Raw genomic sequence first — 72,089 nt, forward strand, 5'->3', positions numbered from 1 at the left:
CAGCATAATATGCTACACTATTGCATGGCCGAGCCGCCATGCGGGCTTTTTATAGCCATGCGCTTCCGGGACCTTCCAGTACCCTGGAAGGAACCAATCAGATCCGACACAGGACCTGAGCACGTGACCTCTGCTCTCCAGTTAGAGGTCAAGTTGCGGGCATGCCCAGTAGCACGGCACGAGGACTTAGCCTCTGGAGCGGTTCCCTGCTGAGCAGGTTGCGCTACCATTGCTGCACCAGAGGTGGCAGCAACAACAAGGCTCACAGAACAAGTCTGAGCAGCACGCCTGGCTCGCCGTGATTGCTGAGCAGGGCCCTGAGCGGAATGGGAGACCGCTGAATGTACGGCTCTGGATTCCTGCTGTGCAGAGCCAGAAATCCGACGCCTAACATTACCCCCCCTCTGCGCCTCACTGCGCTCAAAAGCCGCAATCAGGAGCGGTGCGTGGATGTTTTCCACCGGCTCCCAGGTTCGAGCATTGGGCCCATGACCCTTCCAATCCACTAAATAAAATTTTTTGCCACGGACAAACCTGCGCCCTACGATGGCATTAACCTCAAACTCGTCAGACGATAAGTCTGACGACCCGGCCGATGACTCAGAAAACCGGGCCATGTGAACTGGTTTGAGGAGCGACACATGAAACACGTCCGAAATGGCTAAATGTGGAGGAAGAGCCAGGCGATAGACCACCGAGCTAATTTGCTCGAGGACCTTGAAAGGTCCAATGTAACGCGGCGCGAACTTGGGGGACTCGACCCGCAGTTTGATATTTCGGGTGGAGAGCCACACCATGTCGCCAGGGGAGAAGCTTGGAGCGGGTCGCCGATGCGTGTCGGCGGACGCCCTCATCCTTTCCTTAGACGCACGGATAGCATCCTGAGTGCGATCCCAAATGTCCCGAGCCTCCACTGCCCAGTCTGCCACCCTGGAGTCAGTGGAGGACACTGGCATCGGGACAGGGACGCGTGGATGTTGGCCGTAGTTTAGGAGGAAGGGTGTCTGACCAGTGGAGTCAGCCACCGCATTGTTTAGGGCAAATTCAGCCCAAGGTAGCAAGGATGCCCAGTCATCCTGCCTGGCAGAGACAAAATGCCGTAAGTAGGTGACCAAGGTCTGATTGGCTCTCTCGACCAAGCCATTCGTCTCGGGATGATAAGCGGAGGACAAATTTAGCTCGATGCTGAGTAAGCTGCAGAGCTCCCTCCAAAACCGAGACGCAAACTGGGTCCCTCGGTCACTCACGATTTTGTCCGGCATGCCATGCAAACGGAATATGTGCTTAATGAACAAAGTGGCAAGACCACGAGCGGAAGGCAAGCGTGCGAGTGGCACCAGATGCACCATTTTGGAAAAATGGTCGGTGACAACCCAGATGACCGTACTGACACCAGACTTGGGCAGGCCAACTATGAAATCCATGCCAACCATCTCCCACGGTCTATCCGCCACTGCCAAGGGATATAACAGCCCCGCCGGCCTCTGTCTAGAGGGTCTGTTCCGAGCACACGAGACGCATGCTTGCACATATTCCCTGACATCTCGAGCCATATGCGGCCACCAATATGACCTTGCCAGGAGTTCGGTGGTCCGTTTATTACCAAAATGACCACCCACCCTGGAGGCGTGTGCCCAGGCGAGGACCTCAGGCCGCAGCTGAGGAAGCACCAAGGTCTTGCCCGGTGGCACTGAGTCAAGTGAAACTGGAGCCACGGTCGTAAAACTCTCCGGCGGGAGAATAAGCCGAGGCTCAGCCTCTCCCTCTTCTGCCGAAACCACCGAGCGTGAAAGAGCATTCGCACGGACGTTCTTCTCTCCGGAGAGATAATGCAGGGTGCAGCGGAAGCGGGAAAAGAAGAGCGACCACCTAGCCTGACGAGAGTTCAGGCGCTGGGCCGTCTGCAAGTAGACCAGATTTTTGTGGTCCGTGTATACCTGGAAGGGAAACCGAGCCCCCTCCAGGAGATGTCTCCACTCAGAAAAGGCCAACTTCATGGCCAGCAGCTCCCTGTCACCGATGGAGTAATTCTTCTCCGCCGGTGAGATCTTTGAGAAGACGCATGGATACTTCCGACCTTGAGCATCCTTCTGGAAGAGGACTGCTCCTGCACCGACGGAAGAGGCATCTACCTCCAGTATAAATGGCTTGTTCAGATCGGGACGATGTAGGATGGGAGTGCCAGCAAAGTGGGATATGATAGACAAGAAGGCCTTGGAGACCTGTTCAGACCAAGCATTAGGATTAGCTCCTTTCTTGGTGAGAGCAACCAAAGGAGCCACCAATGTGGAGAAGTGCGGTATAAACTGGCGGTAATAATTTACGAACCCTAAGAAGCGCTGCACCGCTTTGAGTGAATGGGGTTCCTGCCAGTCCATCACCGCTTGTAGTTTGGCTGGATCCATAGCCAATCCCTGGGCCAAGATGATGTAGCCCAGGAACGGCAAGGACTCCTGCTCAAACTGACATTTCTCCAGCTTGGCGTATAGAGAGTTCGCCCGTAGACGGTCGAAGACCCTGCATACGTCTCTCCGGTGAGTAGTCAAATCTGGCGAGAAGATGAGTATGTCATCCAGATAGACCACCTCCGAAGTAGAGAGCATGTCGCGGAAGATGTCGTTGACGAAATCTTGGAAGACAGCTGGCGCATTACAAAGGCCAAAGGGCATGACCAGATATTCATAGTGGCCATCCCTGGTATAAAAGGCTGTCTTCCACTCGTCTCCCTCGCGAATGCGGATCAGGTTGTATGCCCCCCGTAGATCTAGTTTTGTAAAGATCCGGGCCCCTCGCAACCTGTCAAACAGTTCAGAGATCAGTAGAAGAGGGTATTTGTTCTTTACTGTTATGGCATTGAGACCTCTGTAATCAATGCAGGGACGTAACTCTCCGCTCTTCTTCTGAACGAAAAAGAACCCTGCACCAGCCAGCGACACCGACTTCCTGATAAAACCTCTAGCCAGGTTCTCCTGGATATATTGTGACATAGCTTCAGTTTCGGGGAGTGATAGGGGATACACCCAACCCCTAGGAGGTTCTGTGCCTGGCATGAGGTCTATCGGGCAATCATATGGGCGGTGTGGCGGGAGCGTCTCCGCAGATTTTTTGGAGAAGACGTCCGCGTACTGATGGTAGGATTTAGGAAGCGCGGAGAGATCCGCAGGCACTTCAGTGGAAGCCACCTGAAGACTGCACTTCAGACACCTTCCCTCACAATCCTTGCTCCAAGCCAGTATTTTCCCTGATACCCACTCGATATAAGGAGAGTGGCAACGGAGCCAGGGAAGACCAAGTAGCACCTGGTCAATACCATCATGCAAAATGAGCAGGGACAAGATCTCTCGATGGGAGGGAGAGATAGAAAGCCCGAGTGGAACTATCTGATGGGTTACCTGAGTGGGCAAATGCGCCCCATTAACCACCATGATGGTCAGTGGCTGAGGCAGCAACACCTGAGGGATAGCGTGTTTCTGGGCGAAGGTTGAGGACATAAAATTCCCTTCGGCCCCGAAATCCACGATAACCTCTGCCTCCCAGGTGAAGGGACCAATGTCTAAGGTACCCCGGAATACCGGTTTGGGTGAGAAGGGTTTCATGTTGGACTGACCACCTCCTATGACCACAGGACGTAGGCGTTTTTTTCGCCCGCAAAGGACACGTGCTAGCCGAGTGACCAAATTGTCGGCACTGATAGCAACGTACATAGCTTCGCACCGGTGGTGGCTTGGAGTTGGTGCGAGACACCTCCATAGGTTCAGAGGGTACGAGCTCCTGTGCAGGATATCTCAGCGGCTCGGTGAAAGTGGGAGCCAAATTAACCCTTCATCTGGATTGTGCACGTTCCAGCCCACGCTCCGTAAACCGGAGGTCAATGCGGGTGGAAACTGCAATCAATTCCTCCAGACTTGTGGGAACTTCTCTACTAGCTAGAGCATCTTTTACATGCCCAGCCAACCCTCTCCAAAACACCGGGACTAATGCTTTGTCCGGCCACTCTAATTCGGAAGCCAATGTCCGGAACCGGACGGCATAAAGGCTGACCGAGGGTGACCCGTGTTAGGGACAGAAGTTGAAGAGAGGTGTCGAGTGTGATCCGTGGTCCCAAAAAGATCTGCTTCAGGGCCGCGAGGAATTGAGCAGCACCCTGAACCACAGGATCATCACGTTCCCACAGCAGTGTAGCCCACTGTAATGCCCGGCCAGACAAGAGTGACACAATAAAGCCCACCTTAGCCCGCTCTGTAGGAAACCGTGCAGCCAGTAACTCGAGCTGAATTGAGCACTGGCTCACGAATCCCCTACAGGTGGCGCTATCACCCGAAAACTTGTCGGGAAGCAGGAGGCGAGTAATTGTCGGCGTGGGCACAAGTGCGGGCACACGTGTGACAGCCTCAGTAACTGTCTGAGCAGCAGCTAGTGCAGTATTCGCGGCTGAGTTGGCGCTCTCAATAGCCGCCAACCTGCTCTCCAGCTGCCGAATATAGCGCTGCAACTGCTGCACGTCTGCTATTACCAGCCAGACCCTGGCGCTAGTGTAATGTTAGGGTCGGCGGAACGCACAAGATATAAATAATAGGAGGTGCGTTCGCCGCCCGGGGTCCACCGTGCGGTAGATGGTAAGACCGCTGCTGGACAATGGCAGATGCACCAAAAGGTAAAGTACTGCGCACGGGTTAACGTCACCCGAACGCTAAAAGCGGCTCTGTTAAGACACAGAGTCGCCTTACAATAAAGAATGTAAGGACGCTGTCCCTGTTAGCCTCACAGGATGACCAGCGAGTGGCGTTGCAGCCGCAACCGCCAATGGACGCTGCTACCGCAGCGCGGCAGTAACTACAGCCGCTGCACGACGGTGCTGGAAGGCCGGACACCGTTGGACGCTAGTGTGCAGTGCAGGAGGCACAGTGGCGTGTAGCTTGCCACAATCTGGCGCTGACTAACCAACACTCTGTCACCATTCGTATTATCAGAGGGAAGGGGTTTCTTAATAAGTCAGTCACCAGTCCATGCATCCATCACCATACACACACAGCATAATATGCTACACTATTGCATGGCCGAGCCGCCATGCGGGCTTTTTATAGCCATGCGCTTCCGGGACCTTACAGTACCCTGGAAGGAACCAATCAGATCCGACGCAGGACCTGAGCACGTGACCTCTGCTCTCCAGTTAGAGGTCAAGTTGCGGGCATGCCCAGTAGCACGGCACGAGGACTTAGCCTCTGGAGCGGTTCCCTGCTGCACCAGAGGTGGCAGCAACATCCAGGCTCACAGAACAAGTCTGAGCAGCACGCCTGGCTCGCCGTGATTGCTGAGCAGGGCCCTGAGTGGTCGGAGCTGAATGGGAGACCGCTGAATGTACAGCTCTGGATTCCTGCTGTGCAGAGCAAGAAATCCGACGCCTAACATCCGGAGTATTAAATGCCGTCTTCCATTCATCCCCGTGCTTGATGTGAATAAGATTATACGCCCCCCTGAGGTCAAGCTTGGTAAACCAACAGGTGCTTTTAACTCTGGAAAAAAAATCAGAAATCAGGGGTAACAGGTACTGATATTTAACAGTGATTTTGTTAAGGGAACGATAGTCAATACATGGCCTTAATGAACCATCTTTCTTGGCCACAAAAAAAATCCTGGACCTCAAGGTGAAGAGGATGGTCTAATATGACCCTTCTCCAATGACTCCTTGATATAAGATAGCATAGCATCATGTTCAGGTACCGATAAGTTGAAAAGCCGACCCTTGGGAAATTTACACCTGTGCATCAACTCAATTGCACAGTCATAACTCCTATGAGGAGGTAAAGACGCAGACTTACTCTCACTGAATACATCAGAAAAATCAGCCAAATAGTCAGGAATATCATGAGACTGGGGAGAGGTGGAGAAAACAGGAGTGTCACTAAGAACACATTGACAACCCCAACTCACCACAGACACAGATTTCCAATCTAAAACAGGATTATTAGTTTGCAACCAAGGGAAACCCAGAACAATAGTATCATGCAAATTGTGCAACACCAAAAATTTACAATTTTCTTGGTGGTGCGGGGAGACCCGCATTATCACCTGGGTCCAAAACTGGGGTTTATTCTCCACCAAAGGAGTAGCATCAATACCCTTCAAAGGGATAGGAGTCTGCAGGGGTATCATGGGAAAACCACAACGTTTAGCAAATCCATCAGATTCAAAGCTGCTCCTGAATCAACAACCTTAGCAGAAAATGTAGATAAGGAGCAGATCAGGGTAATCGCCAAAAGGAACTTAGGCTGTACACTGCCCACTGAAAATGTGTGAGCAAAACACTTTTCTCGTTTAGGGCAGACAGCAATAGTATGAGAGGCGTCCCCACAGAAAAAACACAACTTATTACGCCTTCTAAACTCCTGACGTTGCGCCCTAGACAAAACCCTATCGCATTGCATGGGTTCAGAAGTTCGTTCGAAAGGCGGCAACGCCTCTCGTGTAGCTTTACGTCCATGTAAATGCCGATCAATTTGAATAGCCAATGACATAGAGTCGTCAAGACCAGAGGGGACAGGAAATCCCACCATAACATCTTTTACGGTTTCTGCCAGACCCTTCCGAAAGAGAGCTGCTAGGGCATCACCATTCCATTTAGTAAAGCAAAAAGAGACCAATATAACAGGGGACTAAACAAACTGGCACATGCAGTAACATATGGGCGGTGATTCAGCACAGCCCCAGCCGGAGCTGGCTGACCCACACAAAGCAGAGATATACAAAACCAGATCAAATGCAAACAGAATAGCAAATGAACCACTTAGCTGAACCATGCAGGGAAAGAGCAGGAGACATCAGACCTCAGAAGGCACAGGAAGAAAATCACCAGCAGGGATAGAGGGAGTCAGCTGTCTTAAATCCCAATCAGAAACCCCAGATCTCCAATCGTCTTCCTCATTATCAGGTGGCAAGCCTGTGTCAATCAGATCAGCTCCACTACCTCCAGTAACCACCAGAGGGAGCCCAGAAAGAGAACTCGCAACCCCTCTGTCAATCTGACCAGCTCCACTACCTTCAGTAATCACCAGAGGGAAACCAGAGAGAGAATTCACAACAGGGGCCCATCATATACTGCATGGAACATTATATGGGGCCATTACATATGGAGCAATATATGGGGCCCATCATATACTGTGCGGAACATTATATGGGGTCCATTATATATGGAGCAATATATGGTGCCAATCATATACTGGAGCATTATTTGGGGCCCATCTTATACTGTATGGAACATTATATGGGGCTAATTACATATGGAGCAATATATGGGGCTCATTATACCATATGGAGCATTATATAAGGGCACGTTACAATGTTTGGATCACAGTACAAAATAATATACGGCACTCTTGAAGTGAAGTGTGTGGTGCTCATGTAGGGTGTCCAACCCGTATAAATGCAATGTCAAATAAACTTGGCAGTCAGACGGAAAATCAATTTGAGAGTTAGGTTTCTTTTTATTTTAATCAGCATTCATTACTGTTGAACGTTTTCAGTCCGACTAGGGACCTTCATCAGAACTAAATGAAAAGGTATGGATATACAGGAAAGAAAAAAAGGGGAACAGGGGAAAATAGTAAATTGTCAAAACATACTGACACATTGGTTAACATATATTCACAAGTAACCAAAAACATTTCAGTATACACCATATTAACCGGTGAGAAGAATCGAATGTCACAATTCAACATTATTGCATGAGCCCATTTACGCCTGTCCAGAGATAGGAGAACGATGTGAGATGGTTAAGAAATATAACGAGAATGGAATGAAGAAATGCTCGCAATATAACTTTATGAGAGTGGACTATCATCAAAAAATAAGAGAAGGATACAGATGTGAAGGTCACACTGGTTCACATAACACTGGATACCGTGAAAGGATACAAGGATATCCTGTGGAGGATATAGATGAGAGAGTCTAGCCTGTCAATGACGCATCTTACTTGTAGCCCATGTGGCTAGTATACATTTTATAGACCACACAACAGCGCAAGTATAATCCGCACATTAGAATATTGGCAATATGTCCTTATATTTACATTTAGATAGCTTTATATTGTTATTCCGCAATACGTGCCACTGTTCCCTGACACTCACAATGCAGCCAATGTAGTTTTGGACCGATTCACGCCCATCGGCGCATCAGCACAGAAACCCATGCATGCTCAGTGCAGCATACAGGTCCTGTGATGACGTGACGTGGTGATGCAATGGAACCACGTGACCTGCTGACGCGGCGGCGACACACGATACCCGTACGTCCGGGTATGAATGCCATATGAACCGCGCAGATGGCCCAAACACACAGTGCTTTTCCTCATGACGCAGCTTGCAAACACATGAGCTGGATCACCGAGGTTCCTCTTCCACAAGCATTCAGGTAATGACTTATACTAGACACTCTCTTCCAACAAGAGCTGCAACATACTCCTCACTCATATTCCCACATGTAGTCTATTTCTCCTCTGCATACCATGCGTTGAATACTTGATGTGTTTACATTAATTTTTGTCCTCACCCCATTCCTCCAGGTATTTTACTTTTACCATTTAGAAAACACCAAACAGCAGCACGGAGTCTGCACCAAGACTGATAGAACCTTTTGCACCCTCTGTTACTTTCCCGAGTGGATTGACAGGCTAGAATCTCTCACCTAGTATAGTATGTAGTGCTTGGATGTGTTCCCATACTTATGTACCAAGCTCAGTTCTGCTCCTGTATTTACGTGGTAAGCTGGTTTTTGTTCCTGTATCTGTGAAGTGAGCTGGTTTCTGTTCCAAGAATGTGTGGTAAGCTTAGTTTTGTTCCCTTACCTATCTAGTAAGCTTGTTCCTGTATCTATGATGTGAGCTGGTTTCTGTTCCCAGTATGTGTGGTAAGCTTGGTTTTGTTCCATTATCTATGTAATGAATTTGTTTATATTTCTGTATCTATATAGCAATTATTGTATCTTTGGTGGAGATATTTCTATCAGTAGCATAGCTACTGGGGGGGCAGAGGGGGCCGTTGAACCGGGCCCAGTCACATGCAGGGGCTCACTTTTTTTTACTTGTGAGCTCGTTAATACTTTAATTATAGATTAATATTTCAGTATTAGTATAACAAGGTATAACAGGGTCACAAACAAACGGCCGTTTTTCTGATGTGAGGATCGCACCACAATCCTCGGACTGGCCGGTACCACTCCTGACATGAGCGTGATGGATTACTATGCAGCTGTCACACTCAGGTGTGGAGAACTGACTGTGAGTCTGAGGATTGCGATGAGATCTTTGCACGAGAAATACGGCCGTCTGTCTTCCCCCTAACTAAAAAACCAAACAGTAACCAGGAGCCGCATTCTATTTAATAATTTAATTATAAGCTATTTATTATTATTATAAAGTTACTAAAGGCTCGGGATAATTGTTTGCAGTCACTCTGAGACTACAGACAGCAAAATCATGATGGGGTGCGCCTGCCATCATGAGACCGCAAGACCACTGCTGCGATCAGGCGGTCATGCGACCACGTTTGCTATTTGCACGTTTCGACTAGATTAGTTTGACTTCTCTCAATAGAAGATAATTGGGAGAAGCCGAATCATCACACGCCCCCCCTGCTCACATCAGCGATGCTGGGGCCATTACTACTGTACATAGGGGGCCCAGTTAAATATTAAGTGGGCATTTAAGAAGTATTATTATTTATAGGGCCACCAGTAGGGTAACTACCAGGTGGCAGACGGTGCTGAGGCGGCTGTCAGTCAGTTCCGGGGTGAGGTTACAGCCGCCACTCTCTATACACAGAGCAGTGACTGAAACCGTGCCAGCGCCACCCTTATGACTGGAAGAGCAAGGCTGCCAGGAGGAATAAAGTTAATTTCCTCCCGGTAAAGAGGCTCTCAGTGCAGGCGCCGCCCGATGTCGGAACGCTATTAACGATTATACTGTGTATTGGAGGAGCAGTGGAGACATCATTATATGTACAGAACTCTGGGTGACATCATAAAGTATGATGGGAGCTGTGGGCCCATCATTCTGTGTATAGGGGAGCTGTGGGATTATCATACTGTATATGGGGGAGATGTGGGATCATTATATGGTGTATAGGGGAGCTGTGGGCCCAGCACACTGCATATAGCGGAATTATACATAGGGAACTCAGGGAACATTATTAAATGTTAAGTGGGCACTTAAACATTATTATTATAGGGGCACTCAGAGTATTGTGACCATCAAAGTTGCACTTGCACATGGAGTATTATTACTTTCTAGGGACAAAATTTGGAGGGCACATGCACAGGAAATTAATATGTTCTAGCAGGAAATTTTACCATCTAGAGAGCACAGCGGAGGCATTATTACGATGTAAGGGGTACAGTTGTGGCATTACTATGTGGGGCAGTAAGAGGAGCTCTGTTTTTCTACCACACAGCAGGTGCAGTAATAGGGACACATACGGCAGCAGTGGCTCAGTATTGGGGTATCAGCAAGATGAGGAGTTTATGCAGGTTGGGAACACATTTGCACATGGAAACACGAGAAGCAATTGGATGAAACTGAAAGGGAGAAGAGACACATTAGATATTAGAAAAAACTTTTTGACCGTGAGGGTGATCAATGAGTGGAACAGGCTTCCACGAGAGGTGGTGAGTTCTCATTCAATGGAATTGCTCACACAGAGGCTGGACAGACATCTGTCTGAGGTGGTTTAGTGAGTCCTGCATTGCTGCATTGAGCAGGGGGTTGGACACGATGACCCTGGAGGTCCCTTCCAACTCAAACAATCTAGGATTTCATGATTCTACATGTGAACGGTGCAGGAAATGTAAAAAGTCAGATGTGTCTTTGTTGTATTCTCTGCAGATGAGTCCTGGCTGGAGAAGTCGACATGTCGTTCTGGGCCAGATGGAAAAGACGGAAAAAGTGAATGATTCCATCAGAAGGAAGTCAGCTGTAAGTCACTATACTGTATATAACTGTGCTGCAATCTCTTATATGTTCTGCAGGACAGGTATCTACCACTATATGTCACCATAAGGCGGTAATATCAGTGCTGGTCTTGGTAAAGACTTATTTTCAATAACAGTGCGGTCATCTCCTGAGGTTCCCTTATACCACCATAGTTATAATCATGATTATCTGACTAGGGGCCACAGGCAGACACAGACAGAAAGGTCCCCTGTGCAAGAAAAATATATGATCCCTTTGCAGCCCAAGAGCTCCTAAAAATGCAAAATTGCCCCTTTTTTGGAGGTAGAAATGGGCCCCCTTACCTCTTGCGCCCATGTGCAGCCGTGCAGGTTGCACCAATGATGTGTCTACTCAGATGTTTTGTCACCCCTGAGCTGAACCCAGGGCCGGACTGGCCATTTGGCAACTCTGGCAAATGCTAGAAGGGCCTGTCTGGTCGTGGGCTGCTTTGGCTGCTACATTGTTAACAGAATTGGTGGTCTCTAGACACCCATACTGTTAAGAGTTGTGATGGAGCATAAAGTCACCAAAAATCCAGCACTTATCCCAGCAGGTCATGGGAATCATTAATAATGTTGGTAATGTAGTAAATATTGTTTTCCTCCATCCAAGGTAATATTAGTAATATATCCCATCGGGTGCTTGGGGATGGGAATAACATGGGCCTGTATGATTGCCAATGTCAGGGCTGAATATCAGTCCCAGTCTGTACCTGGCTGAACCCCTAGCCTAGCTACGCCTCTGATTTCTATATATAGAGAGTGATGTATCCAGTCCACTCAATGGTGACTGTGGGGTAGTGGACTGCTAGATTGGTCTTTGGATTGCTGATTTTCTGTGTTTGAGACAAACTAGAAACATTATAGTGTTAGGCTATGTGCCCACATTAGCTTTTTTAAATGCTCAGGAAACTGATCCCCTTCCCAGAAAACGCGTCTTTTTTCCGCGTGTTTCTTGCGCATTTTTTGCAAAAAAGCCGCGCGTTTTTGATGCGTTTTTTGACGCACGTTTTCTGGGAACATTGGGGAAGGCTAAAAAGGCTCAGCAATGCGGAAATTAATGAGCATGCTGCGTTTTTAGCCGCTAAGCAATTCCTGAGCGGTTAAAAACGCATGCATTGGCACAAAAAGCCAAAAAAGCATACAAATTAAATTGAAGCATCTTTTAAGCGTTTCTGCAGCGTCTGAGCCGGCACAAACACTGCGGAAACGCTTAAAAAAATGTAACGTGGACACACAGCCTTACAATGGCCTGATATCACTGTACTATGCTGCACCAACTACATCTAATGCAGAACAGGGCTGCCACTAGGAATTTCGGGGCCCCATACTGGCAAAATTTACGGGCCCCCCGAGACTCCACCCAGGCTCCACCCCCAGTTCTGCCTTCACCCTAGCTCCGCCTCCACCATGCGAACATTTTAAAGTTCCTCTGCCCTTTCTTGGAAAAACTCCACTTCTGCACCACGCCCTCAGCAATCACACATTAAAGGGAATCTGTCACCTCATTTTTGCCATATGAGATGCGGTCACCGCCATCAGGAGCTTATCTACAGCATTCTGTAATGCTGTAGATAAGCCCCCGATGTAACCTGAAAGATAAGAAAAACGAGTTATATTATACTCACCCGGGTGCGGTGCGGTCCGATGGGTGTCGCGGTCCGGTCTGGCACCTCCCATCTTCTAGCGATGATGTCCTCCTCCTAACTTCTGCTGCGGCACCTGCGCAGGCGTACTATATCTGCCCTATTAGAGGCCCCCCTTTTTGCCTCTATTCACCAGGACCCATACAGCAGTAAGGGCAGTAATGCCCTGATGGCAGCCCTGATGCAGAATAAATGAAAATACTAATTATTTGTCCTTCTACAAGAGTGTGTGTGTGTTTTAATCCTTGCTACCTCTGCTGTTGTAGGCAGAAGCCCCAGGTAGGCAGGTTGTACGTGTTAGGCTAGTTTCACACTAACGTTTAGAGGCGCAGTGCGCGGTTGCCATGAAGCTCCGCCCCCTGCCGCGCCTCCTCTGGTCAGCTCCGCCTATGGGCGTATGATGCTGCATGCGACCTGCGTACCCTATCGTTAGCATTGGGTACACAGGCCGTGCACAGGTATGGTTATGCCGGCGCATGCGTCCTTTTGACGGTGCGACGGCTGTACCAAAATGCAACACGATGCTAGTGTGAAAGTAGCCTTAGGCCAGGTTCTTACTGCGCTAAAGCAGTCTGATTAACGCATAGCGTTGATGGACTGCGTTAACGCTATAGCATAACGCGATCGCGTTATGCTATACCGCTAGCGCAGATGCTTCACAGAAAGACGGCACATCGCTAGCGCATGCCGTCTATGGCGTGTGTTGGGGATGTGCCCGATAATGGGGGTTAATGGCAGTGTTAATGCATTGTATTACTTCGCGTTATGCAGCGGGGTAACGCAATCCATTAAACGGACTGCCTGAACGCAGTATGAACCGAACCTTATGGAAGGGACTTATAAGGCCACGTTCACACATCAGTATTTGGTCAGTATTTTACCTCAGTATTTGTAAGCCAAGACCAGGGAGTGGGTGATAAATACAGAAGTGGGGACGTGTTTCTATTACACTTTTCCTCTGATTGTTCCAATCCTGGTTTTGGCTGACAAATGCTGAGGTAAAATACTGACCAAATAAAAATACTGACTGTATGAACGTGGCTTAATGATATAACGCGCCCTGACCTCACGTGCCCCATATACGTCGTTATTATATAAGAGAGCTCCTGCGTCACCGCTGTAGTGTGCACTCCCGGGCGGCAGGTGGCGCCGTTGTACACGGACAGCAGCGAGCAGCAGGCAGTGCGGCGCACATGTAGCCGCGGCGGAGAGTCACGGTTACACAGCACTTCTCGCTGCACAGAGCTGGCCGGCTGCCGAGTCATTGTGCTGCAGCAGTCGCCCGGCTACATAGAGAGCGCAGGCGGAGCGCCGCACACTGCACGGCGGCTGAGGAGAAGCATACATCCGGAACATGGGCACCGACAGCGGCGCAGCCAGGACCCTGCTGGACAGTGCGGCCACCCTGCACCTGCACACGGGCAACCTGATGAACTGGGGGCGGCTGAAGAAGAAATGCGCGGTCAGCCCCAGCGAGGAGGTGAGTGCGGACCCTGTCAGCGGCACCTCACCGGCCTGCTGGGAGTTGTAGTACAAGGAGACATGTTATCAATGAGTGTTTACACACAAAAAAATCCAAAATATGCAGCTGTGTATTGTTACTGCCCCTCCAGTAAAAAGCTGGCAGACTATATACCAGGAGGTGATCCTATGGACCTCCAGGAGACAAATTCCTGTTGTTATGGAAACAAGAATTAATGTTGCCATGTGCAGGTGCTAAGTGGTGTGGGGTTTTTTGTTTTTTTTTTTTTCCATTTTTGAAATTTGGGCTTGAGATAGTTGGGTGAGTATTGGAACTTCAGCGAAAACTTTCCTAAGTTTGGTTTTTGCAGAATTATGGGGCTCACAACACCCTGCAAAAATACTGAAAATCCAATGTCCACCATCTGCTATTCTCCTGACTTGGCCCCATCTGATCTCACTCCAAAATAAAGTGTGTAATAATTCAGAGCAGCAGAATTTAATAAAAATATATTTTATTATAAAATAAATATATATAATTTTTTTTTTTTTTTTTTTTTTTTTTTTTTTTTTGAAATTTTCTCTCCCCCACAAAAAAAATCAATCAAGAAGTGTATTGTAAATTTAGTGCCCCCATCCACTATGTATTTTTTAAAGTGGGTGTGACTGCAGGGCAATGGTCTCCCTGGCAGGTGTTGCATGAGTTGTGCTCCTCCTCTCGATCAGTTGGCCGCCATACTCTATATACTAGGGGTCTGGATCATCTAGGAGTCCTTGGCCTGGCTGATTGGGCAATAAGACTGCGGCTATATGTAGTGGGCTGTATCGGTATAAGGTAGTGCCATGCAGGTCATGTCACCTTGTGATGTGTCCTAGGCCTGGTTCCCAGTGCGTACCAGATGGGGAATAACTGGCTTTGCTGCTTTTGTGATGGGTAGATAATTGCATTTGCGGGCCACCTTTCCAAAACTATAAAGTGACCTTAAGGGGATTTTCAGGCAGTGGAGAACTTCTGAAAAGCTGGATTACTACTGCTTGTACATATGTTTTGGCTTCGGACCTTTCACTGGCAGTCTTGTGGTGTGTCCCAGTCTGGGGGTGCTCTGCCCCCTGCCGTTACCAGTTTTCTCTCATTGCAGCTGTATCCTATGCTAGGAGGTGCTAGTCTGCCCACATATCCCCAGAGTAAAGCCAGCAGCCGAGATCACAAGCTGAGGGACACATGGTCTGGGAGGTCATTGCCGGAGGAGATCAGGGGCTGAGGGACTCGTGGTCTGGGAGGTCATTGCCGGAGGAGATCAGGGGCTGAGGGACTCGTGGTCTGGGAGGTCATTGCCGGAGGAGATCAGGGGCTGAGGGACTCGTGGTCTGGGAGGTCATTGCCGGAGGAGATCAGGGGCTGAGGGACTCGTGGTCTGGGAGGTCATTGCCGGAGGAGATCAGGGGCTGAGGGACTCGTGGTCTGGGAGGTCATTGCCGGAGGAGATCAGGGGCTGAGGGACTCGTGGTCTGGGAGGCCATTGCCGGAGGAGACCAGGGGCTGAGGGACTCGTGGTCTGGGAGGCCATTGCCGGAGGAGACCAGGGGCTGAGGGACTCGTGGTCTGGGAGGCCATTGCCGGAGGAGACCAGGGGCTGAGGGACTCGTGGTCTGGGAGGCCATTGCCGGAGGAGACCAGGGGCTGAGGGACTCGTGGTCTGGGAGGCCATTGCCGGAGGAGACCAGGGGCTGAGGGACTCGTGGTCTGGGAGGCCATTGCCGGAGGAGACCAGGGGCTGAGGGACTCGTGGTCTGGGAGGCCATTGCCGGAGGAGACCAGGGGCTGAGGGACTCGTGGTCTGGGAGGCCATTGCCGGAGGAGACCAGGGGCTGAGGGACTCGTGGTCTGGGAGGCCATTGCCGGAGGAGACCAGGGGCTGAGGGACTCGTGGTCTGGGAGGCCATTGCCGGAGGAGACCAGGGGCTGAGGGACTCGTGGTCTGGGAGGCCATTGCCGGAGGAGACCAGGGGCTGCAGGGAACATGCACCTCTGTACTTGGTATTCACAGGTCAGGGTGACTTGCTGATTATCTTTACATTCATAGACCTGCACTTCCCCTTGACTGATCCATTGGCTCTCCTGACATGTAGTGTTTAATACTTATTCTCCATGAAATAAAACGCTGCTGCATCTATCTCAGTCTTTTTTGTAATTCCTTCTGGAAATCTGGATAATATATAGATTGTTTTTTTTTTTTTTGTTTTTTTTTTTCCCCCCCTACAGACATGTAAAGACCAGTTTTGGGTATAATAGCACTTGGGTGAACCCCCCCCCCCCAACCAAGAAAATAGGCAGGAATCACTGCATTGAATAGTTAATGAAGACCACATAGACTTTGAACTGCATGTTGTAGAAGACAGGAGCCACTAACAGACTGCGCACTGATGTGGAAGCTGTAATTGCATATTCTAGTACTGGAGCAGAGTTGTAGGTAGTCTAGACTTTCTAGATGGACTTGTCTTCTCACAACCCTAGACATGTCATTATCTAAAGTTAATCTCTTGCCCTCTGTAAAAATGCAAAATCTGACCTTGCGCTTCTTTACAAAACTGCAGATTCCTTCTGCCAGCCATGTGTGACTGCAGGCGGCAAACGCTTGTGTGCTCTAATTTCACTAAAATAAGAGTGCAAAAGTAAAGTGTGTGTGTGTGGTGCAGAAAATTACACTGAAGAAATGGAACTGGAGCCTAAACAAGGACTCACTTAAGATTTCCAAACCTTCATTTTCAGTAAATGTCACATACTGAAGCATCATCTTGTCATACAGCATATCTAGGTCAAACTTTTTTTTTTTTTTTTTTGTTCTTTATTTGACAACACAGCAGGTTCTGCGTTTGACACCCTAATAAAACTTTTTGGGTTTGTCTAATGTAAAAAAAAATATATGAAATAAAAAATCATGTGTAGATAGATCTATCTCTACCTCTCTATCTTTAGCTCATTGATTTCTATGAATGGGGTTGGGCTTGGCCTCTAAGCACTGAGTCACTTGTATTGGAAGAGGCTTTGGTAAAAAGGGAAGGAAAAATGTTCTGTCACGATGATTGTGCAGTCTTACCCCGGATCCAGAACGAATTAGGAAGGAGAAGGTTCTACTCACTGTGCAATAAATTGGGAGGGTTTTTTTATTTTTACTTCCCACCTGGATTAACCTCTACCAGTGACTGGTATCCACTGCTTTTTTTTTTTCTATATATATATATATATATATATATATATATATATATATATATATATATATATATATATATATATATATATATATATATATGATACACTTAGGTAGTCTGCTTTGATATGTGCTCTGTATCCGGGGTAATTTTGTTCCCCACTGATGCTCTGGCTTCCAAAAAAAGTACTTTGACATTTGGTACCAGACCACTGGCACTTGGCATCGCAAGCTGTGGAAAGTTATGTAATAAAGTGCCAACAGTGTGTTGGAGATGAGTTGTAGGATAATTCCTAACTGGACTCGGTGTGTAATGTATCAATGATTACAGTGAGACTCTACGGAGCTGTTAAGTATTGGGCATTTACTAGGCAATGCTGGCTCACCTGAGTAGTACTGGGGGGAGAGATCTCTGGTGGGTAGCAAGTCTTCTCGTGTAGACAGGAATCATGTGCTGCTGACAATAATGCAAACTGCTGTAGATGAGTTGTTCAGTGTTATATAAGGCTAAGCCCTCTTTCACACAGCCGTCTGTCAAAATCCGCAGTTTTGCAAAAAAAAAAACGGATCTGCCATTTTTCTTGTCGGATCCGTTTTTTTTTTCCCCATTGACTTGCTCTATCTCCTCAAATTCAACCTTAAACGGATCCATCAACTCAACGGTTCGGTGCCACCCGTTTCTTTCAATCCGCCTACGGATCCGTTTTCCACCATTTTAGCGGATTTCGACTGAGCTGAAAAACAGATATGTGAAACAGGCCTAAACGTTACACTGCAGCAACTCAAGTCTCATGACGTCTGCAACTTTGTTTTCGAACTGATTGGCAACTTTATATTCCAAAAAGCAAATTGTGAAAAAATGCAATGTACTTGTGACATGACAAGTGAGCCGCTTGTGACTTGCAACCGAAAAAACACCTAATTTGGAAACCTCTGACTGTTGCAATGCAAAACTTTAGGAAATCGTTAGATATTGTTGCCTGTAAGCACTTTGGCTAATTCTGGGGGGGAGACTATTGTCTACTCATGAGGTCCCTGTATGAAGAGTTTGGCTTCCCTAATGTAGAGGACTGCTTTGTTTAACACTGGCCCCCCAGAAGGACTGCTTCCTGCCCCCCACACTCCTTGTATCCTGTTACTGAGGGTGCAGAGATGGAGTGAACTTTAGTGATCCATGACCGGCCATAACGCTACCTTTAACCTGATAAGGTTCAAATGTAATTATCATTTTCTTCTTGCAGTTGGGTGACTGCATAAGGACAACGCTAAATGAATGGAGCCTGAAAGTTGGTCCGGATCTAGTGCAGGTAAATATTGCTTGTTAAATGCTAAGTCTGTAGACAGTGGTCATGGATTTTGCCTCATCGGTACAGAGTGGGGGTACTGGTTGGCTGATTGAGATGCTTTAGATGCAGCTCTGTGGGGGACCAGCTCTCACTGAAGAGGCTCTGCTATATATGGATAACATAAGTCTCCATACATAGTTGGGTCCTGTCTGCTACAGCCGGTACAGTCATGGCCAACCGTTTCAACAATCACTCTGCATTTTCAATTTACTGCTTCAGTGTTTTTATATCTTGCATTCAGACATTTCTATAGTCACTGAAGTACAATTACTGTATAAGTGTTTCAAAATTTTTTGACAAGTACATCAAGTTTATGTAAAGACTCAATATTTAGTGCCTAGCCTTATTTTTCAAGACTACTTCTACTGAACTTCTGGGCCAAAACCTGACTGACACACTCTTGCCTAATCAGTGCTTGGTAGTATATCACAATTTCTGTGTTTTACCCACTGACTTTTTGACAATTGACCTTAGGCTGCTAATGCTATTGAGATATGGGGAGCTTTCTGGCCATGGACCCAAAGTTTAAGTATTTCGCTCACAATCTACTCTTCACTTTTGCCTTGTGACAATGTGTCCATCATGCTGGAAAAAGCATTGTTCATCACTAATGGCGAGCGTGCTCTTGGCCTAATAGGATATCTTTGGCGTGCTCAAATACAATGCTTGAGTTCCTGCGGCTGTTTGACAGCTGCAACGCATGCATGGATTGTCTGTTAGGCTGCCAAATAGTCACAGGGACTCAAGCATAGTATTCGAGCACGCCAAAGATACTCTATTAAAACACGAGCGTGCATAGAACACCTTTATCAGAGCACACTTGCTGATCGCTACTCATCACCAAACTACTCCTCAATGGTTGGGAGAAGCTTCTCTTGGAGGTTTAGATACCATTCATTAATCATGGCAGTGTTATTAAGAAAACTGTGTTTTGGATGAAAAGCCCCCACACATGTATAGATCTGGGACTCATTGTATCACTTGCCTCTTCTCCAGGCATTGACTTTTCCCAAATGTGCCAAACAGTCTTGAGGGGTGCTTCATCGGAGACCATAACTTTACCCCTGTCCTCTGCTGTACAATCCATGTTTCTGCAAAGTAGTTGGTTTTCTCTGACCACTCCAGATCTCAATCCCATTGAGAACCTGTGGACAAATACAGAAAATGTGACTTGACTCAAAGCATTGAATGGACATCGATCACGATTTGGCTCAGTAGCTATCACACAGCTGCCAGGGAGAATTTATGGACCACCTACAGGTCAACATCGAAAATGTGACGTCTTTGCATAAACTTGATGTATTTGTCAATAAGTTAAAAAATAAAAAAATGCTTAATTGTTCAGTAACCATAGAAACCTTCGACTGAAATGTAAACTACTAAAACTGCATACTCACATTTTGTTTGGTCTCAGTGGTTTGTCAGAGTATGACTTGTACAGTGTTACAACTGACTGTGAGCTACTTACTGTACATGGGCAGATTATCTTGAAGTGTTCATGCTGTTTCACTAGTAAATCCGTACAGATGCGTTAATACCTCTAGAAGTCAATTACTGTTTGCAGCATGGCCTATCTGTACATAAACCAACCAATAAAGGCTTTTCTCCCCCTTTGTCAGAATTCTTGATTTTTCAAAAAACTTGTACAAGCAGCCTTATGGTTTGATAGACTGGCACTAAAGCGCATCTAAATACCTGTTCTACAGTCAGAATAGCAGCCATTAGTTTCGTTTTTTATGTACTGGCATTGACTCGATGCCTTTCTACTGGAGTTATCTAATGATGGTGACGGGACGGGGAGGAGGAGGTGAGCTGTGATCACTAGAATCTAATATACAGTACATGGAAGTTACTGGTTATTGCAGACCGGGTCTACAAAGGTACCTGTACAGAATGGGGAGGTTAGGCTAGACTTGGTGGTCAGTTTTAAAATTGCAGTTTGTTTTATTTCTAATACAGGCATATGGAAAATTAAAAAAATCAAATGACTGATTTTCTGATGATTCATTTCTATTAAGTTGCTCTTTGGCTACTGAAAATGTGGATTAAAAACTAATAGTAGCATGGTTTTCTTCACTGATGTGGAGTTGAATGCTGCTGCTGGACTGAATATCTAGTATGCAAAAAGGCTTTGTCCTGAGACCAGACAGTTATTTTAACTGAGGCGTGACTTGTCTGACTGTATTAGTAGTCTGTGATTCCTCCAGTCTCTTGACGCCAATTCAATTTTTTTGCCAAGTGCATATTTTTATACCCATGTAACCATAGTCCGGGAACTATGTAGATGGAAGGAGACGCTATCCACCTGCTTTACCTTCCTCCTCTTGAGATCCAGCAGGTGTCCTAATCCTGCTTCTCGGCTCATTCCGCCCCTGCTGCTTCCTTGTGAAGGTATGGCTAGAATGGGGTCATCAAATAGTAAAGAGAGATGCAGTTTATTTTTGTTCTGTAAAGGTGTACAGTCTTTTTTCCTGTGCCAGCGTATCCACATAATATATCCGTTTGATTGGGTCTAAATAATGAAGCTCTCGTTTATTTTAGGAATCTCCAAATACACTAGAATGTGCCATGACCGCTGCACTGGAAACCATAAACCCTGAAGAGAGGGATGAAATGAAAGTGTCTGGTAAGTGTGTGACTATAAGGTGTATTAAACATTGCCCATACATTCCACAGCCATCATATCACCCCCTGCTGACGTACACGCTGTAATTGGCCGGAGATTGGGAGAAGCTCGATCCGGCACGATGGCTTCCACGTGGATCGTCAGATTGAAATCTTGCATAGTTTGTCTATTGGTGTCTCTACTGTTCTATGTATGGGGTTCTCTACTGATCTAAACACTTCATATTTTGTCTGTGAAATGACATCTAACCAATATTGTTTCTTTTCCCTCCTAAAGTAAAGCTGTTTATTTTGGGCAACGGCCTCTCTTCTATCAGACACGCTGTAGACATGGGTAAGTCTTTTTGGCACTTGGTGTGCAGTAAAAATGACCTGGCAACATGATTCCTCAGGTCTTGAGTCTCAACACCGAAATGTGACCTTTCCTGGTATATGTCCTAATCGTAGGCTGCTATGTCTCACCCATCCATTAAATGCATAGAAAAAAAAACAATCGCTTGTACTTGCATTCCCTGTGCTCCCACGGAGCGCTGTCGGTCTTTTTGGATGATCTCCCTGCTGTTCCCTGAACAGGTCAGTGGTGATCTCAGCATGTAGTGTAATACTAACAGGCTGTAAGCACCGTTCCCTTCTGCCGCAGATGGACAACGTCTCTCCCCCGACTGCTCAGTGCTCCTATCCTCGCACACACTAAGTGTGTGTGTGTGCAATGACTGGGAAAATGAAGCCTACAACAAAATGGCTGACATCTCTTCCCACAGCTGTGACCACACATCGGGTCAGGTCACCAAGGCAGGAGGAGCGTCCCCAATACAAGAGATGCAGTTGGCGTCCTGCTCAGACACTTACACACTCAAATGGCAATGACAGCCCCTATGGCTAAAGTAAAAATAAATACAAAATGAAATGCACAACTAATCGTGTGGTTTTTTTTTTTTTTTTGTTTTTTTTTAAACTTATAATTAATACAAAATTAAATTGTGGCACCTTCCCTTTAAACTCAGATGGGCGTATGTCTAATGTAAAAGCCCCATGCTGTGCTTCTTCATAGAGGTTCTCTTGTTGGGCAGTTTCTTGTTTGTAGTGCACAACTTTAAAAAACAAAAAAACAAAAAAAAAACCCTCCATGTTCGGCCAGTTATTTAAACTTCTTGGGTCAACTATGCAATGTGACCAAGCGGCTCTTATCCTGGAGTTATTGGTTGAGGGTGCGCCTTTTTTTCTTTTCTGACCTCATCTGAACTTTTTTTTTTTTTTCTTCTCTGTAAAGCCTGTATTGTTAAACTGAGCTGGTGATGTAAGCCACACAGAAATAAACAGCAATTTGGCAGCTCTTGTGGCTGGCGTCAGTACACAGGAGTCCACGTACACCACAGACTAACAAACATGTGGTGTTAATGCTGCATACAAGCTCACATGCCGTGATCCCAGTATGCCATTGTGTCCAGAGATTCACCCCCCCCCCCCCCCCCCGTGACTGGGTGCTAAACATAGGACACAATATAAACACCTGTTTCCAGTGTGCTAGCTATGCCCTCTAGACCAGGGTTCCCCCAACTCCAGTCCTCAAGGCCCACCAACAGATCATGTTTTCAGGATTTCCCTTGTATTCCACAGGTGAAGCAATACCCCCACTAAAATGCTCGACCAGCCTACTAATAAAGTGCTCCCCTAGTATATGGATACTGAGCCTCACCCACTGTACTTGGTCACTGACCCAGAGACACTTCTCCTATTGACTCACAGGTGTGACCTGGGTTTGTTCTTATCGGACTTTGATATTCTAACATGTTCAATTAAATGCCTGGCCAGCAATGACATGGCACAGCAGAGGGGGTGTACCATGTGTATAGAAAACTATCCACTACTCAAAGGCAATCCTTGAATATTTTTTTTTTTTTTTTTTTTTTTTCCTCTTACCAGAAATAAAAATTCCAAGCAATATTAAGTTAAAAAAAAAAAAAAGTTTTGAGAGCTGGCAACCCCTCCACACATGTCCATGCGTTGGACAAGGGTGTGTCCCCCACCCCATTTTGAAACTTCATGCAATGTTGCAGTTTGCATTAAAAATGTTTGACATCCAGAGAATTTTTCAATGGCTAACTTCAAATACTTGTCTCTCTAGTTAGAATCATATAATTATTTTTCTATTTTTGTCTTCAATACCTCATCCATCCACTTAACCTTTCTCCCTCCAGCCTGTTCCACCCTTGCTGTTACCCAGTTGGATTCTGTGATCATAGCGCCACCTCCTTCAGAAGATGGAGTCACACTTACCTTGGAACATTTGCAGCCTTACTGGAGGGAACTGGAAAGTTTGGTACAAGACAATAAAGTAGTTGCTATAGGGACATCGGATTTGGATAAACCACTCTTGGAACAGCTTTACCTCTGGGCACAGGTGAGGCTTGGCATCTAGTGCCAGTCATTAGGTTTAAGGTTGTAAGCCATGTAATTGCGTGCAATCTGAGATTCCTGATTATTTTCTGCCAAAACATGTTTTACAAGATATCCTGTACTTGGCAGTGTGACGTCTTCTTACTGACTCTGTATATATGATTGTTACCGTGCGCTCTCCTGGCATCAGAAACCCAACCTCAGGATGGCTTAGTGGTGTATATCTACATCTATCCATACACTACTGACCAGTCAGACCAAGCTCATTGATTATAACATTACTCTGATTTGTCAATTTCCACCAAATTTTCTCACCTCCCTTATGCTGTACATGTCCTATTGCTTAAAATTAAAGCTGATCTTCAGATATGTTTTACAAAATAGCATGCCAGATACATCAATAGTAAACAAGAAGAAATCTAGAAAAAAAGGAGACATACCAAAAATAGTAAAAGATGAATGGACATGGTGAAGACCAGGACCGGTGGCACTAGATACATCAGTAAGTCCAGGTATAATGTCCCCCTTAGAGGTATAGGAAGAATGTCAAACAGGTATAGAGCAAAGATAGAAGACCAGGAGTGTCACAAAACGTATAGTGCTGGCAAAAAGTACTTGCCCATGTGGGAAGACTAGTGTTCCCGCCGTGGCCCCAACGCGCGTTTCCCGTGGTGGGCTTCCTTGGGGAGCTGTGTATTGATATCTTCAGATATGTTGCTATACAATCATTGTTTTTAGCAAACTGACTTTTTAGTACGTCGGATCAATTTTATGGCAAATGAGATTAAATCAAATTGGCACTTGGTCTGATCAGACACTTGTACACAAGGCTTCATTCAAATGTCAGTTTCTCACATTCATGTTTTTTAATACAGAACACACATACCCATGGCAGTTTATGAAGTATGTATAATACATTTTTACACACCCATGGTTCATCATTGACACTGCTCAATATTACCTATACAAGTCTGAATGAATGAAAATGGACTGCTCTTAAGGAGAAAAAAAAACGAACAGCTTATGTGAAAGTAATTGACTGTAGATGCTGATGCTCCTGTAACGCTGATCCTACCTTTTATCTTCGAGCAATAAGATGTCTAAATCTACCCTAGCTTAATTAATTTCATTCATGGTTAGCAATCAGATTATTAAAACCTTGACAAAGGATCAATGTTTAGCCTTCATTATACAATGGAGGACCTATGTGTATGTTGTACTAGGAAATCTGAGTTTTCCACTTCATATGTAACACAAACTGGGATAAATTCAGCAATGTGTCTACATGTGAATAATTCCAACATTTTGAGTAAAATACTTTATTTTTTAGATAAAGCCTAGTAGTAACCAAGTGAACTTGGCATCGTGCTGCATCATGCCCCCAGACCTAACGGCCTTTGCAAAGCAGGTTGACATTCAGCTATTAACGCACAGCGATTCCAAAGGTGAGCGAGCGACTTATAGGAGTCTTTACATGTAGGAAAAGAATTAGTCTGGGTCAGACTGTAAGACATGGTAGGCTTCATTAACAGCATCAGTCACTGGAAGTGAACGTCTCATAAATGGAGCTGATCTGCAGTACCTGGTGCTGGTGAGGTCTTGTACAACGTTTACAGTCAGCTGGTAACGGCTGGGAGTACTGAGTGGTGGAACCCATCGTTCTTATACTGATGACTCTACCATACCATCCTTAGGTCAGGTCATCAGTTGTAGTCTTGTTTTTGGACAATTCACAACTGACATCAATCCCATGCTCCATTACTGCAAACTTCTTTGCTCTTTCTGATTTGCCCTGGTGCATTGGCAAAGCACTAGAATTGGAGCCTCTCATGTGATGCACCACTTCTGGGGTTAGCTGTGGGCTGATATGTTTAGGCTGGGAGGGGCCCGATAACATGGTCCTTCCCAGCCTGATAATTTTAGTCCACAGCTGTCTGCTTTACCTTTGCTGGTTAGCAAAAATGGTTGACGAGGCTGGCCTCTTTTATGCGTTTCCGCAGCGTTTGTGCCGGCTCAGACGCTGCAGAAACGCTTAAAAGAAGCTTCACATTAAATTGCATGCGGTTGTGGCTTTTTGTGCCAATGCATGCGTTTTTAAATTATTATTATTATTATTATTATTATTATTATTATTATTTATTGTTATAGCGCCATTTATTCCATGGCGCTTTACATGTGAGGAGGGGTATACATAAAAACAAGTACAATAATCTTAAACAATACAAGTCATAACTGGTACAGGAGGAGAGAGGACCCTGCCCGCGAGGGCTCACAATCTTTAAATGCTCAGGAATCGCTTAGCAGCTAAAAACGCAGCATGCTCATTAATTTCCGCATTGCTGAGCGTTTTTAGCCTTTTCCAATGTACCCAGAAAACGCTCGGGGGGGAAAAAAAAGCATCAAGCGCGCGTCTTTTGTGCAAAAACGGCGCAAGAAACGGGCAGAAATAAAATGCGCGTTTTCTGGGAAGGGGATCAGTTTCCTGAGCGTTTAAAAACGCTAACGTGGGCATATAGCCTAAGCCCATATTGATTATTTAACTATCTTGACTGTTGATGGACAGCTAAAATGACAACTTCTGGACCTAACTGTATATACTTCATATTTGTGTTCACACAGAAATCTTATCTGAAGAAGGTTTTCAAGACGCTCTTAAAGAAGGCATCCAAGGAGCCCAAGTGGATGGCTGGTCACCAGAATGGATCTTGCGCTATTCTGTCATTGTGAAAACACGTGGAATTATAAAATCAAAAGGCTACATAATACAAGCGCAGAGGAAAGCTCCCCATTAACAAGCTGCGGATACCTATCAAACCACTGACTGGTTATTGGCCCACCAATGGTATATTAAAGACCAAAAAAAATAACTCGTGTATACACAGTTTCCCAGACAATATCTGCAGCTAGGTTTACAAATTGGAAATTATGGATCATGGCAATTGTGCATCCATTATGCTAGAAGTGGTGCCACGTACACCGGAGCCAACTAGTGATGTCTACGTTGTAATGTGCTTGTAACATCTGTCCAGGTTATGTAGTAGTGAAAGGAGAATTAGAGTAGCACAATAAAAGCAGTAGTCCGGGTGCAAGGCTCCCACAGGCAAACGCCAAACCTTGTAATGCAGGAATCCAAAAAACAGGAACAGCACACCGTTTTCAGCGTGAACTAGAGCAGTTTTATTTAGCCCATGAGTGCAACGTTTCAGTTCAGAAAGCGACAAAAGGTTCGCTTTCTGAACAAACGTTGCACTCATGGGCTAAATAAAGGTACTGTCACACTTGGCGATGTATCAGCGATATGATGCGGTCAGGATCACTGGTACATCGCTAAGTGGTCGCTAGTGAGCTGCCACACAGGCAGATCTCACCAGCGACATAGCAGGGGTCGGGGGTCGCTACTTACCTGTCAGATGAGGCGATCCTGACGTCCGCTCGTCGCCCCAGCAGGAAGCTGACAAGAAACGGCCCAGGACGTTCTTGCGCGATCAGCGATAACCAGCGGGGGAGCGGTCGGAGATAAGTATCAGACATAGCGATATCGCTAGCGATATCGTTTAGTGTGACAGGCCCTTAAAACCGCTCTAATTCACACTGAAAACAGTGTGCTGTTCCTGTTTTTTTTTGGATCCCAGGTTATGTAGTATATGCATCTAGTGGGCATAATCCCTCAATATTACACTAGAGCAGGAGTTGTCTGGTTCCTACAATAACAGGATCCAAACTACCAGGAGACTCTGCATGAAAACATGGTAATAACTTGAAGGATTTTAATCTTATCTTTATGATATTGATAAAACTGAGAATCTCCCTTTTAGACATGTAGGGTTGCATTACTAGACTGCCAGGAAGATCTTGAGATGGTGTCGGCAATGTACTTTGAAGGTTTTATTGCTGTTATCTGTGTTTCACCATGATGACCTTAGTGCCCAGATATGAAAAATACTTCCTTCATTATTTAGCTGATGTCTACTTTTATTCTTGGTCAATGTTAGACATTTTTAAAGGGAACCCATTGTCAGGGGGTGGGCAGTTTTCCTGAGGAGCCACACGAGACCATGACTCTCGTGGAAGCTCAAACCAATAGGCTGAATCTCTAATCAATTTGATATTTTATCATTTAATATTGAGCAGTGCTAACTGTCTAGCTGCTAATGTTTTCTTACCATAGAATTTACTGCTTTTATAAATCATACTGCACTTGTATCATAGTCAGCAGCCTCACCCAGTCACTATGCCTCTCAAACACAATGATGCCCCATGCACAATGACTCCTTCACATGTACACTGTATAGGCCCCCAAACATATTTTGTCTCTCATAGTCCCACACTGAGATCCCTTCCATCCAGACAATCTCATGCCCACCACTGCCAGTATAATGGCTCCCAAACAATGATGGTCTTCACAGCCACACACAATATGATGTGTGCACACAGAAGCTCCCACCCACAGTATAATATCTCCCATAGCCCCTCAAACACCATATGATGGTCCTCACAGCCACACACAACAATGGCCATCCCAGACACCATATGATGGTAATCGCAACCAGACACACAATATGATGCTCACACAGAAGCTGCCACCCACAATGTAATGCCTTTAGAGCCCCCCCAAACACTATGATGGTCCTCACAGCCACACACAATGATGCCCTCCCACCCACAGTATAATGCATTCACAGCCCCTTAACCATATGATGGTTCTCACAGCTACACACAATGGCCATCCCAAACGCCACACAATGGCTCTCATAGCTAGACACTTGATAATGGTCACCCCAAAAACACCACATCATGGTCCTCACAGCCACACAATATGATTTCCTCCCATGCTCACACAGAAGCTCCCACCCACAGTATAATGCCTCTACAACCCCCCAAACACAATATGATGGCCCCCACAATTATACTGACTTCCAAAACTCACTTGTCCCATTCCACGATGTGCTGCTTCGGACTGAGGCATCACTTGGCGGTTGTGATCCAATGTCATGGTTTCTGCAGTGCAGAGACTCTGATTAGGAAGCCAACTACTCATTCCGCTACCGTATCTGCATCCGTGGGGTGCAGATATCATGAAAGTCAAGCCACTGGGTGAGGGGGTGGTGGTGATGTTTATCACCGCCCTGTCATTGCTGGCAAGCCGAGGGTCAGATGTGACCAGTGGGTCAGTCTGCTTTGTGCCTACCATCAAATGTGTAGGTGTCTTGACTTGGAGGTAAAGGGGAGAGTCAGATCATCTTGCCAAAAATAGTTGTGTTTAATCAGAGTTCATCAATCTAGAGAAGCCCTTGACCTAGAGACAGTACTTGTAAAAGCTGGTAGTTATATGGATTTTGGCCATGTTCTTGTTACAATATTTTTGCACAGATTTCAGGGTGTGTTCTACACGATTTTATCTGCACAGGAAAAAGTGTTTGACTAGAAGCAGTCAAATATTTCCTATGCATTCATCAATATGTAACCGGATAACTTGTTGTATTTGTCAAGAATTGATGGCTGTAGGGGATCGTGGACTGCTCCTAGTTACATAACCATGGACCTTGAAACCACTATTCATTAGAGGACCAGCAAGTCTGTATGACTGACAGTATGAAAAGAGACAATAAGGCAGACTAGCACAAAGTGAGGTAAACCATACAATCATGTGCAAACTCAACAATCTAATCTACAGTTGTCATGCAGGGAAACTATTTTGATTTTCCTTGGAATATTGGATGTGAGCGGACTTAACTTTTTAAACCTCCTCTTATTAAATGCTGTTTTGGCAGAAAATGAATGAGAAAATAATCTCTCTAAGCTCCCAGACTGGTGTGTGGCACAGAGCATGTTACATATTAAAGGGCCCCTTTTACTGATCTTGCTACGTTACTGTATGCTGGAACATACTGTATCGCTGCGTATCTGGTTGGAGTTCTGTTCCCGATCTTTGGGAGTCTGCTGCATCCAGTTAGCTGTTCTAGTGATACAATTTTTTTTTTTTTTACTACAAAGTTGAAGGTTCAGTTATCTTGTATGTAATATTTTTAACCAGGTTAAATATGTATATTCTGCAAGGAGACTGATAACTGTATTATGATGTTTGAATATACAAGTCGTATTGATATATTTTTTTTTTTTTTTTTTGAAGCTTGAAGTCATTGTATTAGCATCAGTTCCCTTGGTTTTTTCATAGCCAATACGTATGAAGTCTCTGGAGAAAATTTACAATTGATAAATTTCAACTTTTTATTTCTTTCACATTTGGTGTGTATATTTGATTCTGTAGAATTAACTCAAGATTTTTTTTGTTTTCTTTTCTCCCTTTACTTGAAATAAACTGATGCTGGAAAACTTATTTGGTTAGTGTCATATATATATATATATATTTTTTTATAGGATCAAACTGTATCTGCCACTACTTCACTGTCTTGGAAGCCAAATACTAACACCTCCCCAGATGTGTAATCGTGGTCATGGGTTTGCACAAAAATATATTTGGCAAATAGGAGTTCACCAATGAGGGTGAACCAGTTACTATGATTTGGGGTCTGCTGTGCTGTATGCATAATAGGAACTCTTCAAGTGTCTTCTGAGCTGCCCAATATGTGTGAGCATAACCAAAATATTTCTGGAATATCCAGTAAGCATGGGAAGCGGTGCACAAAGGTACATGCAAACCATGAGACACTAGCCATTGTTGGGCCATGAATAACATCAATGAGATCTTGTGTACTCAAACAGGTCATTGCCTCATGCTGGGTTTTTACGTTATGCTGCCTGAAGTGCACAGCAAATTCTCAAGGATAACTTCCAAAATTCAGCATAGCCCCTGACATGTTTCACTGCCTATTACTTCTGGGTGATTTGTCAGGATAATGTGAATCCTGCCTTTCAACAGAGCAAGTGACTTGGTGTATATTCTCAACACACATCAGATGCAAGGGTGGGAAACCTCAATCTTGCTGGCCATTTAGGGACCACTATATACGGTACTTTTTTTTTTTTTTTTTTCTTATAGCATTTCATATAGACCTACAGGACACGGCTGCAAGTTCTCCTGCGGTAACGGCAGTTACTGATGACCTAACTACAATAACACTCGCAGACTTGAAGTTAAAGGGGTTCTGCACCTAGAAAGAACATTTCATAAGGCCTCCACCTGACATCTATAACCTACATGGCTCAGAGGAGGTGTATTTTATTTGCCATGAATTGAATGATGTGTGCCACAAAGCATAATTTATAGGCCTTTTATCTTTCATAATGTCAGCTAGTATCTGTCCATGGTCTACAAACAAACCCACGCAGGAAAACCACTCAATACAGAATCAAAGCTGCACCTTCGGTTTCTTGCTCGAATTATATAAATTTTAATTGGGCCCTTTTGTCTTAAAAAAGAAAAAAAAAAAAAAAAAAGCTGCACATCCTAAATGCACACAGTGCAGAGTCAGTGTAGATTTTTATTTTCTTCCCTGTTTTGAGCAAAGAAAATCCACAATCCAAACAAAATTAGCAGGTAAGATACTATATTTTAAAAATCACTCGTCTATACATAGCATACACTTTCGGCGAAGCAAAAAATTCCAGCTCACCCATGATTGCATTGCAAAGTTCTCAGGAGCACAGACTCGTTATGTCTAAAGCCCCTGTTACACATAGCGATATTGCTAGCAATATCGCTGTAACGTCACTGATTTTGTGACGTAGCAGCGATATTGCTATGTCTGATACTTACCTCTGACTGGCTCCCCTGCTGCTCATCGCTGGTCGCGCGAGAACGTCCTGGACCACTTCTCGTCTGCTTCCTGTGGCGCCGACGAGCGACGCATGGACGCGGGCGGGAGGACGTCAGGATCGCCGCGTCTGACAGGTAAGTAGCGACCCCCGACTGCTGCTATGTCGCTGGTGAGATCTGCCTGTGGCAGCTCACTAGCGACCACTTAGCGATGCACCAGCGATCCATATCGTTGTCGTGATCGCTGGTGCATCGCTAAGTGTAACGGTACCCTTAGTGTGAACCATCTAAAGAAAGAATTGTGCAACTAAACTGATTCCATGTAGATCCAATTTTATTCACACAAATTGTGGCATAGAGGATAAAATCTTCAGTACAATGAATGACAAACTGATAATGTGTTTCTGGAGACTAAGCTCCCTTTACCCCCAAGGGTGGTTTGCACGTTCATGACCGGGCCAATTTTTTTCACAATTCTGACCACTGTCCCTCTGAGGTAATAACTAGTGTTGAGCGATACCATCCGATATCACGAAATATCGGATTGGACCGATGCCCAAAAAGTATGGGCTATCGCCGATACTGGAAACCATTGCAAGTCAATGGGACAAATATCAGAATTAAAAAAAAAAAAAAGAGAAATAAAACCTTTCTTTCCTTGTAGGTTAATTCTACATGAAGAAAAACAACTAAGAATAATGTAGAATGTATTGGGGGAGGTGGAGGAGACATTAAAGGCATAGAGGTTCAGTCCAATCAAATGGAATAGCAGGAATTAATTTTTTTTTTTTTAAAGATGTTCGGAGTTACAAAGATATTGACTGTTAAGCTTTTTCTATATTGTCAGATATGTATGTTTCACTACTTCCATGCTCTTCACTTTTTTTTCTTCTCCCACACTTTCTCCTTCATGATCCACAGCAGCAGCATCTTTTTCATCAACTTCTTTACCTTATTCATCTTCACCTTCCTATATATATTATTTTTTTTTTTTTTTTTTTTTATACATCCTATTCATATTCTACTTCATCTTCTTCCTATTCATCATATTCTTATTTGTGACAGTCATTCCTGTAGTTATCTATAAAAGTTTGAAAATTACACCTTCCGTTCTGCCTGTCAAAAGATTTACAACAGGATTTGGCCGCGTTCAGTTGGGCCTGCAGCAGCAGCCATTTTCCAGGGGCACCACGAGGAGGAATGGACTCACCCCCATACACTGCTTAGTCTTCCTCTGCTTATAATTTAGATAATCTTTTGCTCTGATTTTTAGTCTTCTGCTTCTTGGTCTTCTGTCTCTTGTTCTGTATCTTGGTGGTTGTCTTCATGTTCTTTGTCCTCTTGGTCATCTTGAGAGTCATCTTTTTGGTCTTCGGGGTGGTCTTTCGGGTCATCGTTTTCGTGGTCGGGTCGTCGTCAGGGAGATCCAGAGTGATAACCAAAAACCATTTCCAAAAGCTTGAACTTGGAAATGTAGCAGAATGTACAAGAAGGCTGAGGAACTGCCGACAACCAGCTGACGGTACTGGAACCCGGATGGGTAGCGCAAGCTGCAAGAGCCAATGGAACTAGCGACGACCAGCTGACGGTGCTGGAACCTGGAGGGACAGCTGAAGGAACAAGAGCCAGTGGCACTACCGAGGACCAGCTGACGGTGCTGGAACCCGGTTACTAAGCAGGAGGTACCTGTGCTAGAAAGTACTACCAAGCACCAGCAGACGTTGCTGGAACTCGGATACCGAGAAGGCGGTACCTCAGCCAAAGGCACTGCCGAGAACCAGCTGACAGTCCTGGAACCTGGATGGGTAGCAGAAGGTGCCCATGAAAAACAAAGTTGCAAGGCCGCGAGCCAGCGACAGTTACCGAAACCCACAGTCCTACAAGGGGTGCTTGTCCTATTGGCACTACGGAATCAGCCTGTGTTGCCAGATCCCGCAGCCCACATAGGAAGCCCATAAACTGCAGGCACCATAGACTCGGCTAACCCAACCGCAACACGACAGGACAATGTATTGGTGGCAAAGTGACGTTGACACTACCCGGAAACAGCAGGCGTGCTGGAACCAGGATGGGCAGGAGGGAGTACCTGTGCCAAAGACAATGCCGGGAAACAGCTGGTGGTGCTGGATCCCAGGGAAAATACTACAAACAGAGTGGAGACAGAGGCCTAATTGGAGCAAGTTTAAAATCTATAGTTGTCTGAGTGTGGACAGAGCAGGAGAAATTGCCGGACACACAGCTGGGGATCAGATGACATTTCTGAACCCCAATAACACTGGAGCATATGTTGACTGTGCAGACGGCACTTCTGAGCAGCAACTGGCGATGCTGGAGCCCAGGGTCAATCAGGGTGTAGGCTGAGGCCTAATTTCATCAAGTTTAATATCTGTTGTAGACTACTACTGATTTTAAACGTGCTCCAATATGGCCTCTGGCTCCACTCTGTCACTAGTATTTACCCTGGCCTCAAACAACGCCAGTTGCTGCTCAGAAGTGCCGTCTGCACAATCAACACTTGTTCCTGCGTTACTGGGGTTCAGTAACGTCAGCTGATCCCCTGATGTGTGTCCGGCAATGTCTCCTGCTCTGTCCACATTCTAGTGGGAATGTGGACAGAGCAGGAGACATCGCCGGACACACATTAGGGGATCAGCTGACTTTACTGAACCCCAGTAACGCAGGAACAAGTGTTGATTGTGCAGACGGCACTTCTGAGCAGCAACTGGCGTTGTTGGAGGCCAATGTAAATACTAGAGACAGAGTGGAGCCAGAGGCCTTATTGGAGCAAGTTTGAAATCAGTAGTAGTGTGAATGTGGAGGCAGCAGGAGACTTGGCCGGACACACAGCAGGGGCACAGTTGGCGTTACTGAACCCCACTAACACAGGAGCTAGTGTTTTTCTCTGTGCAGACGGCACTTCTGAGCAACAACTGGTGGTGTTGGAGCCCAGGGTCAATCATGGAGTAGACTGAGGCCTACTTGGAGCAAGTGTAAAATCTGATGTAGTTTGAATGTGGAGGGAGCAGCAGACTTTGCCGAACACACAGCAGGGGAGCAGCTGGCGTTACTGAACCCCACTAACACAGGAGCTAGTGTTTTTCTCTGTGCAGACGGCTGTTGTGAGTTCATTATCTGGTTCACCAGTTGTGAGTTCTCCTTCCAGACTCCCTCTGGTTGTAACAGGAGGTAGTGAGGCTGATTTGATCGGTGGAGATCTGCCACCTGAGAATAAGAATGATGATTGGACCTCAGGAGTCTGATTGGATTTAAGACAGCCGACGCCCTATTTAGTTGCTGGTGATTCCTTCTGGCTTGTCAGCTCTTGGTTTTAAGCTCTGTTCCAGTCATCTAAAACTAAGTTTTTCTGCTAATGTTCACACTTGATTTTGTTGCTCTATTCAGTTTTTTGGTGCGGTCAGCCAGCCCCGGCTGGGGGCTGTGCTGAATTTCCACTCTTATTTATCAGTATTTTGCCAATTTGCTTTTTGTCCCTTACTAGTTTGGTCTCTTTTTGCTCTGTCTCAGAATATTTCAGAGTGCTGATATAGTGGGAGAAGTCTAGTGACTTCAGGGTTAATTTTGCTGTTGGACATTTATTTTTGTAGGGTTTTTTGCAGGTTGCAGACAGTGTCTTTCCTTTCCTCTCTAGTTAGTTTGGGCCCCATCGTTTGCTCAGCCTATTTTCCTGCCTGTGTTTGTGCCTTCATCTTGTTTCACTGTCAATACATGTGTGGGGGCTATCTATTCCTTTGGGGTCTGCTCTGGGGCAGTTAGTTTTCCCCTTTTCATGCTTCAGGCTTATTTAGTCCTCCGGCTGCGACGAAGCGTCTAGGAACATCGTAGGTACGCTCCACGGCTGCTGCTAGTTGTGTGGTAGGATCAGGGATCTGCAATCTGCATAGTTACCAACCTCTCTGGTTTTCTGTGACTTAGCTTGTTTTGCTTTTTTCTCCTTGGTGACCCATTCATAACAGACGGCACTTCTGAGCAGCATCTGGCAGTGTTGGAGCCCAGGGTCAATCATGGAGTAGGCTGAGGCCTATTTGGAGCAAGTTTTATATCTGATGTAGTTTGAATGTGGAGGCAGCAGGAGACTTCGCCGGACACACAGCAGGGGAGCAGCTGACGTTACTGAACCCCACTAACACAGGAGCTAGTGTTTTTTTTCTCTGTGCAGACGGCACTTCTGAGCAGAAACTGGCGGTGTTGGAGCCCAGGGTCAATCATGGAGTGGGCTGAGGCCTACTTGGAGCAAGTGTAAAATCTGATGTAGTTTGAATGTGTAGGCAGCAGGAAACTTTGCTGGACACACAGCAGGGGAGCAGCTGGCGTTACTGAACCCCACTAACACAGGAGCTAGTGTTTTTCTCTGTGCAGACGGCACTTCTGAGCAACAACTGGCGGTGTTGGAGCCCAGGGATTACATTTCAGGTGGTATAAACATAAACACAACAGGAGACCTGGATACTGTTGCCAACCAATTATTTATTCTGGAAGAGGACTGGCAAATTCCAGCAACATCCAGGCCTTGTTCATTTTCAGAAAAGTAAGCCGGTCAACGTTATCGGAGGATAGTCGCGTGCGACGGTCTGTTAGTACACCACCTGCGGCACTAAAGACGCGTTCCGATAATATACTAGCAGCAGGGCAAGCCAGCACCTCCAATGCATACTGGCTAAGCATCCAGCTTAGAGACCCAAAACTGGAAGGGGGAAGAGCCGTCTGGGAGTACACTGACAGGGCAAGACATGTAGTCTGTCACCATCTGACGGAAACGTTGCCTCCTGCTGACTGGAGCCGTCTGTGATGGTGTAGACATTTGCGGCGGGCACACAAAACTTTGCCACATTTGGGCCATACTGGTCTTGCCTTGTGCTGAGGCGCTGCCTCTGCTCCCTCTTTGTGCAGAGCTTCCTCCACTGCCTCGACGCACAGAGCTGCTTTGTAAAGCACTAGCAGCACTGCTCTAGGGTGGAATGGAGAACATGATGGAATGCACCAGTGTGTCTTGGTACTCCCCCATTTTACGCTCCCGGTTCAACGGTGTTATGAGGCTTTGTAAGTTGTCCCGGTAGCGAGGATCTAGGAGGGTGTACACCCAATAATCAGCCGTGTTGATAATGTGGGCGATGCGGCGGTCGTTTCTCAGGCACTGCAGCATGAAATCAACCATGTGCTGCAGACTCCCAACTGCCAAAGAAACTCTGTCCCCTGCTTGAGGCGTCATCTCTGCTTGCTCTGCATCACCCCACCCTCGCTGTACATACTGACTACTAGAGCATTGTGTACCTCCCTCCAATGGAGAGATGTCTTCCTCCTCCATTGACTCCTCATCCTCCTCACAAAGTGTCCCCTGCCTAGGCCTTTGTGAGGAACCACGTTGCGCAGACTGTCCAGAAGCAGATGGCATTTGTGACTCCCCATCCTCCACCTCTTCCAAAACCTCCTCCCTTAGTGCTTGCAGTGTTTTTTGAAGCAGGCAGATAAGGGGGACAGTCATGCTGACTAGTGCATCATCTGCACTCACCATCCACGTGGAATCATCGAAGGCACGCAAAACGTGGCAGATGTCCTTCATAGAGGCCCACTCAGTGGTGCTGAAGTGTGACTGGCGCACAGTGCGACTTGTTTGCGCCTGATGCAGCTGGTACTCCATTACTGGTGCCTGCTGCTCACACAACTGCTCCAACATATGTAACATTGAATTCCACCTGGTGGGTAGGTCACATATGATGCGATGTTCCGGAAGGCGGAATCGGCGCTGCAGAGCTGCAATTCACGATCTTGCCATGTTGGAACGCCGCAAGTGAGCGCACTCTATGCGGACCTTGTGCAGCAGTGTATCAAGATCCGGATAGTCCCTCAGAAAGCTCTGCACGACCAAGTTGAGCACATGTGCCAGACATGGGATGTAAGTGAGGTTGCCTAGGCCCAGAGCTGCCACCACATTTCGGCCATTGTCACACACTACCAAGCCTGGCTGGAGATTCGCTGGCACAAACCACACGTCATTCTCCTGCTTGATGGCATTCCAGAGCTCCTGCACTGTGTGGCTTTGATTCCCCAAAGAAATTAATTTCAGTACGGCCTGTTGACGTTTGGCCACGGCTGTGCTCATATCGGTCGTAACAGGCTCCTGCAGCGTTGATTCTGAGGAACTGGAGTATGAGGAGGAGTCAGTGCACAGACTGGACTGGACTGGATTCCTGCAATCTTTGGAGTTGGCAGAACACGTACAGCGCCACTCTCAAGATCTGTACCCGGCTCCACAACATTGACCCAATGGGCAGTGAGGGAAAGGTATCGTCCCTGTCCTTGGTTACTGGTCCACGCATCGGTGGTCAGGTGGACCTTGCTACTGACCGCGTTTAGTAGCGCATGTTTAATTTTCCCCTCCACGTGCTTTTGCAGGGCAGGGACGGCTTGCCTGCTGAAATAAAAGCGGCTGGGCACGTTGTATTGTGGGACTGACAATGCCATGAAGTTACGGAAGGTGTCAGTCTCCACCTGCCTGAATGAGAGCATTTCAAGGACCAGTAGTTTAGCTATGCCAGCATTCAGAGCCTGTGCTCAGGGATGGTTTGCTGAGTATGGCCGCCTTTTCTCCCATGCCTGTGCTACCGATGGCTGTAGAGTGGCCTGGGAGTGTGAGGATGACAGGGAACGTGGTGCTGTGGGTGGAATGTCACTGGGTCTCTGGACAACAGTGCCAGAGGTTCTTCCATGGTGATCCTGTGAGGAAGACGAACCAGCTGTGTGTGAGCTGGAGGAAGAGGCTACAACACGAGCTGAAGAGGTGGTAGGTGGTGCTGTAGGTTGGCCTACGTCTTCAGTGTGTCTTTGTAACTCCACCACATGCTTGGTCTGCACGTTTCCACATATTTGTGGTATTGAGGTTGCTGACACTTTTCCCTCTTTTGACTTTCTGATTACACAGCTTGCATTTGACAAAGCAAATGTCATCTGCAACTGTGTCAAAAAAGGACCACGCACTGCAAGTCCTGGGAGCGCCCGTTTTGGGTTTTGGAAGAGGAATGCTCCTAACGGGTGCCGAAGTGGAGGCTACAGGCAACCAAGTCTGCCCCCTCCCTCTCCCTCCTGTTTTGGCCATTCGGGGAATCTCTTCCTCAGAGCTGCTCCCACCACCTTCCTGTTCCTCACGCCATGATGGGTCAAGGACCTCATCATCTACACTCCCCTCTTCAAACACCTGCTTCTCCTGGGTAGTCTCGCCAGCACCGTACGCACCAGAAAGTGGCACCTGAGTCTCATCATCATCTGATGCGTACTGAGGTGTGCTGACCATAGGCACTGGCCCACCCGCCTCTTCAGATTCAGAGGGACAAAGCAGTTGCGCATCACTGCATACTCCCTCTTCTTCACATTCTAGAATTTTGCTTGGCTGGCCCCCTCTTTCCAAGCCAACAGATTCAGAGAACAGAAGTAGAGAATGAGATGCCTCCTGTCCAGGGCTCTCTGACTGCCTGGGCAATTTGGCAGGTGGTGAAGAGACAGATAGTTGCTCTTCAGTGCTCTGGCCCTGAGAGGATGTGGAAGTCATTGAAGTCGATGCGTTAGCTGCCATCCATCCGACAACGGCTTCAATTTGTTCATCCCGCAGCAGTGGGGTACGGCGAGGTCCTACAAAGCTGCGCATAAAGGACTGTTGCCTAGTAAAACTGGGGGATGCTGAGTCACTGGTGCCCGCAGCAGGCACAGAATCCCCACGTCCTCTCCCTGCTGAAACTCCACGACCACGTGCCTTACTCCCTGCCTTCTTCATCTTGGTAGACTGATAAAGATAGGCAGAAAAGTACAAAGGGGGGGCTTAGTGTGCTTATTCCTGAACAGCTGCTAACAGGTATAAGAAACACTAATTTTATAAAGTGTGTCGACTACACTTTAATATGAGCTAATGTGGCCTACACAACTGTCAAGTGGAGTGTTTGGTGTACTTTATTTACGTGTTTTTTTAAAAAAAACAAACAAAAAGGATGTGACCAAAGATGTGAAAGCGATAGTATCACAAACTTTTTGGGGCTATTACAATGCAGGAAGGTAACCTACAATGCAATAGATGAGGCTCCAAAAAATAGGCTAATACTAATCGGGCTGCGGCTGCAGGGCACAAGCCAGCAAAAAGGCTCCTCTATCTAATCCTATATAGTGTTTGCAACCAACCAATGTAGATGGATACGGATGGAAACACACTAATAGAAGAAAAAAATCAGGAAAAATGAGCTGCAATAAAACAAAAAAAGGACTATGTATGAGGCAGTGACGCACGCTGAGCGGAATACAACCAGAGGTGGCTGCAGAAAACACTGCAACGTGAGCTGCACTTACACACAGAGACCTCACAGACAGCCGTGAACAGTGCAGCGAACTGGGCACTAGCACTGAAAGGCTGCAGAAAGGCTCCGCTGTCTACTCCTATAGTGTTTGCAACCAATGTATATGGATACAGAGGGATGCACACTAATAGGAGAATTAATGAAAAATGAGCAGCAATAAAACAAAAATATGTATGAGGCAGTGACGCACGCTGAGCGGCCTACAACCAGAGGTGGCTGCAGGACACACTACAGCATGAGCTGCACTCACACAGACCTTGCAGACAGCTGTGAACAGCGCTGCAAGGCAAAAGAAAGCTACAGTGATTGATAATGTAGCCTGGGTAAAGCACAATATTATTTAGCAAATCGCTATTTCTGTCACTCAGAGTCTTGAACAGCAGCCTGTCCCTAACTGAATTCACAGCAGAGTGAACCCTAAATGGCGGCGGCGGCGGCTTTTATAGTGCATCATGACATCATTTCAGCAGCCAATCACAGCCATGCCATTAGTTAACATGCCTATATGCCTAACAGGATGTGCCCACACTTCTGAGGATTCCTCATTGGCTGAATCAAATCAAACTGGCTCATAGCATTATGGGAACTTCCGATTACGGTATTCAATATGCAAAAAGTATCGGAATTCCGATACCGCGAATATCGACCGATACCCGATATTTCCGGTATCGGAATGCTCAACACTAGTAATAACTCAAACGCTTCCATGGATCCCGGTGATTCTGACATTGTTTTCTCGTGACATATTGTACTTCATGTTAGTGGTAAAATTTCATTCAATTAACTTGCGTTTGTGAAAAAAATGGAAATTTGGCAAAAATTTTGAACATTTCGCAATTATACAACTTAATTTTTATTCCCTTAAATCAGAGATATGGCACACAAAAAACTTAGTAACATTTGCAACATGTTTACTTTACATCAGCACAAATTTGGAACCAAAATTTTTTTTTTGTTAGGAAGATAAAGGTTAAAAGTTGTGGAGCGATTTCTCATTTTTGCAGCACCATTTTATTTTTACGGACCACATCACATTTGAAGTCACTGAGGGGTCTATATGATATAAAATACCCAAAAGTGACACTATTCTAAAAACTGCAACCTTCAAGGTGCTCAAAACCACATTCAAGAAGTTTATTAACCCTTCAGGTGCTTTGCAGGAATTTTTTGAATGTTTAAAAAAAAATGAACATTTAACTTTTTTCACAAAAAAATTACTTCAGGTCCAATTTTTTTTAATTTTACCAAGGGTAACAGGAGAAATTGGACTGCAAAAGTTATTGTGCAATTTGTCCTGAGTACGCTGATGCCTGATATGTGGGGGAACCACTGTTTCGGCACATGGCAGAGCTCAGAAGGGAAGGAGCGCCATTTGACTTTTTCAATGCAAAATTGGCTGGAATTCAGATCAGACGCCATGTCACGTTTGGAGAGCCCCTGATATGCCTAAACAGTAGAAACCCCCCACAAGTGACTCCATTTTGGAAACTAGACCCCCCAAGGAACTTATCTAGATATGTGGTGAGAACTTCGAACCCACAAGGGCTTCACAGAAGTTTATAACGTACAGCCGTACAATTAAAAAAAAATCATTTTTTTCCACAAAAATGATCTTTTCACCCCCAATTTTTATTTTTCCAAGGGTAACAGGACCCTAGAAGTTGTTGTGAAATTTGTTCTGAGTATGCTGATACCCCATATGTGGGTGTATACGACTATTTGGGCGCATGGCAGAGCTCGGAAGGGAAGCAGCGCCATTTGACTTTTTTGGCTGTAATTGAGATCGGACACCATGTCGCGTTTAGAAAGTCCCTGATATGCCAAAACAGTGGAAACCCCCCACAAATGACACCATTTTGGAAAATAGACCCCACCCCTAAGGAACTTATTAGATGTGTGGTGAGAACTTTGAACCCCCAAGTGCTTCACAGAAGTTTATAACGCCCGGGCGTGAAAATAAAAAAAATCATATTTTTTCCACAAACGTGATCATTTAGTCCCCAATTTTTTTATTTTCCCAAGGGTAACAGGAGAAAATGGACCCCAAAAGTTGTTGTCCAATTTGTCCTGAGTATGCTGATACCCCATATGTGGGAGAAAACTACTGTATGGGCACACGTCGGGACTCGGTAGGGAAGTAGTGACGTTTTGGAATGCAGACTTTGATGGAATGGTCTGCGGGTGTCATGTCGCGTTTGGAGAGCCTCTGATGTACCTAAACTGTTGAAACTCCCCACAAGTGACCCCATTTTGGAAACTAGACCCCCCAAGGAACTTATCTAGATGTGTGGTGAGTACTTTGAACCCCCAAGTGCTTCACAGAAGTATATAACGCCCGGGCGTGAAAATAAAAACATTTTTTTTCCACAAAAATGATATTTTTGCCCCCAATTTTTTATTTTCCTAAGGGAAACAAGAGAAATTGGACCCCAAAAGTTGTTTTGCAATTTGTCCTGAGTAGGCTGATACCCGATATGTGGGGGTAAAACACTGTTTGGGCGCATGGCAGAGCTTGGAAGGGAAGGAGCACCATTTGACTTTTTCAACGCAGAATTGGCTGGAATTGAGATCAGACGCCATGTTGCGTTTGGAGAGCACCTAATGTGCCCAAACAGTGGAAACCCCCCAAATCTAACTCCAACCCTAAGCCCATCACACCCCTAACCATAATCTCAGCCCTAACCCTAGCCCTAATGGGAAAATGGAAATAAATACATTTTTTTAATTTTATTATTTTTCCCTAAGGGGGTGATAACGGGGGGTTGATTTACTATTTATGGCGGTTTTTATGTTTGGCAGCTGTCACACGCTAAAAGATGCTTTTTATTGTAAAAATAGTTTTTGCATCACCACATTTTGAGAGCTATAATTTTTCGATATTTTGACCCACCGAGTTATGTGAGGTCTTATTCTTTGCGGGACGAGTTGACGTTTTTATTGCTACCATTTTCGGGCATGTAAAATTTTTTGATCGCTTTTTATTCCGATTTTTGGGACGCAGAATGCACAAAAACCAGCGTTTCAAGAATTTCTTTTGGGGGGGTGCGTTTACACCGTTCCGCGTGCGGTAAAATTGATAAGGCAGTTTTATTATTCGGCTCAGTACGATTACAGCGATACTTCATTTGTGTCTTTTTTATGTTTTGGCGCTTTTATGCAATTAAAACAATTTTATATAAAAAATAATAATTTTTGCATCGCTTTATTCTGCGAGCTATAGATTTTTTATTTTTTTGCTGATGACGCTGTGTGGTGGCTCGTTTTTTGCGGGACAAGATGACGTTTTCAGCGGTACCATGGATATTTATATGCGTCTTTTTGATTGTGTGTTATTGCACTTTTTGTTCAGCGGTATGATAATAAAGCATTATTTTTTGCTTTGTTTTTTTTAATTTTTTAAGGGGTTGGCTAAAGGGGTTAACTAATGGGATAGTTTTATAGGGCTGGTCGTTATGGACGCAGCGATAATAAATGTGTACTTTTATTGTTTGTTTTTTTTTATTATTATTTATTTATTTCCAAAAAATTAATTAGGGAATTTTTTTAATTTATTTAGAGATTTTATAAATTATTTTTACTCTTTTTTTTTTTTTAACTTTATTATACTGTCCCAGGGGGGACATCACTGTCATGTGTGAGATCGCTGATCTGACACAGGCACTGCAGAAGGCTTCCTCAGTGCCTGCGCTTTGCAGGCACTGAGGAAGTCGGCTCCCTCCAGGCCCCCGAAGGTCCCCGCCGCCATATTGGATCCAGGGACCTGCAGGGAAGGAGGACCCCGGAGCAGGGCAGCACATCGCGCTGCTCGGGGAAGCACAGAGGGAGCCCCCTCCCTGCCGATGCTTCCCTAAACTCCCAATTCACTGCGATCGTGTTTGATCGCAGTGTGCCAGGGGTTAACGTGTCGGGGGCGGTCCGTGACTGCCCCTGACTCATAGTGCCGGGTGTCAGCTGTGATAATCAGCTAACACCCAGCCGCGATCGCTGATCGCTATGACGTACTATCCCGTCCATGGGCATAGGGGCCCGGGTCCCATGGACGGGATAGTACGTCTGATGTCAGAAAGGCGTTAATCATGATACACTTTCGGCAGCTACAGTGCCTTGCAAAAGTATTCGGCCCCCTGGAATATTGCAATCTTTTCCCACATATCATGCTTCAAACATAAAGATACCAAATGTAAATTTTTGGTGAAGAATCAACAACAAGTGGGACACAATTGTGAAGTTTAATGAAATTTATTGGTTATTTTAAATTTTTGTGGAAATACAAAAACTGAAATTTGGGACGTGCAATATTATTCGGCCCCTTTACTTTCAGTGCAGCAAACTCACTCCAGAAGTTTATTGTGGATCTCTGAATGATCCAATGTTGTCCTAAATGACTAATGATGATAAATATAATCCACCTGTGTGTAATCAAGTCTCCGTAAAAATCAGCTTCTCTACATGTCTGACAGCCATTCCAGTGTCAGTTGAATTCCAACCCGAGTACACCTCATTCTACTTAATGTTCTTGTGATTAGTTGATCACCTGAAAAAATTTTTATTTAACGAAGGAAAGTATAAAAAACCCTGCTGTGGTGTTCACAATCCTCTTACAATAGGACAAGCTGGATGGCAAAACAAGTGCTAGTAATATCCCAAAAGTAATAGGAATGAAAAAATAACTTTTAACCAGGCCAAAGGAGTTGAAAACTAAAGTCTTGAGTGAGGAAAAGAAGGGCTCAATTCTGGCTTTACTAGCAGAGTGATACAGTGAGCGTCATGTTGCCTCCATCCTTAAAGTTTCTAAGACAGCAGTCCAAGGTCAAGCAGCAGACATTGGGGACAACAAAGCTACAGATCGGCAGAGGGCGAAAACAACTGTTAGGCTGGAGTCACACTAACCAGCGCAAAATACGGTCCGTAGTTTACATGCGTAATACGGATGAATGATATAGTGCTCTGTAGGTCATCCGTAAGCAAGGTGCGGTCGCGTATCTTGCGCATGTCTGCATCCGTATGTAATCCGTATGGCATCCGTATGCAATCCGCATGGCAAGATTTTCTCGCAGGCTTGCAAAATGAACATTTAACGGTTTTGAGGCCTGCAAACAATTTAAATCATTAGCCTGCACCCTATTTATACACTCTGAAACAGGTGGCTGCCTCCAGTCTGTCCATTTGTGAGCTTGCTTTCACGAGGTGTGTTGGTGTTCTTTGTGCAACATGGCAGAGGGTCTGAGATTCAATACAACTGAGCAGGTTCTCTTTAACTGGCTTTTGTCACGGCGCTTTGGGCAACCATACCCAGTGACAGTGGATCCGCGGAGGAGGAGACGCATGTGGGTCCATCCACTTTTGAGGCAACGACTCACAAGAGGTCATTTTCACCGCCTCTATTCTTCTCTGCGGCAGCATCCTGAGAAATTTTACCAATACTGTCGCATGAGCATTTCCACATTTGATCGACTCTTGGAGACAGTGCGCCCTGGGATAACCTTTCAGGACACAAGGATGCGCAAAGCGATATCTGCAGAGGAGCGACTTCTACTCACAATACGGTATGTACTACACAACCACATTCTCTATGTTCATAATGTGTGTGCTAAAATCTGTTTTTTTGCCTTCTTGGACAAAGTTTTATGCCCTCATCTTACTCCAAATATGTTTCAACTTACACACCAGAATGTTAGCTCTAATATGTCCTGCATATCACTTAGTCATTGTGCAACCAAATATGTGTGTGTTATTCTCTCAATTCCTACCAAGTTTGGTCGGCATGTAACTGATGTTTTTGGACTTTATGCATTATAAACTTATCAATTTATGTTGTTCTACACCTTCCTGTCCACTGGCCTGTCTTATGCCGCCCTCCACCATGAGTTTCTCATTGGAAGATCAACCATTTCAGGCATAGTGAGGTCTACATGTACAGAAATCTTGATATGACTCCATCAAGTGGTCATGCCCGAGCCCAGGACGGAAGACTGGTTGAGGATATCAAGGGACTTTGAGGAGGACTGCCAGTTTCCAAATTGTATTGGGGCCCTGGATGGCAAACATATCCGGGTGCGTAAGCCGCCGAACTCTGGCTCCCAATTCTTCAATTATAAACAATACTTTTCTGTTGTATTGTTGGCTCTGGTCGACCCTCAATACAAGTTTATAATTGTTGACATTGGGGTCTATGGAAGGACGGGAGACTCTAGAGTCTTCAATACTTCCATAATGGCTCGGCGGCTACGCACCAACCAGTTGGTTCTACCACCACCACGCCAGCTACCAGGCTCCCCTGAAGAATCAGTCCCTTATGTCCTTGTGGCAGATGAGGCCTTTCAGTTATCGCGCAATGTCATGAGGCCATATCCCCGGCGCAACCTTGACCACAGGCGCAGAATTTTTAACTTGCGCCTATCACGTGCTAGGCGACTGGTGGAGTGTTCCTTTGGGATTCTTTGTGCCAAATGGCGGGTACTCCAGTCTGCCATTCAGTTGAGTGAACAAAATGTGAATGAAGTTGTGAAAGCCTGTGTTGTTCTGCATAACTTTACCAGGATACATGATTGTTCCTCCTCTGATGGTGTTGTGCGTAGGCCGGACAATGTGCGCAGGGTGAGACCACCTATGAACCCTCAACGTAGACCACTCTCTGGCCTCAAAGTGCGTGATATTTTCACTAATTACTTTATCTCACCTGAGGGGGCAACTTCTTGGCAAGAGCATGCTGTGTCTATGTTATAATTTGTTTCTTTAAGTGTGTCTAAATATATATTACTCAACCCCTTATGATTCTATGACTGTTTCATTGCATTGGTTATTGTATGTTAGTATGTTGACAGGGTTTTTGAAAAATCACACAGAGACGTTAACTATAGTAGACAAATTTTTAGTTTTGCCTTTTTTTTAGGGTTGCTTAAAGGCAAACATAATATTGCCATATGAACATTTTGACAATGGGCAAAATGGCCCTTTGTGCCTTCTTAAACTTTTTTGAAAAGTAACATTACATAACATAACCCAAAAAAACATTAGGCAATAACAACATTGCTGCATGAGAATATTAAACTAGAAAGGAAAAAAATAGGTGATCTCCATCAACAAAATTAATGCTAAAAGATAACACTCACATTTCTTCAGAATGTTTTCCAATCATAGAAATATTCCACCATGACAGGCAAGGCTACCTCACGGCTTTCAGACAGATATTACCTGTCTATAGAACAGAGAATATTTAACCATGCTATACTGGAAAGGATGAAAAAACAAAACTCACTTGTTAAGACATAGAGAGAGCGTGATATTCTGAAGGCTGGTCGCCTTGATTTGGTACTATAGATTACTAGCAAAAAAGGTGACTACTTCACTAAGGCCAGCACGCCTTTCCTAGGCATTAGCAAGTGAGTAGTGTATTTTCATCCTTTGACTTTACAGTATAGCGCGTTGAAATATTCTCTTTTGTACACACATGTAATATCTGTCTGAAAGGCGTGAGGTAGCCTTGCCTGTCATGATGGATTCTTTAATATGATTGGAAAACATTGTGCAAAAATTACAATGTTAAATTAGGTAACAAAGTTTGGTGATGGAGAACACCCGTTTTTTCCTTTGTATTTGGAGCACCAGTTAAACCGCACTGGACATCTACGGCCATCAGACTTATAAATCCTCATAGGTTGGGGAAGGGGAACGTGGAAGAACAGCCTGTGGGTGCTGCTGGACACTGTGGCCAACATCGCCCTGTGTGGGGCCATACTGTTGCCCATGATGCTGGAATTGTCCTGCCTCCTGGGACTGTTGGGGATACTGGCCAGAGTAATGATGATGGTGAGGGGCATCTTGTTGGCTGTGGTAGGCACGTGGCTCACACCCACCAAGATAGCCAGATCGTCCCCAACCAGGTTGGGACCAGCCTCCAACACTGGGTGGGTACAAGTGGCCATATTGGTGGGGTTGGCTAGAGGCTGACATTTGTGGCTGCTGAATAGAAGGTTGGGTAGTGGGAGGATGGGGTTGAGGTGTAGGCCCACGTATTAGGGGATGTTCGGACCCTGCTTGAGCAAGCATCTGTGTGGATGGTCTCATGCGCATTAGATTTCGGGGGGAGAGCTGCCACCTCTCCAGATATTCGAATAGCTCATATGGGGTATTGGGGGGGGTGCTTGCATCAAGCAGGATCTGAAAACATCCCCTAATACGGAGCCTGACCTCACGAGTAAGGGCACGGAGATAAAGGGTGAGGCTATGTGGGGCCTCCTCCCCATCATCTGTACTCTTGATAAATAATTGAGCACCCCTGTGTCCACATTGGTCCTGCTCTCTTGAATAGTGACCTGGCGCCTTCTTCGTGTTTGCCGTGATGTAAGAGCAGCCTGTGGGGATGCCCTGATCTGGCCAGTTGGGCTGCTGCTCAAGTTGCCCGGCTCTTCCAGGATGGGTGATGGGGCAGCAGCAGACCGTCCTGGTGGTGTTGTGTGTTGGGCAGCCAATGGGTTGTCCTGTGATGCCTCATTTTCTGCCATCCTTCTTGTAGGGGGAGAAGATGGGCCAGCCACCTCATCCCCTACAGGATCTATTATGGGCTCTGCCTCTGAGGCCGTTCCTCGATCCGTAAGGTTGGATTGAGTTCTGTTATGAAATAGAACAGAGGCAAAAATACATCAATATTTTTGGCCCTGTAAAGTATTTGTGTAATGTGGTGTGAGGTATGTACTTACGGTCTCAGATCCAGAATTGGGGCGAGGAAGGACAGCCGGTCATAGTGTATGTACTTCCTTTTTACATATCCAGCATCCCCACTCCTGGACCGCTGCTGGCGTTCCCGGCGGTACTGGTCCCGGATGCTTCGCCAGCGTTTCATCACATCTTCCACTGCAATGTGACAGGAAATATTGTCAAATTGACATATTTGAGAGTTCACATTTTCTACCAGTAGTCTAGGCATGGGGCCATCTGGGGTGTGCTTTCTACCCATGGTGGCATATGTAATTGGGTAGATACACAGGGTCTCTTTAGCTACACTTAATAATTGTTTTGTCTAGGAGGATGAGGAGCTTGTGGCCTAACCCCAAATTATAGCTGTGTGAAGGCACGTGTCACATCCAAATCTAACGGCCTCATGAGGCAAAAAGTACATGCACAGGAAGGGGGGGTGCTGATTCTATATTCCTTTTTTGTTGCGCGCTAAGGTTACTCATGTTTTGCATTGTACTTACGAATTTTATGCTGCTCCTCACGTGGTCGGTCACAAAAGTCATGGTACATCTGGCGACAGATGCGCCTCCATGACGCCTCCTTTCTTGCCCGGTTTGCATAGTTTGCATCGCGTTAGTCCGAGATTTCGGGACGCTCCTGCACCAGGACAATGAGCATCTCCACATTTATGTACGTGGACGCCATGCTGCTGCTGTACTCCGTGGAGGCGTACTTCCTGGATGTCTGGAGCGCTTTTTGAGCTCATTTGCATGTCTAGGCTTCCTGATGATGGATTGGCCCATTTCCTGTCACCAGCCAAAAGACCTGCGCATTGCTCGCAGGTCACACGTCTGGTCCGTGTAATCCGTATTTTTTGCGCGCCCATAGACTTGCATTGGCATACTACGGGCATAGTACACTGAAAATCGCAGCATGCTGCGATTGGCACGGAGCGTAGGATACGGATGAGAAATATACGCCTGGTGCAAGTGACCCCATAGAGAATCATTTGTCCGTGTCTAATGCGTGCTTTTAGCACCTCTCACTCGCCCGTATTCCTCGCCAGTGTGACCCCGGCCTTAGGAGTCGGATTTCTGCGTTTACGCAGCAGGGATCCAGATCCTCACATTCTGCACTCTCCTCCTATTTTTCCACTGCAGAGGAGATTGCAGAGGAGATTGCCTTGCAGCAAATCTCTCCTGAGGCTGTCCTTCTGTCCTCTTACTGGGCATGCTCATGGGACGATCGCCCATTGGAGATCGGGAGTCATGTGCTCAGGTCCCGCTCCAGTTCTCATTGGTCCATCTTAGAGATCTGGAAGCGTGCAGAAGGTCCCGGCTGCTATAAAAGATGTGCATGGCTGTTCCGCCATGCGCTAGTATAGACTTACTTGCTGCTGTGTGTTCGAGGACGGATGCATGATTCTGGTGACTGACTCATTTGAAACCCCTTCCAACTGAAATTACGCATGTGGATAGGGACTGAGTTAGAATCAGCGTCAGCGCTCCTTTGCTGCAACATCCACAGCTGCTAGCGTCCGACATTGCGCTTGCGCCTTGCCTTTGTCGTTTAGCGGCAGTGTCCATGCCGCGCTGCAGTAGCAGCCTCCTTGGCATTCGCAGTTGCAACACCGCACACACGGAAGGTCTAGACGGACGTAGTGCCGCTGTCTTGGGCTACTCCTGTGAACGTATACCGTGTGTGCGTTTTCTACTGAGTACTGTGACTACAACAGGCTGTCATTTGTGTTTTTACTTTTTGGCATCTCTGTGAGTTAACGGAGATTGCTCTGTGCACCTGGGTGAAGTTTAACCCTGTGTGCATTTCCGCCATATTGCTCCTGCCACCACTTAGCAGCGGTTATATCACCTACTGCACGGTGGACCCCGAGCGGCGAACGCACTTTATTATTATTTTTATTTAGTGCGTTCTGCCGTTCCTAACAACAACTCTCCACTGACCGGGATCACAGTCATCTTATTCGAATGTCACTCAGCAACCGCAGATGACATCAAGTGACCTACAAAAGGAATAGCAAATGGCAGCTGGGGTGAAATGCACGGCAAGAACAGTTCATAACAGGCTCCTAGAGGCAGGGCTCAAGTCATGTAGAGCTAGAAAAAAGCCTTTCATCAATGAGAAGCAAAGGAGAGCCAGGCTGAAGTTTGCCAAAAACCATAAGGATTGGACTATAGAGGACTGGAGTAAGGTAATCGTCTCTGATGAGTCTTCTTTACAGATTTGCCCAACACCTCGTCGTCTAATGATTAGACAGAGACCTGGAGAGGCGTACAAGCCACAGTGTCTTGCGCACACTGTGAAATTTGGTGGAGGATCGGTGATGATCTGGGGATGCTTCCGCAAGGCTGGAATTGGGCAGGTTAATCTTTGCGAAAGACATATGAATCAAGCCACATACAAGGACATGCTGGAAAAATAGTTGATTCCGTCTGCTCAGGCAATGTTCCCCAACTCTGAGGACTGGTTTTTCCACCAGGGCAATGCACCATGCCACACAGCTAGGTCAATCAATGTGTGGATGAAGGACCACCACATCAAATCCCTGTCATGGCCAGCCCAATCTCCAGACCTGAACCCCATTGAAAACCTCTGGAATGTAATCAAGAGAAAGATGGATAGTCACAAGCCATCAAAGAAGAACTGCTTACATTTTTGTACCGGGAGTGGCATAAGGTCGCCCAAAAGCAGTGTGAGAGACTGGTGGAAAGGAGCCAAGACACATGAAAGCTGTGATTAAAAATCATGGTTATTCCACAAAATATTGGTTTCTGAACTCTTCCTGAGTTAAAACATTAGTATTGTTGTTTCTAAATGATTATGAACTTGTTTTCTTAGCATTATTTGAGGTCTGCAAGCAAAGCATTCTTTGTTCTTTTGACCATTTGTCATTTTCTGAAAATAAATATAAAATTTATTGCTTGGAAATTCGGAGACATGTTCTCAGTAGTTTATAGAATAAAAGAGCACTTTACACTTTACTCAAAAATATACCTATAAAGAGAAAAATCAAACAGAACATTTTAAAGTGGTTTTAAAATTTTTGCCAGAGCTGTGTTTCTGTGAAGCTGTCGCGCTCTAGTAGGAGGAGCTGCCAAGTCTGTGGGCTGCGCTTCAATCTCTGTCCAATTTATACAGTCGTCTGACTGTGCTCTAATGGTCCCGTTACACTAAACGATGCACCAGCGATCCCGACAACGATTTCGATCTTGTCAGGATCGCTGGTGCATCGCTACATGATCGCTGGTGAGCTGCCAAACAGGCAGCTTCACCAGCGATCAGCACCAGCGAGGACGCTGGTCTCTAAGGTAAATATTGGGTTACTAAGCGGCTAGCGTCACTTAGTTACCTGATGTGTACCTTAGAAACCTGCGTGCTCGCGCCGGGAGCTGCGAGCACGCAGTTTTCTAAGTTACATATCGGGTAACTAAGTGACGCTAGCCGCTTAGTAACCCGATATTTACCTTGGTTACCATGTCCCAGCGCCTGCTTAGAGTGCTGGGAGCGTCGCTGATCGTTGGCTCCCGCTGCCACACGCAGCGATGCGCGCTGGCCAGCGGGAGAGCAACGATCAAAAACCGGCCGTGCACGATCAGCGATACCCGGCGGGGGGGCCGGTCGCTGATCCCCGTCACACACAGCGATCTCGCTGGTGAGACCGCTGTGACCTCACAAAATCAGCGATCTCGCTAGTGAGATCACTGTGTGTGACGTGGCCTTTAGATTGGTAACTATAGGGGTCTACTAGGTAGACAGAGGCCCGAGGGAAGCTGTCTGGCTGCCATAGATGACGAAGCAAAAAGTTTGCAACATTTCAAACAGTAGTATGATAGATTTCTAGCACTGACAGAATCTGGATTTTTTTTTTTACACTTGAAGACCATCCTGCGACATTTTAAAGGATCATGGCATCATTTACTTTTGATTCGGCAGATTTTGTGTTTTTGCCACTTTTTGGTATTTCAAAGTTTAAAGGGAACCTGTCACCCACCAGGGCGTTTTTAAGTAAAAGAGAAACCTTCAGCAGCACTACGGCTGCACTCTGTGAAGGTGGCTCTTCCGTTTCTGACTCCTAGTAACGCTGAAATATCGACTTTTATAAATGGCTCCTCATACCTGTAAAGTGTCCCATAGGTACGGTGTGCCCCCCTGTATCAGCCGCCTCCCATCCCTCCATCATGATGCCCCTGGGCACCGCCACCCCCTCCTGTTTTGAATGCCCGCGCGGTGACAAGAGTTCTCGGGCAAGCGGCGCTGGGTAGTGGCGGCCAGGGCCGATGCTGGAATAGCCTCTGTCTCCGGTCACCGACTGGATCTTCAAAGTATATCTTAGTATAATTATGCCCACGGTTCATCACACTGCCCGCTGTCTGGGCACCGTGGATCACCTGATAGATTCCCTCTAAATAAAACCACCTTTTTTTGTTTTATAAATTCACATCACTTAGTTTTTATACAATGTTATTAATAAAATCATGTGCACAAAACGTGTTATTTTTTTTAGCCATTGCGATTTCCATGAAATATAAGGTGAATCATTGATCTGTTGCTTCTCGGGGAGGACACTAGGGATTGTCTGATTCTTTAGTCCTATCTGTTACTTTCCAGATCACAAGATAAAGATGGAAAAAGCTGATTTTGTTTCTTCCATCAGTGAAAGAGTTAAAAATAATAAAAACGCTTTTAAAAATAAAAAAGGCCCGACTCCGCCGGGACTCGAACCCGGAACCTTTGAATCGCTTCCTCCACTAGAAGTCCAATGCGCTATCCATTGCGCCACGGAGCCACCTGTTGGAATCGGGGGACATCACACACATCAGCACAAGCCCTCTGCCAGCCAGCAGAACTGCAACAAATCACAGCTCGGTCCGTTATCATGTGCGACCGCCGGCTCAGGACGGTGCTCTGTGCCCCCACAGAAGGTAACGAAGGCGGAGAGAGTGACGGAACAATTACCATCCCCAGGAAAGCGAGGCTGACAGGATTGCGCAATAGATAAAGAGTAGCGCAGGCGCGCTGAGATCTCGCATAGATACGCATGCGCATTATTACATGGCAAACACTAGAGCACCAAGAAGCTGTGTGATTTTTTTTTCCATTTTTTTTTTCTGCAGCTGAAAAGTTGGTCTTCGGGAAAATGTCTCCTTTTAATTAATTTTTTTTTTTTTTTTTTTTTTAAAGCTCGCTGGTTGTTTTCTAAGAGGCATCAACGCGCAGTTACTAACTGTAGCCACTAGAGGGCAAGCCCCATAATTCACACACAATATGGTGGCATTTTACCTCAGAAGAGACGCCATATTTACTGCAGGTACGTCACTTCTCTAAGGAACTTTATAACTGTAAACTGTGGCCTCTGTTAAAGGGAGTGCCGCTGGCCACCTTAAGGTGTTAACTGCTATAGAGGTGATGGATGCGTTTTACGCCATTATTCGTGCCATTTTCCACTACTTGCACCAATGCTTAAAAATGACGAAAAAAATGGGTCTCGATTAACTTTTTGACGAGAGGTCCGACAGTCTTATAATTGCAATTTTGCATAAAAGTCACAAAACACTTACATATTCCAGTCAGAAAGTCATCTTAAAAAAGGGGAGAAACAAATGCATTTCTGTGGAAGCCATTTTTAAAGTGTTAAAAGGCGAAATATTCTGGGGTTATGGAAATCTTTTTTGCACCATTCAGCCTAAAAACTGTGTGCCGAACATAGCGCACACGGGCAGTGCATGTGAACGGGGTAAGTCTGATGGTTAATGTAAGGTGGACCCAAAACTCTCTGAAAAGCAGAGCAGGCGGTCACCCTCCCCGCGCTCAGCGCCAGCTGTTCAAAGTCTCAGTATTTAGGCTCCACATTGACCGTGTGCAGCACCACTGCAGTCAGTCACTGAGCTCAGCCGCTCACACCATCGACATCGGCAAAGCCAATGAGCTCAGTGACAGCCAAAATACCGAGACCCAAGCCGTGGCGGCAGTGAACCATTCAGGGGTGTAACGATCGCTATTGTCAAGTCCGTGAGTGTGACCTGGCCCGTGCAGGTGAGGGGCAAGCGCAAACTGCAACTGGATGTACATCCCAGTGCTGAAGGGCATTGCGGCTTAGAGACTCGCCTGGTCCGTGCGCTGCGATATACGCTACCTGCACATCAGAGGCGTGCACGTAACGGGGCGCATGGCAGTGACGTCATGCGCTCCCGTTGTAAGTATATAGATATACCAGGATGGGGTGAGGAAGATATATACCAGGATGGGGGACAGATATACTAGGATGGGCGACATTGCTGCATAATGGGGGAGGGGGTGTAAGTCCTATGTCCTTATACGATTATGAATGCTGCAAGGACCCATACATCTGACCAACATGTGGAAAAGGGCCCCGGTCCAAATTTTGCACCAGGGGCTTATTGGACTCGAATTATGCCATTGGATCCAGTGCTGTGCGTGGGGAGAATGAGCACCCACTGTGTTTGTTATTATAGGTTACTTAGATCATTTGGGGTCAACTTTCTCCTGAAACTGGGAAACCGCTTCTTAAATGCTAAAGTGCTATATATATATATATATATATATATATATATATATATATATATAGCTCAATGTGTGTGTATATGTATGTGTGTATGTCCGGGATTGGCATCTGCACCGTTGCAGCTACAGCCACAAAATTTTGCTGGACCCCGGGAGCGTCCTAGGCTATGTTGTGAGGCGAAATTTTAACCCCGTGCGTTCCAATTCACCAAACAATTTTGCTTATTATTCTGATCATTTCTATGGTGTTATCGTCCTTCTGTAAAGCTGGAAATAACACAATTTATTACCGCGCCAACACAGACCACCCTCTGACACAGACTGCAGGGGGAGCCCAGTATCACACAGGAGAGGATTAGATACACAGCTCAGCAGTCAGTATCACACAGGATAGGATTAGATACACAGCTCAGCAGTCAGTATCACACAGGATAGGAATACACTGCTCAGCAGACAGTATCACACAGGATAGGATTAGATACACGGCTCAGCAGACAGTATCACACAGAATACACAACGAACCTATCCATTACAGTAAATGGCTGCCCACTCTCCCCAGTCCCACAAGCTCGCTGCCTCGGGGTAATCCTTGACGCTGATCTCTCCTTCAAACCACATATCCAAGCCCTTTCCACTTCCTGCCGACTTCAACTCAAAAATATTTCACGAATCCGTTCAATCCTCACCCAAGAATCTGCAAAAACCCTGGTCCATGCCCTCATCATCTCTCGCCTTGACTACTGCAACCTCCTGCTCTGTGGCCTCCCCTCAAACACTCTCGCACCCCTCCAATCTATTCTAAACTCTGATGCCCGACTAATCCACCTGTCCCCCCGCTATTCCCCAGCTTCTCCCCTCTGTCAATCCCTTCACTGGCTCCCCATTGCCCAGAGACTCCATTACAAAACCCTAACCATGACATACAAAGCCATCCACAACCTGTCTCCTCCATACATCTGTGACCTCGTCTCCCGGTACTTTCCTGCACGCAACCTCCGATCCTCACAAGATCTCCTTCTCTACTCCCCTCTTATCTACTCTTCCCCCGCATACAAGATTTCTCTCGCGCATCACCCCTACTATGGAACTCTCTACCACAACATATCAGACTCTCACCTACCATCGAAACCTTCAAAAAGAGCCTGAAGACCCACCTCTTCCGACAAGCCTATAACCTGCAGTAACCACCGATCGACCAAACCGCTGCATGACCAGCTCTACCCTCGCCTACTGTATTCTCACCCATCCCTTGTAGATTGTGAGCCCTCGCGGGCAGGGTCCTCTCTCCTCCTGTACCAGTTATGACTTGTATTGTTTAAGATTATTGTACTTGTTTTTATTATGTATACCCCTCCTTACATGTAAAGCGCCATGGAATAAATGGTGCTATAACAATAAATAATAATAATAATAATAGGATTAGATACACGGCTCAGCAGTGAGTATCACACAGGATAGGATTAGATACACGGCTCAGCAGTCAGTATCACACAGGATAGGATTAGATACACGGCTTAGCAGACGGTATCACACAGGATAGGATTCAGGGCCGGATTATAGGCAGGGCAGGCGGGGCTTCAGCCCCGGGGCCCCCACCACAAGAGCTTCTAAGGGGGCCCCCACCACATTCCTGCTGGCTGCTGCAATGGCACTCCATCTTCTCCCCACCTAAAAGTCAGTGACCGTGGGGGCGGCATTATGTGCTCTGCTACCAGCAGCATCTACAAGTAGCGTGAACGCTGATGCTGCTGGTAGCGTGCAAAGGCTTGTGATGAGATCACAGGAGGTAAGGTGTCAGGGCCCCCGATCATGTGACCCCTGTCTCCTCCCCTCCTGTGACCTCATCACAGGTCCTGTGCGCACAGCACAGAGCACTGAGAGCAGCCATGTATGTGGAGTGCGGCTCTGCGGGTGGAGGTAGGTGCTGGAGGCTCCATTATTCTCTATGTGGAGTGTGGCTCTGCGGGTGGAGGTCGGTGCTGGAGGCTCCATTATTCTCTATGTGGAGTGTGGCTCTGCGGGTGGAGGTCGGTGCTGGAGGCTCCATTATTCTCTATGTGGAGTGTGGCTCTGCGGGTGGAGGTCGGTGCCGGAGGCTCCATTATTCTCTATGTGGAGTGTGGCTCTGCGGGTGGAGGTAGGTGCTGGAGGCCCCATTATTCTCTATGTGGAGTGCGGCTCTGCGGGTGGAGGTCGGTGCTGGAGGCTCCATTATTCTCTATGTGGAGTGTGGCTCTGCGGGTGGAGGTCGGTGCTGGAGGCTCCATTATTCTCTATGTGGAGTGCGGCTCTGCGGGTGGAGGTCGGTGCTGGAGGCCCCATTATTCTCTATGTGGAGTGTGGCTCTGCGGGTGGAGGTCAGTGCTGGAGGCCCCATTATTCTCTATGTGGAGTGTGGCTCTGCGGGTGGAGGTCGGTGCTGGAGGCTCCATTATTCTCTATGTGGAGTGCGGCTCTGCGGGTGGAGGTCGGTGCTGGAGGCCCCATTATTCTCGATGTGGAGTGTGGCTCTGTGGGTGGAGGTCGGTGCTGAAGGCTCCATTATTCTCGATGTGGAGTGTGGCTCTGTGGGTGGAGGTCGGTGCTGAAGGCTCCATTATTCTCTATGTGGAGTGCGGGTGGAGGTCGGTGGTGGAGGCTCCATTATTCTCTATGTGGAGTGTGGCTCTGCATGTGGAGGTAGGTGCTGGAGATTCCCCATTACTGGGCAGAGGGGGCAGTAACCTTTTCAGAGCTGAGACTATCTTGGTGCTTTTTTGTTGTCACTTTCTAAGAATCATAGCATTTTGTTCCTTGTACATGTGACCCAAGTATGGAAAACAGGAAGTAACAAAACACATATTGCAATGTCCCTTTCCTGTCCCCACATACAGTATAATTTTCCCACAGTATCACGTCCCCACATACAGTTTAATGTTCCCACAGTATCACCATCCCCCCACATACAGTATAATGTTCCCCACTACCGTCACCCCCACACAGTATAATATTCACACAGTATAATATTCCCACAGTACTGCCATCCCCACACAGTATAATGTGCCCCCAGTACCGCCATCCCCCCCCATACACAGTATAATGTTCCCCCAGTACCCAGTATCAGCCCTTGGTTTATGCAGGACTCTGCTGTCTGTGCTGGTTCTCATCGTCCTGGATGAGGTGAAGTTTGTGTGGGGTCAGGGAGGGTTTACAGGGTGGATATAGCAGAGACGTGTGTGTACAAGGTGTACGGAGCGGAGCCGTGTGTGTGTGTATGAGGTGTACAGAGCAGAGCCGCGAGTGTGTGAGGTGAGCTGAGCCCCACGTGTGTGTATGGAGCGGAGCTGCGTGTGTGCAAGGTGTGTGGAGCGGAACCGCATGTGTACGAGGTTTGCGGAGTGGAGCCATGTGTGTACTGAGTTGAGCAGTGTGTGTGTGTGCAAGGTGTACAGAACGGAGCCGTGTGTATGAGGCATAAAAAGCGGAACCGTGTGTGTATGATGTATGCGGTGCCATACGTGTACAAGGTGTATGGTGGGGAGCATTCATACCTCCCAGCGAGACAGTCCCGATTTTGAGAGAGATACTGCCCCGGCTGGGAGCTTACTTTTCGTGCGGACACAGGAGTACACGGCGGAGCCCCGAGGAGCACTTTAAAATTTGCATGTGACGTTCCACCGGAAGTGACGTGCTAGAAGCTGACCGGAAATTAGGTAATTTCGGGAGGAGATTGTGACGGAACCATGGAGGCACTTTAGGGAATGCTTCAGATCCATCACCATGTCCTCCTCCAACAGCGCGGACAGCAGGATCGCCTTGAACTTGGGGATGTCGGCCATGTGAGCGGATCGTTATATTTCCTGCATCGGGAGGCTCAGGTGGGCACTACAGTGGGAGCCGGGCTGCTATAGTATCTTTATAGAATCTTTCTATCTCTGTTTCTTTATCTCTCTAATCTTTTTTTTTTTTTTTTTTTTTTTTTTTCTCTCTCTCTCTCTCTGTTCTTTCTTCTTTCTTTTCTTTCTTTCTCTGTTCTTTCTTTCCATTCTTTCTTTCTCTCTCTCTGTTCTTTCTTTCTCTGTTTTCTTTTTTCTCTGTTCTTTCTTTCTGTCACGCCTCCTCTCCTGTCACGCCTCCTGCCCTGTGGATCTCCTCTGCCTGCTCGCCGCATTCACGAGCATCGTGCGCCCGCCGCCTGCTGTGTACCCGCCAATCAACTCTGCAGCGCCACGGTGATTAACCCCCTTGCCTCCAGGCTCCAGCTAGCTATATATTGATCAGGGGAGCTGTATGCGCGAGAGGGGAGCTGTACATTTGGGCCTGTATACCTGGAGGAGGGAACTGTATAAAGACGAAACATTGGAGAACTGTATAACCTTGGGGGGGGGGGGGGGGACAGCTGCCTGTATACCCTTGTAGGGGGCAGGAGCTGTATACCCGTTGGGGGGGGAGTTGTATTCCCATGGGGGGGGAAAGCTGCCTGTATACCCTTGTAGGGGGCAAGAGCTGTATACCCTTGCGTGGGGGGGGGGGAAGCTGTACTCCGGAGATAATACAATAGAGAGCATATTGTTATACAGTAGTTAGCAACAATTGCTGCCGGTGAAAACTTCCCCTTTCTGCATTTTTATTATTCCTTGTCTGTCTTAACATTGGGTTCAATAAAACAAATGTGAGTAACTCTTTCTGTCTATAATTGGACTGCTTTGAGTTATCCTGGACTGTATCTCTATTGTAGTACTGTAAATCTGAATGTGGCAGAACAAGAGGATAAGATTAGATTGTACATCTGAGTGCTACAGTTCGCGCTCTACTGTTATGGCTAAAATGTTAATGATATGGGGGCCCCCACCAGATTTTCTGCCCAGGGGCCCCCACCAACCTTAATCCGGCCCTGATAGGATTAGATACACTGCTCAGCAGTAAGTATCGCACAGGATAGGATTAGATACACGTCTCAGCAGTCAGTATCACAGGATAGGATTAGATATACAGCTCAGCAGTCAGTATCACACAGGAGAGGATTAGACACACGGCTCAGCAGTCAGTATCACACAGGATAGGATAGATACACAGCTCAGCAGTCAGTATCACACAGGATAGGATTAGATACACTGCTCAGCAGTCAGTAACACACGATAGGATTAGGTACACGGCTCAGCAGTCAGTATCACACAGGATAGGATTATATACACGGCTGAGCAGTCAGTATCACACAGGATAGGATTAGATACACGGCTGAGCAGTCAGTAACACGCATGATAGGATTAGGTCCATGGCTCAGCAGTCAGTATCACACAGGATAGGATTAGATACACGGCTGAGCAGTCAGTAACACACGATAGGATTAGATGCACAGCTCAGCAGAAAGTATCACACAGGAGAGGGTTAGATACACAGATACACATGTTGTTTATCAAAAGGCTCTTGAATGAGTTGAAAATAAAATAGTATCAATACTTGGGTAATCGTTTAGTTAATTTGTTTTGCAAATCTGTAGTGTTAAATATATGATGTGAAATGTTTTTATGTGCAATATAATCATTATAAATTGCTATAACTAACCACAGTTGGTTACTATGCCAGGGAAACGCCGGGCTCTTCAGCTAGTGTATTTATATATAATATTAAAGCACATGTGCTTGCCATATAGTCACCTGATTGTAGCTGTCAAATTACATAATAATGTCACATGAGTGCCAGGAGATACAATGCTGACATCAGTGAAATGGTGGCGATCCGCTGGTAAGTATATATTTTTTAATTCTATATAGGTAATTTTAGCATTTTAGTAGCGGTCGTTCAGAAGTAGTGAACCCCTTTAAGCACAATGGCTGCTTAAAAAAGCAGATGCCGTATGGACGCCATCTCTGTAGCGTCTGTTTATAGCTGATACATTTCAATTATTAAGAAAGGAAATTGTATTTAGCCTTCTAAGATTTCTTTAAATTGTTGATGTATAAAAAGCAATGCCATACAGATCTCAAATGGTATTAAAAACAGACACACGGCTGAAAAATTGGACAACTTTATATTCACTCATCATTAACCCTGCCTTAAGAAATGAGATATACCATCTTAGGACATAACCTATAGAGTCAGCTTCAGTAGTCTGTAGAGCACTAATATATCGCCCATTTTTTCTGCACTAGACTAGAGTTTTTAAGTAGAATACAAACCCTTTACATTTATAAGTTGTCTAAAGTAATTGAGCTGGGACTAAGAACCCCTAATTCTGGGATCGGTGCAGATCCTATGGGCTTTCCCCCTGCCAATAAGATGTTTAAGGGTACCTACACACGGGAGAATTGATTGGGATTTTCTGCAGCGAATCCGCAGAATATGTGCAGTGTTTCCGCAGGTAAACACGGTGGATTGCAAAAGTATTCACGTCCTTTGGCTTTTTTCCTGTTTTGATACATTACAACCTGTGTGTAAATATTTTTGTAATCTGATTTGTGTGTGATGCATCAGCACTAAATAGTCTAAGTTGGCGAAGTGAGAAAAATATAGGCATAAATTGATTTTATGGGATAAAATAACTAAAAATTGGCATGTGCATATACAGCTTTGGCAAAAATTAAGAGACTACTTCCAATTGTTCAGTTTGTCTGATTTTTCTCTTTATAGGTATACTAGCTATGAACCCGTTCTACGCCCGGATGGCGAGCATTTTTATTGATATATGGTCTCCCATCATGGTATGTGCTGCCCCCCTTCTATCCTGGTGTGAATGGCACCCCTCATCCCTATCCTGGTATGCATGGTACCCTCACCCCCCCCCCCCCCAATCCTGGTAAGCATGGCACCCTGTTATGATTGGGTCACCGAGGAGGAAAGCAAGACCAAGCTAAGCCACAGAAAACCAGGTAGGTTGGTAACTAAGCGGATTGCAGACCTCTGATCCTATCCACACAACTAGCAGTAGCCATGGAGCGTACCTACGATGATCCTAGATGCCTCGACACAGCCGGAGAACTAAATAAGCCTAAAGCAAGAAAGGGGAAATCTAAACTGCCCCAGAGCAGACCCCAAAGGAATAGATAGCCCCCAAACATATATTGTCGGTGAGACAAGATGAGAACACAAACGCAGATAGGAAAATAGACTGAGCAAACGATGGGGCCCACACTAACTAGACAGGACAGGAAAGGAAAGATTCTGTCTGCAATCACGCAAAAAACTCTGCAAAAAATGCCCAACACGTCTGATAGAAAAATACTGACTTCGCCCACTATATCAGCACTCTGGTATATTCTGAAAGCAGAGCAAAAAAGAGGCTAATCTAATAAGGGACAAAAACAAACTGGCACAAGCAGTAACATAAGGATGGAAATTCAGCACAGCCCCAGCCAGAGCTGGCTGAACATACAAAAATTGAAATAGACAAAACCAGATCAACTGTGAACAATAGCAAAAGAACACTTAGCTGAGCATGCAGGGACTGAGCTGGAAACTAAAACCTCAGGAGGAAGGAAAATATCACCAGCAGGGATAGAGGGAGTCGGCTGTGTTAAATCCAGTCAGAAACTCCAGATCTCCAGTCATCCTCATCATTATCAGGTGGCAGGCCTCTGTTAATTAGATCAGCTCCATTACCTCCAGCAACCACCAGAGGGAGCCCGGAAAGAGAACTCGCGACCCCTCTGTCAATATAACCAGCTCCACTACCTTCACTAGTAACCAGAGGTAGGCCAGAAAGCGAATTCACAACAGCACCCTATTCCTCATCCTGGTATGCATGGTCCCCTCACCCCCCTATCCTGGTATGCATGGTCCCCTCACCTCCCAATCCTGATATGCATGGTCCCCTCACCCCCCTATCCTGGTATGCATGGTCCCCTCACCCCCCTATCCTGGTATTCATGGTCCTCTGACCCCCCCCCCTTTTTGTGGTATGCATAGTCCCCTCACCTCCCCTATTCTGGTATGCATGGTCCTCTCACTCCCCTATCCTGGTATACATGGTCCTCTCACCCCCCCTATCCTGGTATGCATGGTCCTCTCACCTCCCCTATCCTGGTATGCATTGTCCCCTCACCCCCCAATCCTGGTATGCATGCTACCCCTCACCCCCCAATCCTGGTATGCATGGTCCTCTCACCCCCCAATCCTGGTATGCATGGTCCCCTCACCCCCCCTTTTCGTGCTATGCATAGTCCCCTCACCCTCCTTTCGTGGTATGCATGGTCCCCTCACCCTCCTTTCGTGGTATGCATGATCCCCTCACTCCTCTTTCGTGGTATGCATGGTCCCCTCACTCCCCTTTTGTGGTATGCATGGTCCCCTCACTCCCCTTTTGTGGTATGCATGGTCCCCTCACCCCCCCTTTCGTGGTATGCATGGTCCCCTCACCCCCCCTTTCGTGGTATGCATGGTCCCCTCACCCTCCTTTCGTGGTATGCATGGTCCCCTCATCCCCCTTTCGTGGTATGCATGGTCCCCTCATCCCCCTTTCGTGGTATGCATGGTCCCCTCATCCCCCTTTCGTGGTATGCATGGTCCCCTCATCCCCCTTTCGTGGTATGCATGGTCCCCCTCACCCCTATTCATAACTGGCTTAGTGATCGGACCCAAAGAGTGGTCGTAAATGGCTGCACATCCAGTTGGAAGAATGTCTCAAGTGGGGTACCACAGGGCTCTGTCCTGGGCCCTGTATTGTTCAACATCTTTATCAACGATTTAGATGAAGGAATTGAGGGTAAACTGATTAAATTTGCTGATGACACAAAGCTAGGAGGGATAGCTAATACTAGAGAAGAGAGAGAGAGGATTCAAAAAGATTTAAATAAACTGGAGAAGTGGGCAGCAACTAACAGAATGGTTTTTAACAGGGAGAAATGCAAAGTACTACATCTGGGCAATAAAAATGAAAAAAGCATATATAGAATGGCAGGAATAGGGCTAAGTGACAGCACATGTGAAAAAGACTTGGGTATACTAATAGATCACAAACTGAATATGAGTCAACAGTGTGATGCAGCAGCAAAAAAGGCAAATGCAATTCTAGGATGTATTAACAGAAGCATACAGTCTAGATCACGTGAAGTCATTATTTCCCTCTACTCCTCTTTGGTCAGACCTCATCTGGAATATTGTGTCCAGTTTTGGGCACCACATTTTAAAAAAGACATCAACAAACTGGAGCAAGTTCAGAAAAGAGCGACCAGAATGGTGACCGGTCTGCAAACCCTGTCTTATGAGGAAAGGTTGCAGGATTTGGGAATGTTTAGTTTGCAAAAGAGAAGACTGAGAGGAGACTTAATAGCTGTCTACAAATATCTCAAGGGCTGTCACATTGTAGAAGGATCAACTTTATTCTCATTTGCACAAGGAAAGACTAGAAGCAATGGGATGAAACTGAATGGGAGGAGACACAGATTAGATATTAGAAAAAACTTTTTGACAGTTAGAGTGATCAATGAGTGGAACAGGCTGCCACGAGAAGTGGTGAGTTCTCCTTCAATGGAAGTCTTCAAACAGAGGCTGGACAGACATCTGACTGGGATGATTTAGCGAATCCTGCTTTGAGCAGGGGGTTGGACCAGATGGCCCAGGAGGTCCCTTCCAACTCTACGATTCTATGATTCTATTAAACTACACACATACAAAAAAAAACATTTATACTCACCCTTCTTTCCTGTGCTCCAGCGCTGTCACGTTCTGCTGGAGGCCGGGGGAGGAGTCTGGCGCCGGAGTACACGCATGCCCATAGCGCTGTCCGGCGCCATATTGCTGATGACACACTGCAAATGTTTCTTCAGCAAAAATGGCGCCTGATCGCGCTATGCGCATGCGCGATTCCGGCCGCACTCCTGCCCCGGTCTCTGGCCGAAGAGAAGCGCCGCGGCAGCGCTCCTCCCGGTCAGGTAAGGCCTGTTTCACACATCAGTTTTTTGGCGTCAGTCAAAATCCGCCAATTTCTGAAAAAAACGGATCCGCCCAAAAAGGGGCGGATCCGTTTTTTCCCCCCATGGACTTACATTAGTGGCGGATCTTGACTGACGGTCGTCCGTCACACCCGTTTTTTGACGGATCCGCCAATATTTTAGCGTCTCCCGGGCGGATGAGATGGACTCTACAACGTTTTTTTTTTGTTGACGGTCTGCTATTTTCAACTGCGCAGGCCCGGCAGCTTTTCTCCGGGAACATTTTTAACCCTGAATGCCATTCCGGCATCGTGAAAAATTCTCTCTCTCTGTCAAAACAACGGTCCGGTGGCACACGTTAATGTGAGAACGGTGACGTATCCGTTTTCCGCCATTTTCGCAGATTGCAACTGACATCAAAAACGTATGTGTGAAATAGGCCTAAGTATGGCGCCCGAGATCGCGGTATGCAGTGTGTACGGGTACGCGTACCATCATCTCCGACACCATACACACTCCTCACCGCTGGAGCCAGACTGCGCAGGCGCGTCGTGCTTGCGCAGTCTATAAAGGCTTCAGACAGAGTGACACTTAGCCCATTATATTATAGATTTTTGAGTAACATGTAAATTGTTCTTTCAGTCTACAAACTTCTGACAACATGTCTCCGAATTTCCAAGCAATACATTTTATTGTTTTTTTTTTCTGAAATGGAGAAAATGGTCAAAATAAATAAAAACAGTGGTTTCAGACCTCAAATATTGCAAAGAAAACAAGTTGATAATCATTTAGAAACAAGAATACTAATGTTTTAACTCAGGAAGAGTTCAGAAATCAATATTTTGTGGAATATGATATTTAAAAACAGCTTTCATGTGTCTTGGCATGCTTTCCACCAGTCTTTCACACTGCTTCTCAAACAAAAGTGTATATGAGTTGGTGACTCTAGGTTAAGCACCTGTTCACACTTAGTTTATGCTTGGATGTGACGGTCAGTTTTTTTAAATTTTTTGAAATTTCACACTGTTTCTGGCCCAAAAATTTAAGCAGTTCCTTGTTTGATGGCTTGTGACTATCCAATATCCTCTTGATTACATTCCAGAGGTTTTCAATGGGGTTCAGGTGTGGAAAATGGGCTGCCCATGACAGGGTTTTAATGTGGTGGTCTCTTAATTTTTGCCAGAGCTGTATATTCACCCCATTTACTATGACACCCATAGAAATTTTTGGTGCAAACAATGACTTTCATAAGTCAGATGCTTAGTGAGAGGACGTCCATCTATGTGTAATCTAAGTGTCACATATCTGTCAGTATATTCACTTTACCTTTTCAGAAAGACCACAGAGGCTGCAACACCATTAAGCAAGGCACCACTAACCAAACAACACCTAGAAAACCAAGGAGATCTATAAACAAGTCAGGGACAACGTTGTTGAGAAGTATAAGTTAGGGTTGGGTTATAAAAAAAAAAAAAATATCCCAGTCTCTGATGATCCTTTGGAGCACCATCAAAACCACTGTCATCAAATAGGAAGAACATGGTACTACAACAAACCTGCCAAGACAGGGCCGCCCACCAAAACTCTCAGCCAAGGCAAAGAGGGCATTAATCAGGGAGGCAGCACAGAGACCAAAGGAAACCCTGAAGAAGCCTGAAACTGGAGTATCTGTCCATACAACCACAATAAGCCGTACACTCCATAGAGGTGGCCTTTATGGAAGAGAGCAGAAATATGCCTTTTCTTACACACAAAAATTTTAAGGCTTGTTTTGAGTTTGCAAAAGACATATGGGAGACTCTCCAAATGTATTAAGGAAGGTGCTTTGGTCAGATGACACCAAAATTTAACTTTTTTGCCACAAAGGTAAACGCTGTGTCTGGTGCCAAACCAACACAGCAGCTCATCACCCCAAGAACACCATCCCCACAGTGAAACATGAGGGTGACATCATCATGCTGGAGATGTCTTTCGGCTCTAGGGACTGGAAAATCAAGGGAAAAATGGTTTGAAATGCAGGGATATTCTTGAGCAAAACCTTTTTCAGCCTGTCAGTGATTTGAGACTGGGACAGAGGTTCACCTTCCAACAAGCCAATGTCCCAGATCATAACTCTTAAGCAACATTCAAGTGGTTTAAGGGGAAACATGTAAATAGTTTGTAGTGGCCTAGTCAAAGCCAAGACCTTAATCCAATTGAGAATCTGTGGTCACTATTATTAGTGCTAAACAGCATACTTGACTACCTGAGCCAATCAACATGTCGTATTGGTATTTGGACATCGTAAATGTCAGTGTCATAAATGATAGTTATATGTAGTCACAATGCACCTTTTCTATGTGTCGCTTACTTATCACTTGGAGGGTAGGATTACTTTTAGGCATATCACCTACACTTTTATGCTGCAGGGATTGTGATTGGACGAGTAAAATAAGTATTGAAATCCCAACAGTTACCACTAAGTGGCGATATAACACTGATCATCATATTTTATTTGCCTTTCAGCTCTTCACATAGCGAATAGAATGGCCCAATAACCAATTCTTTATTTATTGTCTTATTTTTGTAACCCCTATGTGTATCCCTTGCTATGAGAGTAACAGTTCAGTAGCTACAGATGCAATATATGCAAATAAAACCAAACACTTGGATCCGGTTGCCTCATTCAAACAATCTTTGTGTATATGAATCGTTTAGAGGTCTCAGCTCTGATCTACCTATATGAACCAATGCAAAGCATCCATGTATTTCATGTACAGCAATTATACGGCTTGTCCACAAATTATCCCCTAACCATTGGTTTAAGAATAACTAGTTAATTTCAGTGCCCCCCATTGGTCGTGAGAATGGCGCTCTTTAGAACCCGTCCTAAATGAAGCTTAGTTGCACATGCTCGATCTCCACTCCATTTATTGTCAAATGGCCTGCCAGAAAGAACTGAGCATGCAGACCTAAACCCTATTCAAGTAGGGGTCCTGAAAATTGTAACTTAACCCCTTCTCGACAAATGACATTTATATGATCTCGATATGTGTTTTACGGGGAATTGGCTGCCTCCATCACCTCGACTGCCCATTTCCGCCTATTATGTAATCACTTGGTGCCTATGGATGCTATAGCTTCCAAAGGCCTAATAATGACCTCAGTGAAAAGGAGGATGAATGAACTCATGGAGATCAACATCCGACACTACGGAGACACCATCACGTGTTTCTCAACGCAGTGATTCTAGAGCACTGCCCCCATCCCTTATGGGAAATATGTAAAACATGCAAAACAGAAGCCGCGGAGACACCATCACGTGTTTCTCAACGCAAGCAATGACCAGCCAGGTCTTTGCCCGGGAAGGAACAACCACGGGAAGGGCAGTCTCCAATGAAGGAAACCACCTATGCCAAAACATGGTATCCATCCACATACAGCTGTTTCTTGAGTCTCATTGGAGAGTGCCCTTCCCGTGGTTGTTCCTTCCCGGGCAAAGACCTGGCTGGTCATTGCTTGCGTTGAGAAACACGTGATGGTGTCTCCGCGGCTTCTGTTTGGCATGTTCTACATATTTCCCATAAGGGATGGGGGCAGTGCTCTAGAATCACTGCGTTGAGAAACACGTGATGGTGTCTCCGCAGTGTCGGATGTTGATCTCCATGAGTTCATTCATCCTCCTTTTCATAGCCTTTTTACTAGGCATTGCTCCTACCAGCCAGTTTCCTACTCCACACTGATGAGGGGCAATACCCCGAAACAGCTGTATGTGGATGGATACCATGTTTTGGCATAGGTGGTTTCCTTCATTGGAGATTGCCCTTCCCGTGGTTGTTCCTTCCCGGGCAAAGACCTGGCTGGTCATTGCTTGCGTTGAGAAACATGTGATGGTGTCTCCGCGGCTTCTGTTTTGCATGTTTTACATATTTCCCATAAGGGATGGGGGCATTGCTCTAGAATCACTGCGTTGAGAAACACGTGATGGTGTCTCCGCAGTGTCGGATGTTGATCTCCATGAGTTCATTCATCCTCCTTTTCATAGTCTTTTTACTAGGCATTGCTCCTACCAGCCAACCACGGGAAGGGCAGTCTCCAATGAAGGAAACCACCTATGCCAAAACATGGTATCCATCCACATACAGCTGTTTCGGGGTATTGCCCCTCATCAGTGTGGAGTAGGAAACTGGCTGGTAGGAGCAATGCCTAGTAAAAAGACTATGAAAAGGAGGATGAATGAACTCATGGAGATCAACATCCGACACTGCGGAGACACCATCACGTGTTTCTCAACGCAGTGATTCTAGAGCACTGCCCCCATCCCTTATGGGAAATATGTAAAATCTCGCGAGATTTCGCCGACGCCATTTTGGATCCCGACGTCCTCCACGCCGGCGACATGTTCTTGCGGCGACGCCATCTTGACTATCGCGGGATTTCGCCAATCCAAAATGGCGTCGCCGCAAGAACATGTCGCCGGCGTGGAGGACGTCTGGATCCAGGAGAGCGCCGGCGGAAGAAGATGTCGGGGATCGTGGATCAGCGGCGATGACAGCGTGAGTATGAGAGACGGAGTGAGAGAAAGGGTCGTATGTGGAGTGAAAGAGTGAGTGGAGATTGTGAAAGGTGAGAGGAGTGTGTGTGTTGAGGGTTAACATGGAAAGAGGTGTGCGGTGACGTCACCGGTTACAACTGGACGGAAGTTGTTACAACCGGAAGCTGCTTAGGGCATTTATTATTATAGATTTGCAAAAATTTCAACAGTTCTGTTTTTTTTATCAAGATGGGGTGCAGAGTGTACATTAATGAGAAAAAAAATGAACTTTTTTGAATTTACCAAATGGCTCCAATGAAACAGTGAAAAATTTAAAGGGGTCTGAATACTTTCCCTACCCACTTTATGCAGATTTCATACTTGCATTCACATGACGCCTGCTCCGGCTGCTGGTACCAGAGAATCATCACAGTGTGTGGGGTGCGCGCTTTGTCTCCTCCAAATATATTCATTGCACAGACATAACTATTATAACGTGCAAGTAATTTACATCTAATGCAAAAAGCATCAAAAACTAGAACACTTGACTCTTCTATAATGAGACATATAGTCGTATTAACAAGAATGGAAATTTTGGTGGTTTTAGCAATGATAAATGTGTCACTTAGGCTTCAATAAGACTGCTTTTTTATTGAGCCAGTGATTGATTATTTAGAAACATTAGACAGGTTCAGTTTAATGTAACGCGCTAGCTTCATGCTTGGACACATACTGCACAGCTGCTGGAATGCTATCCTCCAGGTATTAACCGAACTTTCCTTCCCCTTCTTTGCTCATTTTCAGCAAAAACAATATATATATGCTTACAATAAAGTGAGTTCTGGTTGAGTTCTACTGTATAGGCGTCCTTATACCTCTAACAGCTGTCGGCCAACATTCATTCCTCCCAAACCCACTGTTCTCCACCATACACGTGCACGGTCAGTGCTGACATCCGAATGATAAAAGAGATGAATCAATAGGTGATAATTTATTTAAAGCTTTTTTCAGATGAGCATATTTTCCGCTATATTTATGGACCACAATGCACAGACCGGCTGCAGGTCTCCTTCCCTGAAGAAACAGCCTGATGGGCATCTATGAGGTTGTTAGTTTGGCTCTAGATACCCAGTGCCAGTCTGTGCATTGTAGTCCATATCTATAGTGTGAATTATGCTCAACGGAGAAAGACATCAACAAATTTTAACCCTTTCACGTCAGAGCCTGTTTTTGCCTTTGTGACCAGGCCAATTTTTTCAATTCTGACTAGTGTCAGTTTATGAGGTCATAACTCTAGAACGCTTCAATGGATCCTGCTGATTCTGACATTGTTTTCTCATGAGATATTGTACTTCATGATAGTGGTAAAATTTCTTTGATATGACTTGCATTTATTTGTTAAAAAAATGGAAATTTGGCGAAAATTTTGAAAATTTCGCAATTTTCAAACTTTTAATTTTTATACCCTTAAATCAGAGAGTCATATCACACAAAATAGTTAATAAATAACATCTCCCACATGTCTACTTTACATCTGCACAATTTTGGAAACAAAATTTTTTTTTGTTAGGAAGTTATAAGGTGTGACGAGGTCAGCTTACGCTGAGTCAATTTCTTTAGAGTGGACCCTCTGGGTCGTGGCACCCACCCACCTAGGGCGAGCTGACCTTGGGAGGAACCAGCCCCTATACAGGGAGTGTCAGGGGCAAGACCAAGGTGGTGAGCCACCACGACTGCTGGAACCAGACGGCCGGCTCAAGTAGACCCTAGGTACGAGTGCCTGACGACAAAGGACATGCAGGAAACAAGACAAGACGTGAATTCAAGGTATCTTCATTAAGGCAAATTCAGGATAACATTAAGTGCAAAACGTGATAACAGGCAAACACAGCAAGGTGCGTGCGTGGCACGCCAAGGTCCATGGCATGGTACGTGCCAGAAGGTAAGCCCGGTTACCGGCAAGGACACGATGGCATCGGACTCCGGACAGCTGGCAAGGATTAGGGCATCAGGCTGCGGACACCAGCTCCGGACATCAGGCCGCAGTCTTCATGCTTACGATCTCTGGCAGTGATGGCAGGTTCTGGGAATCCAGCAGGCAAACCAGGGTACAGGCAAGGAGGCACGACAGATCTCCAGACATGGTGCGTGTTAGGGAACACGCCGAGGTCCAAGGCAAGATTCCAGGCTGGGTGCGTGCTAGGGGCACACCAGGGTCCAGGGCAAGGTGCGTGTGTAGGGGACAAACCAGGGTTCAAAGTTCAATATAGTACACTATAGAAACAGGAAAAAGCGCAATAGGGTCTTATCTGGGTTATTGTTAAAATTATAAAAGAAATCTCACCTATTATAGATGAGATTAGGCATATACAATTGGTAGTCAGCTGCTGCACATCCAATGGCCAGACAAGTGACCGCTAATATATCAATTCTTATGGAACTAATTTTTGGACTTCCATGCGCTGCTTGACAAAATACAGGATTCCAATTATAGTTGAAGATTAATCATTTATTCCCAACGCGTTTCGAAGTAAGAACTACTTCCTCAGAGGATAACAAATATATTTGACTGGACCATAGAGAAGATCACTTGATCAGTGGCTCCACAAACACTGAGAGGTTAGCTGGGTCAGGCAATGCTGGAACATAGGAAAGGTCACATGATCAGGGGCTCTAGGAATACAGAGGATTGCCGTATCATAGCAGAGACGGATAGTTACCTAGCAACGGCGTGCAGCCATGAGGTAAGGCACGCGTGCACACTGCTCCAGGCATCT

At 46.0% G+C, this 72,089-nt stretch overlaps 1 protein-coding gene and 1 non-coding gene across 2 annotated transcripts; one reads left to right on the plus strand and one right to left on the minus strand.

Moving 5' to 3' along the window:
• The first annotated feature begins 13,734 nt into the window (after window positions 1–13,734).
• GCLM (glutamate-cysteine ligase modifier subunit) lies at window positions 13,735–30,001 on the plus strand. Its single transcript, XM_073571417.1, has 7 exons — window positions 13,735–14,106; window positions 18,538–18,603; window positions 21,184–21,268; window positions 21,545–21,601; window positions 23,466–23,668; window positions 24,995–25,109; window positions 26,284–30,001. Exons 1-7 carry the CDS (start codon window positions 13,981–13,983, stop codon window positions 26,454–26,456), a joined length of 825 nt encoding a protein of 274 aa, XP_073427518.1. The 5' UTR covers window positions 13,735–13,980; the 3' UTR covers window positions 26,457–30,001.
• Window positions 30,002–53,130: 23,129 nt separating this feature from the next.
• On the minus strand, window positions 53,131–53,215 carry TRNAR-UCU (transfer RNA arginine (anticodon UCU)). The gene is given in 2 exon segments: window positions 53,131–53,166; window positions 53,179–53,215. It is a non-coding gene; the product is annotated as a tRNA-Arg (tRNA).
• Between the last annotated feature and the right edge of the window lie 18,874 nt (window positions 53,216–72,089).

Source organism: Dendrobates tinctorius, unplaced genomic scaffold, assembly GCF_039654945.1.
Source record: "Dendrobates tinctorius isolate UK_male_01 unplaced genomic scaffold, ASM3965494v1 ptg000029l, whole genome shotgun sequence".
Taxonomy (NCBI): Eukaryota; Metazoa; Chordata; class Amphibia; order Anura; family Dendrobatidae; genus Dendrobates; species Dendrobates tinctorius.

Bases quoted from the DNA above. Each gene is read 5' to 3' on its own strand.
- GCLM (XM_073571417.1), top strand. From the start codon at position 13,981: ATGGGCACCGACAGCGGCGCAGCCAGGACCCTGCTGGACAGTGCGGCC. The intron at 18,604-21,183 runs GTAAATATTGCT...CGTTTATTTTAG, and splicing joins TTGGTCCGGATCTAGTGCAG to GAATCTCCAAATACACTAGA. The intron at 21,602-23,465 runs GTAAGTCTTTTT...TTCTCCCTCCAG, and splicing joins CAGACACGCTGTAGACATGG to CCTGTTCCACCCTTGCTGTT.